This window comes from Esox lucius, chromosome 18 (genome assembly GCF_011004845.1).
Source record: "Esox lucius isolate fEsoLuc1 chromosome 18, fEsoLuc1.pri, whole genome shotgun sequence".
Taxonomy (NCBI): Eukaryota; Metazoa; Chordata; class Actinopteri; order Esociformes; family Esocidae; genus Esox; species Esox lucius.
Genome location: NC_047586.1, coordinates 22,225,803 through 22,297,891, shown reverse-complemented (window position 1 = coordinate 22,297,891; position 72,089 = coordinate 22,225,803). Strand labels below are relative to the sequence as shown.

The following is a 72,089-nucleotide window of genomic DNA, read 5'->3' as shown; positions in this document are numbered from 1 at the left end:
GCCCCTCTGAATGTAGTCTGAACGCCACATCAATAGGGAGGTTTGGCTGTCTCCCAGACATTAACTGGTAAGGAGAAAAGCCTGTAGTGGCGTTTTTGGTGCAATTGTACGCGTGCACCAAAGGCTCCATGTAGTCACGCCACCCGGCCTTATTTTCTTCTTCTAGAGTCCCAAGCATCTCCAAGAGCGTTCTATTAAACCGTTCCACAGGATTGCAGCATGGGTGATAAGGGGTGGTTCTTGTTTTCTTAATCCCCAACAGCAGGCAAAGGTCTTTGATTACAGCAGACTCGAAGTCCCAACCTTGATCGCTATGTAGACGCTCATGTATGCCATAATGAACAAAAAAAAAACTGTTCCACAACGTCTTGGCCTTCTGGTCTGCGGTAGGTACTGTCACAGCATACTTTGTGAAATGGTCAGTTATTACAAGAATGTCCTTTGTCCCACGGCCATCTGGTTCCAAAGACAGGTAATCCATGCAGACTAGTTCAAGTGGTCTGCTGGTCCTAATGTTAACAAGACGGGCTGTCCGCTCAGTTTTTGCTTTAAGACAAATACATCTCTCACAGGTTCACAGCTTCTGTCTGTAGACATTTTGGCCAATAAAAACATGTGCGGTCAAGGTCTATGGTCCTCTCTAATCCCATGTGTCCAACTGAATCGTGGAGACTTTCTAGAGCTGTTTCGCGATATTTGGTGGTGTTAGAAATCGGCCGTTTCGTATAGTGGTTGTAATAATTAGCATACCCGTTTGTCAAGGGAGAGAGAAAGTATATTATTTATTGCAGCATTAGAAAGTCTTGTTCATGAGGTTACGGACCTGGTCTTCCTTACACAACCTCAATCTCATCTCAGTCAATCTCTTCTCACTGTAATGTTGGTTACCAGCTAGCCTATACATTAAGGGCGTTTCTAACTTTTTAGGAGTCAACCCCCATGCCATATGGCCATCGTAAACATTCCTGTCATTAGAGCGCTACCTACTGAGAGATAATCTAAACAGAGGTGTTTCTGTTGTTCTCATTATCTAGGCACATTCACTTCCAATGAAACGTACATTCATATTGTAATTGTTAATGCTCAGATTCTACAGTGGGAAGGACCAGCTGGGAAAATGGTTCACGGCTGTTCATCCTTTTACGGGTAAGAACCGCATTGTCAATGACGAGTTGATCAGGCACTCGAAGCATGAGTTGGACTTTGTCCTCTTTCTGTCTCACACGATAGGAGAGGAGTTTCCCTGTAGTGAGTATGTCCATAATTCTACTGATTACTGGATCAGCTTTCTGTTCTGCAGCCCTCTCCAACTGTGACATTCTGGGAAGGGTGCTGGATCCTGGAAGCAAATCAGCATGAGTGAACTCGGGCGGGATAGCACTCGCATCTATGGCAAGGGATTCAACAATCACAGGCGAGTGATTACCCTCTTCCCCTGTACTGAAAGCTTAATTTAGCTCATGTCTCTGGCATACAGCTTTAATTGCTTCTTTTGGAAAGGTGACGTTACTCTGTTCTTTTAGAAACTTTGACAGGAACTGCAGCACTCTATCGTCTTCAGCTTCGGCACTCAGATCTGTCTCATCAAGGTCATGTGGACGCCTGGATAAGCCATCGGCATCTTGATTTCTCTTGCTGGCCCGATACTGGATACTGAAGCTGAAGTTTGACAGGGCTGCTAGCCACCAATGGCAAGCAGTGTCTAGATTGGCAGATGATAATAAATAAGTCAAAGGGTTGTTGTCGGTGACAACGGTAAAGCCCCACTTAAGGGCAATAACCTCTAGCTTATGTTTGGGGTATCTCCTCTCACAGTTTGACAACCCCCTACTGGTGTAGGCAATAAGTTTCATCTGTCCATCTTGCTGTTGATACAGAGCCGCCCCAAGGCCATGAAGACTAGAATCAGTATGGAGAACATATAGCAGTCGAGGATTGGAGCAGTTGTCAACTTTCCAATGAGAGTCCTGAATGCTTGTTCGCACTTAGCTGTCCACTTCTCAGCAAAGGGTGACTTCAGGTCAGCGTTGGAAAATGACTTGATTTTGCACCTCCGCCTTGCCGGAGTGTAGCCAGCAGTGAGATCATTGAGGGGCTGTGGAAAAGTCCTTGATGAATTTCCTATAGTATCCCGTGAATCCAAGAAAGGACTTGAGCTTTTTAATATTGTTTGGTCAGGGCCAAGTTGTGAGTGCAGAAATCTTTTCAGGGTCAGTTTTTACTCCATTCTCCGAGACAACATGTCCCAAGTATTTTACTGACTTAAAAAAATGACACTTCTCCGGCGATAACTTGAGCCCAAACTCTTTCAGCCTGTTCAAAACTCACATATGTCTCTCCTCGTGCTGTTCAAGGGTTTCTGAGAACACGATAAGATCATCAAGAAAAACAAGAACTTCTTTTAGGTTCAAGGAGCTCATGCATTTCTCCATAACTCTTTGAAATGTGCTTGGAGCGTTGGTTACTCCTTGCGGCATCCTATTGAATTCCCAAAATCCCATGGGAGTGACAAAGGCTGTTTTAGGCTTGTCCTCCTCTGCCACCCCCACCTGATAGAAGCCTGACTTCAAGTCCATCACAAGGAACCATCTCGAGCTGCAAAAGTCTCCTCAATATTTGGCAAAGCTTATGAGTCTTTGATGGTCTGAGCATTACATTTTCTGTAATCAATGCATAACCGAATCTTGCCACTCTTCTTTTTCACAATTACAACTGGTAATGCAAATGGACTCTCAGATTCTCTTATGATGTTTGCGTCATACAGCTCCTTCAAGTGGAGCCGGACAGCTTCATAAGTCGGATGGGTCTTACTCTCTGCTTAAAGGGTGTTGGATCAGAAAGACAGATCTTGTGCTTAACTGCTGTTGTATGTCCATAGTCAAGGTCGCCACTTGCAAAGAGTTCAGGAATTGAATTCAGCCTCTTTATAATCCTTTCTTTCCACTCCTCGGTGAGTGGCGAGTCACCAAAATCAAAAGTGATGGGGTTTTCTGGAGCCACTGAGTGCAGTGTGTGGCACCCAGTTGCGATGCTAGCGAAGGGTGAGTGTTTACTCTTGATTAGGTCTTCGCCCGTCAAAAACGTAAGTGGGGAAACAGATAACGGAGCTGTGAGCTCTGCCAAGACGCAGTGTGGTGGCACTGTGACACTGTGTGTGGTTTCATTCTTGAGCAAAACAGGCACCTTAAAAGATGTCCGTCCAGGGCTTGTCATGACACAACTGCAAAAGGTCAACCCACTTGGTAAGCATGAATGAGATGAGAAATCTACCAATAGGGGAGTGCCAGGAAAACTATTTACGTTCCTTCTATAGCCATTTTCTGGCCTGCTGGGATGACTGTCTTCTTGTGAAGAAGCTTAACTTTATTCACTCTGTTTTTGTCTTGTGTTTCATTCTTATACAGGCTGCGCAGATGTTGGATGAGAACAGCATACGTACAGTTTTCAAGAACAGGCCCATCAATCCCCTCACTGAACCCTTCATACAAAATGTCCAGAGCATTAGTGCCATTAAGAACAGAGACATGAACAGAGGCACTTGAATAGGGAATGACCGTCTTGGGGTTACCCGTGAAATTCTCTGGAAAGAGTATATCGATCTCAATATAGCCAATATAAGGCACGCGCTGGCCTGCTGCTCCCTCTACTTCAATTAGGTTATCTAAAGGACAGTTTGGATGAGAAGCTAAGTGGGAATCATGAAACAACTTGGAAATTGTGGTCACTTGTGAGCCTGAGTCAATGAGGCATTCATGTTGAATTCCTCCGATGGTGACGTTAACTAATGATCTTGATCCAACAAATCCATTCATGAGATCACCTCTAGTGGGTCTAAAGGAGAAACACTTGGCTTTTTGTTTTTTCCATTTGTTTTTGGGACTACTGTCTCAGTCATTGGCTCCAGGATGACCCTCTACCGGAACCTCGCCCAGTTTAAAGGAGAGTCCTGCTTTGCTTTCCACTCATCCTGCTTTATCTTCAGTTCTTTGTATTTCAGGTCAACCGCAGCCTTGTTCATGGGATTCTCACACATTCTGGCTATGTGGCCATCATCCCCACATCTAAAACAGAACCAGTCCTTGGGCTGTACTCTAGGTGTAACCTGGGGAGTCGCTTGGTGAACTTGAGCTTCAGCTCGGAGTGGGGGTGGATGCTGGCCAGACCCAAGAACTGCAGCCTCACGTCTTCTCTCTTTTTTGGATTTCTTGGTGTTGAGCTGCATTTGCAGCTCAGCAACTTGTTTCCTCAGGCTTTCAGTCTGACACGTATGCTTGTAACATGCTGGCATTGCGATCAGTAAGGCAGGAGAAGTTAGCCACCGTTTGAACGTTCATTGAGGATTTTCTTTTGGAGGTCCCCAAATGGCGGCTAATATGGTCAAGTTTGGTAACTCTCTCGTCTTCTTCGGTTCTCAGCTGCAGTAAGAACTCAGCAAAGTCAAGGGGTTCATCAGTTTTCAGCTCTAGCTGAAGAACAAGGTCATGGTCCCAACAGCCACGCTTGAACTGCTTAAACCGGTGACGGTTTACGTCGGACAGTCTTACCCCTTTCCTCTTCACTGCAGTGCTCAGCAGCATTTGCAATCTCTGCAGGTAATTGGAAGACTTTTCTCCTGGATCCTGGTTCGTGTTTAGGAATTTGGCAAATATCTCTTTGCGGTCTTCTACCAGGCCATAAGCAGACTCCAACAGCCTCATGTAGTCTCTTGGATGACCGGATGAACCTAACTGCCTAACAACATCTGAGGCTGGAGGAAGCAAACTCCTCTGTGCTTCAACAGAGACATGGTCGTGGAACATTAGCTCTACATGGAGTAGCCATGTTTCAAAGTCGGCTTCGCCTGGTGGCTTAGGCACTCTGCCAGAGAATGAACGCAACCTTTTGGATTCATATTGAGACTTTGGTGCATCATTTTTTATCACGTTCAACAACAATGCGCCTCACCTCTGGTGGATTCAACACTTCCTCATCTAGGTCATCAGCCAAAGGGGGAGTAACTCCTCCCTTAGCTGTTGATCCAGACTTTATCTTCACTTGCTTGAAAGCATGTGGGGAGGGCTTTGTAGTGTCATCCTTCTTCCTAGATCCACGAATGATGGGCATCATGCTATGGTCAGAGTCAGTGTCGCTACTGCCATCAGAGTCGCTTGGGTCTGTGACAGTCTGTATGAGTAATGCTATCAACACGCCATGTTATTATGGTGTCATTGATATTCTTAATGTTGAAAGGTAACTCGGGCTCAATCAAAGCGTTAGTAGTGACTGATTCAAATTCCACAATTGCATTACATTTATCCTCTTCTTCTGTGTTTGGCAGCCTAACTACTTTAGCTACTGTGCCATACTTTTCAAGAGTTTCAGTAATATCTTCATCTGAATCAGTGTGGGTAACACCTAACACAGCAATGGACCGCTCTGTCTTAACACCGAATTTCCGTTCTATATCCATGTCTGCACTGCAAACACTTTCACTCAATGCAATCAGCAATAACACTTCACAAAAAGTTGGAGATAAGTGACTTAAGTAACAGTACGTATAGAAATATACATTATGCTGAGTTGGTCGTGCTTAAAACACTCCTGGCTAGCTCGCCACTAGATGTAACAAACGTAACTTAAAGCATCAATGAGAATATCACAACCTGTACTAATGATATGTATCCAGATAGCAAGAAATATCCGCACAGCTTCTTTTTGCCGCCGGCCCTAAGCTGTCGGCTACGCCCTGCTGGCGGGGATGAAACGTTTGCCGGTTGGCAGCAAGCCGCTTTGAAATACAAGGCTACTCTCAAAATCAACCTGCCATGTTGGTTTGGACACACATTCGCATCAGTTCGTCGCTCAATCGCGAGTTACTACAGCCTGCAGTTTGCTAGCTAGCAAAGTCATCGACTACCATCGTTTAAGTAAGTACGTTTCCTTTTTGTGTTACACAATGTTATGTTTACATTGTTTTTAGTTTATATATTAAAAATCTGTAGTCATTATTGTTCTTGCCTAACTAGTCAAGCTAAAGTAGCCTTGTTTACGCAATGTTGCTAGTACATGTAGAAATGTAACTAGCTACAGTAGGTAGCCAAAGCTTTACATCTAGAAAGACTAAGTTTAACTTTTGGTGTTTACTAACAAAACAGAATTATGTATAAAAGGTTGTTTAAATGATTTTTTTGTCCGAACAAATATGCTGCTACTTCAGTTCACAGTGTAACTACAGTGGCTAGCAAGTGTTGTGCTGCTACTGTACTGGATTTAAGGCGATTGTGATTTCTAATTCTCTGAACTGCTGTACTTTTTATGTTTGAGGACAATTCTGTGTTCACTTGAATCACTACACTGAATGAATATATTTTATTTTTAACAATTTCACTGTTCCACATTTGGTTGATCATGTTTTTCCCTCACAGCATGGCTACTGTATATTCCTAACGTTAACAATGCGGTAATGAACATCAACATGGAATGGCTTTCTGTTTATGGTGCATAACTGACTCTTTCATTCATTATTCCCTGATCTAGAATCTTGGCAAGAGGCGATGAGATATTTGGTATGCTTCCAAACAGGTTCCAGCGTTGAAATGACAGATGACAAGAAGGGAAAGCGAAAGAGAATCTCAAATTCCAAATACAGACCCCAGGCCTCTTCTGATAAAGAGGAGTCTTCCAGATGCACCAGCAGTGCTGTTGTTTTGACAACCTCTTTTGAGCTTTGAAAACATTGTTCCCTGTAACGAGGTTTGAGTGCTGCCCGATGCTCCAGAAGTTGCATCTATTCCAGAAAACCAGGAAAATGTTGAGCCATCTGTAGACTTCAGAGCTGGTATGTTAAATGTATTGCTGTGATGCATAATTTGTGATGCTGCCACTAAACTATACCCTTCGTTATATTTTTTTTTCTCTGAACCAGGTTTCTCCCCAGTAATCCAGAGTCCACTTCACAGAGCCAAGAGTTTGAGTACAAGTAAGTGATGTTATTTCTGACGTTTATTGTCTTCTATATAAGAAGAGGAATCCTTTTATCAATAATCTGTTTTTCATTAGGGCACTTTCCTTGCTGGATGAAAGGTGTCGAGGTGTGTTGTACATTCCATTAGCTTTGCACATTTCAATTATTGTTTCATTACTGAATATGCAATCTCTGCAGTGAAATAAAAGGTGTTATGTTTGTTCCCCCAGCTCGTCAAGTACTAAGCTTTACACCCCCAGCAGCAAATTTACCCTGGCAGCATATGGGTGAAAACGCTGGAGGTATGTAATACGTTGCGCTAAACTAAGTGTTACATTTAAGTCCAATTCATTAAATGTATGCAATTATGTCAAACATATTTTTACATCAATGATTATCAATAGGAGAAAGTCATCGCTCAGTTATTGGCCCTTGGACTCCCCTGGCATCTTGTGATATGAAGGTATATTCTAGGCCTATGCCTTAAATGTCCAGTGTTTTCACAGTATTGAAAATAGTGCCTTTAGTATTTTTTGTTGATTTCCAGAGACTCCAGAATGAAAACCAAGCTCTGAGGGAGGAGAACCAAGCCCTGAGGGGGCTTGGTTCTCCTAGATTTTCAGAACTACCATATGCCTTTCATTTTGTAGCTTCGGATGGCAGCAGGTGAAGCAAGTTGGGACAATGTTGAAGACGTTTGCTTGCACTGGGCAATCAGGTGCAACTTGCAAACAACACCTGTGGTTGTTGGTTTAATTCCCACTGGGGCCACCTGTATGTGTAGTAGACCTAGATATAAATGTCATAGTTTAGTAGTTGAGGGACCAGGACTGACTACTTTATTATTTTATTCTGGGAACCCCTGTAGGTGCAGATCAGACCCTAATGCTGCGACATCTTGGAGAGTTTGGCGATGTGCGTAGCATGGACAACAAAATGGACACTATGCTGCAACATTTCAGTGCCAATGTGTCTGTTGGAGAGTTATCCCTGCCAGGGGAACTGTTACTCCCCCTAGACACCCAGGAAGATTTGGCGTTGCTTGACAACAGTTTGAGGCAGGATAAAGAGCCCCAAGAACGATTTATAAGTTTGCTGCTTTCGTTTATAACGCCGTAGGGTAATCTTAAAAGTCTAATTAAGATTGTACACTGCATATTCTACAGTCTGAATCCACAGCCTGTCAAATTTTATATTTATGAATGAGAAGCTTCAGAGAAATGTAATTTGTAACACTTTTTGGGATTTTCAGCTTCAGTTTTTGGCTATCAAATGTGGGAGGGACCTAAAGACAACAGTGTGGCGGATGCTTCAAAGTATCTTCTCTAATCACCTTTCCATTAATACAACCTGGACTGGTGTGGGGGATGAATCCGGCAACCCAGGATGCCACTGATGAGGCGGTCCAGGTTAACCTTACACACTAAATGAAAGGAGCATCTGACCGTGAAGGCGGAAAAAGGCGCTGCACAGCTGAGAGGGAGCCTGCAATCAACAACATAAAGAAGCCAGAAGTGCCAGACTACACTCACCCAATCCACACTGTTCACTGTGGAAATGACTACTTTTTTTTCACCTCTTTTTTCTTTCTGGAGGTCGGGGGAAAACCGGAGAACCCGTAGTCAGGTTTGAAACAGAGTTCCTGCTGTTAATTGTATTTGTTCCCACTTGTTGTCATGTGTAAATTTTATGTCAAAATGTATATTATACCTGGTATCCTGCACATTCTTTAATACCAAAGATCTCAATTACTTCAGATACAATTTGCTGCTTATTTCATTGCTACAGTGCTTAAGTATTCTATTTTTAAATATAGCTTCTAAATCCCAGATTATACCTCGAATTCTTGATATCTGCACATTATCTGTACCGGTACCAAATATTCTACTTCCTTTAGTATTGGCTTATTTCATTCCGCCAGTGCTTAACAATTCTATTATAGTTTGTAAATCCTATTTCATACCTGTTACCTAATATTGCACATTAACTAGTACCAAAATTCTACTTTCACTCCATCAGTGTGCTTAACTATTATTCTATTAAAAATAGCATGGAAATCCTATGTCATGCCTCTGATACTTGATATTGCACATTACCTGGTACCAAATATTCTACTTACTCTGTTTTTAACATTTGCTTTTTTCATTCCGTCACAGTGCTTAACTGTTATTCTATTTTTAGATATAGCTTGTGCCACAGGTCAGCATTCCAGTTATAATGGTCTGTTCTACTACTGTTTGTACCTCAGTATTTTTATATTATATACAGTCATAGCCAAAAGTGTTGGCACCCCTGAAATGTTTCCAGAAAATAAAGTATTTCTCACAGAAAAGTATTGCATTAACACATGTTTTGCTATACACATGTTTATTCCCTTTGTGTGTATTGGAACAAAACCAAAAAAAGAAGGGAAAAAAGCAAATTGGACATAATTGCACACAAAACCCCAAAAATGGGCTGGACAAAATTCTTGGCAACCTTAACTTAATATTTGGTTGCACACCCTTTGGAAAAAATAACTGAAATCAATCGCTTCCTATAACCATCAATAAGCTTCTTAAACCTCTCATCCGGAATTATGGACCACTCTTCCTTTGCAAACTGCTCCAGGTCTCTCATATTGGAAGGGCGCCTTTTCCCAAAAGCAATTTTTAAGATCTCTCCACAGGTGTTCAATGGGCATTAGATCTGGACTCATTGCTAGCCACTTCAGAACTCTCCAGCGCTTTGTTGCCATCCATTTCTGTGTGCTTTTCTGTCCAATTATGTCCAAATTGCTTTTTTTCCTTTTTTTTTTGTTTTGTTCAAATACACACAAAGGAAATAAAAATGTGTATAGCAAAACATGTGTTAATGTAATACTTTTCTGTGAGAAATACTTTATTTTCTGGAAAAATGTCAGGGGTGCCAACACTTTTGGCCATGACTGTATATATGTCAAGTTTTGTTTATCACAGATCTAAAGGATCTAAACACCCACCTAAAGGATTATTAGGAACACCATACTAAAACTGTGTTTGACCCCCTTTCGCCTTCAGAACTGCCTTAATTCTACGTGGCATTGATTCAACAAGGTGCTGAAAGCATTCTTTAGAAATGTTGGCCCATATTGATAGGACAGCATTTTGCAGTTGATGGAGATTTGTGGGGTTCACATCCGGGGCACAAAGCTCCCGTTCCACCACATCCCAAAGATGCTCTATTGGGTTGAGATCTGGTGACTGTGGAAGCCATTTCAGTACAGTGAACCCATTGTCATGTTCAAGAAACCAATTTGAAATGATTCGAGCTTTGTGACATGGTGCATTATCCTGCTGGAAGTAGCCATCAGAGGATGGGTACATGGTGGTCATAAAGGGATGGACATGGTCAGAAACAATGCTCAGGTAGGCCGTGGCATTTAAACGATGCCCACTTGGCACTAAGGGGCCTAAAGTGTGCCAAGAAAACATCCCCCACACCATTACACCACCACCATCAGCCTGCACAGTGGTAACCAGGCATGATGGATCCATGTTCTCATTCTGTTTATGCCAAATTCTGACTCTACCATCTGAATGCCTCAACAGAAACCGAGACATCAGACCAGGCAACATTCTTCCAGGCTTCAATTGTCCAATTTTGGTGAGCTCGTGCAAATTGTAGCCTCTTTTTCCTATTTGTAGGTGAGATAAGTGGTACCTCGGCATACCTCGGGTTGTAGTGGTTATTTCAGTCAAAGTTGCTCTTCTATCAGCTTGGATCAGTCCATTCTCCTCTGACCTCTAGCATCAACAAGGCATTTTAGCCCACAGGACTGCCGCATACTGGATGTTTTTCCCTTTTCACACCATTCTTTGTAAACCCTAGAAATGGTTGTGCGTGAAAATCCCAGTAACTGAGCAGATTGTGAAAAACTCAGACCGGCCCGTCTGGCACCAACAACCATGCCACGCTCAAAATTGCTTAAATCACCTTTCTTTCCCATTCTGACATTCCGTTTGGAGTTCAGGAGATTGTCTTGACCAGGACCACACCCCTAAATGCATTGAAGCAACTGCCATGTGATTGGTTGATTAGATAATTGCATTAATGAGAAATTGAACAGGTGTTCCTAATAATCCTTTAGGTGAGTGTACAAGAGACAAATCTTATTGCAGCACAGTGTAAATCTTGTGCCCCAGGTCAGCAATGCCATTATAATGGTATATTCTACTCCAGAGCTTTACTCTAAATTATTACCAATTATCCTACTGTTAGAAATGGCTTGAAAATGTGATGATATACCTCGATTTATTTGGTATCCTGCTCATTCTTTGGTACCAAACATCCTCATTACTTGTTATAATGTTTACTGGTAATTATTTTCATCCAAGAGCTGACCTCTTTATCTTATTAACAATTATTGTTATAATTGTTATAATATAAGTGTTATAATTTGCTTGTAAGGCAGTTTTTTTTTACCAAAATTCAATTGGAAACCTGCATGTTCTGTAGTGTGTGCGCGCATTTTATATACATATTTTTTGTTATTTATATTTCAGTGATCCGACATCTTGTTTCAGTGACAGTTACTGTACTTTGAAATGTGTAATTAAAATGCCAAATGGAAATTTGTCTGGTTTGATCAATCATTATTCTTGATAAACCAAGCTCTCATTTATTTTAACATTTCACAAGGATTGTGAATCACACAGAAAACAACAACAACAACAACAACAACGAGAAATGTCTCAAAATAGTCGGTCAGTTTAAAAGAAAAATCAGTCCAGTCATTTAGTTCAATGCTCAACTTAGTTCAGTTCCAGTTTAGTTCATGTGTGGTTTGTTGAACTCAAAGTTTAATTGTTGAATTAAAGGCCTTGTTTTAGATCACTACCCCAGCAGTGTGTAATAACGTTGGAGATCTCATAAATCTTATCTGTATGATGTATCCAAACGCGTGCAGTCCACCAACTTGGCAGGTCGATGGCCACTGGTTAGTCACACCCCAGGATCGCTGAATCCCTGGCTCGCGGTAGAATCGCTCTCTCAACAGTGGCAAAATAAGCACAACAACAAAATAAATCTGCATACAGCAATGCAAAATATCTAATTAATAGATGTATATGGCTTTATCACTAACAATTTCAAAATCACTGTAACTCAAGTTCATTTCTGTATCACTCAGTTTAATGCACTGTGTAACATACCACCTCAACCATGACTTAGGACACAGTCAATAAAAATACATGTGAATAGTGCAAAGTGCTACATTTTACAGGTTTCAGCATGCCTTATCTACAAAGTCACTGAAATCATTAAAATTATATAGCTGCGAATCGGACGGCAAAAGACGTTGCAAACATTCTTTACAATGGCTCTAAGCCTCAAGACATTAGCCCATTAGAGCAGTGTCTCCAAACCTTTTTCAGTTACTGAACCCCCAAAATGTTTTGGAACTGCTTTCAGTACCCCTGAAGTACCCCCTCATGTTAATTTCACTAGTAAGTCTATGGTGTCATGAGTGTTTTCAAGTACCCCCTGTGGAGAGGCCAAGTACCCCCAGGGGTCCTAGTACCCCTGGTTGGGAACCACTGCATTAGAGTACCCTCATACATGTTACACCATTCCATCATTAACAACGCACGTGTATGCAACAAAATGGCGTTCCAAATTGCAACGGTAGTTGTTTTTTTTTTTGCAGTTCGACTGTTTTTTTTATTGCCAAAGGACATAAAAATAGCAAGGTAACATAAAATGCAAATAGTATAGAATTATTAGAGTTTTTTCAACCTAAGATTTTTTTTTCAACCTAAGATTGCATGCTAGCAAGAAGTTTACCCCGTTGTACCCCACCGGAGATTCTTAAACTTTATCCGGAGGAAAAACGGCAGTTCATGATAACTAAGCCTTCTTGCCATTTTTACTAGCTAATATCAATATTGAAAATTATTTCTCCCGTGTATTAAATTGTCAGTTTCACTATATTTATTTCACTCTGTCTTCATCTAATGATTCACCTGACAAGAGGGGGAAAAAAGGTAGCTATGCGAAATAGGGTGACTCAGTCAACAACATGAATCAGCGCCATCTAGGGGAATGGAAGATCATAGTAATTACAATACTTTTTCCCTGTGCATCTTAGGTGGGCTCGAGTTTCTTTGGAGGTTCTAGCAGGGGAGTGCAGCTACGCTTATACCAACAATGCTTGTCCTATGAACCCCAAGCAAGCATTAGGTCAAATGCACAGTGTTGCCAACTCCTCAGCAAGGAAAGTCACTATTGGCTGTTCTAAAAGTCGTTACAAGTCGCTAAATGACGTCATCGCCAAATTTTCATAATTTCCCATCAGCAGCATGAATGGATTTTTATTTTTTAACATACAAAACTCTTGTTGGGTAAAAGAATATACATGCGTATTTATAAATGTTGTCCATGTACGAGAAATAATCACCTGAGCAAAAAAACAAAGAACAAATAAAAAAAAGGGTGCTGTTTAAGTCAAAATCAAAAGGCTAGGAAAAAAACTAACATTTAGAGTGACACGCAAGGGGAGATATCATCATGGTCATGGATTAAAACAACTGCACGTGATGGACGCTGCCTGTAGGAGAGGAATAACATCGTAAGAGACAAAAAGTGAGTAAAAACACCCTAAATATGTTTAGAACTACAAATTAACTTTATTCTGTCGATTCTTTTTATTTTATTTTTTGCTCTGGTCAAGGTATCTGCAAGAAAATGTGAACAAAACCGGATTGTTAACGTTAGGAATATACAGTAGCTTTGCTGTGTGTGTGTGGGGGTGGGGGCATTATCAGCCAAATGTGGAACAGTGAAATTGTTACTAATAAAATGTATTCATTGAGTATAGTGATTCAAGTGAGCACAAAATTGTCCTCAAACATAAAAAGTAAAGCAGTTCAGAGAATTAGAAATCACAATCGCCTTAAATCCAGTACAGTAACACAGCACAAAACTTGCTAGCCACGGTGTGTACTGTAACAAGGGCAAAACAGTATGTGCTAGCTAACACTTGCTAGCCACTCTAGCTACTGGACTAGCAGCATACTTGTTCAGGCAAACAAAATCATTTAAATGACCTATATACATCGTTATTTTTGTAAGAAAACACCTAATGTTAAACTTAGTCTTTCTAGATGTAAAGCTTTGGCTACCTACTGTAGCTAGTTACATTTCTACATGTACTAGCAACATTGCGTAAACAAAGCTACTTTAGCTTGACTAGTTAGGCAAGAACAAAAATGACTACAGATTTTAAATATATAAACTAAAAACAATGTAAACATAACATTGCGTTACACAAAAAGGAAACATGTACTTACTTAAACGATGGTAGTCATGACTTTGCTAGCTAGCAAACTGCAGGCTGTAGTAACTCGCGATTGAGCGACGAACTGATGCGAATGTGTCCAAACCAACATGGATGGTCGATTTTGAGAGTAGCCTTGTATTTCAAAGCGGCTTGCCGCCAGCCGGCCGCGGTCCATTAGACCGAGGCAACCGCCAGAGAAAATGAGGCAGCCGGACAAAAAATGGGAGCGACGTATTCGGCGGCAAACGTTTCATCCCCGCCAGCAGGACGCACCTCTAACAGACAGCTTAGGGCCGGCGGCAAAAAGAAGCCGTGCGAATATTTTTTGCTATGTGGGTGCTGGTGTAAAAAGGGCTTTATAAATAAATGTGATTGATTCCATAAGTCAATACTGAGCTAATTCTATGCTGGTTATTATACTCTAACTATCTCTGTTGAGGCAAATATAATGAACATTTCCCCCATTTACTTCGTTTCCACCAACAGTACTGTATATTGAAGTTACAGGAGACATTTAAGTTTGGCAATGATATCTATGTCACGCGGATCATGGAGCAATGTACGACTGTACGTTCGGGAGCTTTTTAGATAGTAGTTGAAATTTGAAATATGCTGGCAGTTGAAATCTGGAATGCGCTGCGAGCTCTCACTGACTACTACTACATTCACGGAAGGTTTTAAGAAAACGTTTAACAAGGTACGTTTTAAGAAAACGTTTAATATGTTTTACTACCTAGCTAGAGTATTTGAACAGCAATGAAGTAAATTAGCCAGGCTGAACCGGAAGTATTTACCTAGAACGCAGTCTGGACTCAATGTTGGAAATATTTACGTCGTACTAGCTGGTTAGCTACTGTAGTAGCTACAGATCGAGCCCATATTGACAACAACGGTTAAGCCACAATGGATCCTTAGCGTTAACTAACTTTAACGTTGGTCGACTTCGGGCTAACAGTTAGCTAACTTGCAAACTAGATGAGTAATTCTATTCTATTCTCTATCAGAACGGCGTTAAGATAATCAGCCACAGTATCTTAAGTTCAAAATAGACACCACAGTGCTGCAGCTGCATGATGTTTACTGTAAATTAATTATTAGAAATGTTTATTGCAGTGACACCATACAGTAATAATGCGGTGTTTACCAATTCTGGTACTGGGGAACCAAAGGGGTGCACAGATTGGTTTTTGCAGTAGCACTCACACATCTGATTGGAATTAGAGACTTGATGATAGATTACGTTTATCAAGTGTGTGAGTGGTTGGGCAAAAACAGGTACAGGTATATGTATGAGTGCTAGTGCAAAAACAAAAACATGCACCCCTTTGGGACCTGGTGACCAGGATTGGTAAACACTGCAGTAATGAAACAGACTAAGCAGACAATCCATCTCTAACTATGATCATTTTGTTAATTTCCTATCTAGCTAATTATCTTGTCTTAAATTCACCTTTCATTCAGATTACAGTATGAGTGAAACCGGTCACCAACATAGTACAGGTGACCCTAGCACCATTGCTGACAACTTGCCCACAGATCAACAAGAAACTGTAGGTCGGCATGCAAGCAATTCCTGTTGGTCTGGTAGTTCTTTACAATCTGTGGAGACCATGGAGGAGATGCAGGTATATTTGGCAATGCAGGGGGAGTGATAATGTACCTGGAAGTATTGTCTGCGGAAGCTAGTTACCTAGGCTCATCGATTCACAAAGTCAGTGTGTAACTATCATAGCAATATATTTTCATAGGAATATATTTGTTTAAGGGGCATATATTTGTTTAAGGGGCAAAAGCACAACCACGTAATGCACTAATTACTAATATTAGCAATGTAACATTGCTGTCCTATGAACACAAGATCTCCTCAACACAACCTTGAACAAGCATATTTGAATTTCGCAGTAGAATCAAACTTCCTCTGTATTGGTCTGTTCATAAAAAAGTTCCAGAATTCATAGTGAATGTAGATACCGCCTCTTGAACAAAACTGTACAATATGGTAATAATTTGGAGAATAATAATTGGAGAACACGGTAATCATTTATAATAGACAAAAGACACTTTTTAAACAAGGAAGGCAGGAAAATCCCAGTAATATTCAGCTACCAGCGTCTTTCAAATCCATTGTACAGTAGCCTACTCTGGTTTAAGTTCATGATGTAAGATCACTTCCAAAAATGCATCCTACAAATCATGACCACCAGCCATTATTTTGGAAAGAGGAAAAATATTGACACCTGGTACATTTTATCAATGCATCTGCTGATAGGAACAATCAGAACTGATGGGTCTACGCCAGGGGTGTCAAACCGGTTCCACGGAGGGCCGAGTGTCTGCAGGTCTTTGGGTTTTCCTTTAAATTGGTTCCCAGGTCAGACCTGAACAACCAGGTGGGGGTAGAAATTAACCAATTAGTGAACTAATTAATCAATCAGGTACAAGGTGAGAGCGAAAACCTGCAGACACTCGGCCCTCCGTGGAACCGGTTTGACACCTGTGGTCTACGCAATCATGAACAATCGCGACTGTATGTAAAATTTACTTGTAGTGTGATTGGGTCTTAGAGAAATTAAACATAAAATGACTACATTCATATTTCAGATCTTGCTCGCCCTTCACTCCACACTATGAATTAGTATTATGTCACTCCACACAGTGACATAATACTGTGAGCTTTTTAGTACACAACAGGGTTTTTCCACAGTAAAAAATATTTTGAAGGGTTTCTGGTGTAGCAGGTAGAACGTCACAATGACAAGAGGCTGATGGCAAAGCAACGCAACGCGTGTTGTGTATTTGGGCTGTTAGATATATGTTACTGCTAGCATTAACACTAACGCATATACACGCACACACTGGCTAGAGGTCTCTGGCTCTTTTTCTCTACTTATGATCAATCTGCAGAGAGATTGGACCGAGTTAGTAACCAACATCCAGGTTGCAGCAGATGCTAGGGAGTCCCAGTGTCGGGCAGATATGTTTGAGGCCGGCAGACTCAGGTACATGAGTATACCCCAGAGACTAAATGTTCAACAGGAGTTGTTATCCAAGTACCCCTGCTGTGAACTGTGTAAATGCTTGCTGGGATCTACAGACAAATGGTTCTAACCATAAATAAACATTGTTGATTTACCCCCTAACTCCTTATTCATGTTTCTAAACCCTATCCAACCCCAACATACTCATTCCTCCTCTTCCACCTTTTCCCTGAACAGGGTGGAGAAACTGGAAAATGAGGCCAAGTCAAGCCTGGAGAAGTGTGAGGAAATCATCAGGAAGTGGACGGTGACCAAGGTGAAGGAATTCCCCCAGGACCTGAGGGACAGTCTGAACAGCCAGCAGCAACTGTGTGCCCGGATCATAGAGGACAAAAACAAAGTAATCCAGGAGCTACAGCAGGTAGCGTGTGTGCATGTTTCCCTCCCTGCGTGTATTCATTTGTTAGTTTAATACAATCATGTCAAAAAGTAAATACATCTCCTGGAAAGTGTTAGTTTATTAAATTTTTTACATATTTATGAGATATGTATGGAATCCCAAAAATGACATATGTAAGTAAAAGCTTTTGTGATGAGTGAAATCCCTTAAATGCGTTGTAAAGAATATACCATTTACTGACCTCTTTTTATTTTTGTATCTTACTTTTACTGTTTTCTAAGTCTGTGATCTTCCAGCAGAGTTTTACCATGTGACCACGCCTTTTACAGAATTCACGGCTGTGCTTTTGTGCCTGTAATTTAACATTTTCTCATTAACTTCAGGTTAGAGCAGTTGTGTTATTAGCTCTTAATTCATTTTTTGATTATCCCTTCAACCAAAACTTGGTAACTTTTAAAAATCTCATGTGTTTCTCAGTCTGTCTGTTGTAAAGAGATGTTTTTTCAAATGAATTGATTCCCTATGTTGACTGAAGATTTAGATCTACAGTTGGGTCCGGAAATATTTGGACAATGACACAATTTTCATAATTTTGGCTCATTCCGCCACAACAATGGATTTTAAATGAAACTATTGAGATGCAATTGAAGTGTAGACTTTCAGCCTTAATTCAAGGGGTTTAACTAAAATATTGTATGAAACGTTTAGGAATTGCAACCATTTTCATACACAGCCCCCTTATTTCAGGATCTCAAATGTAATTGGACAAATAAACACATTCATAAATACAATTTAAATACTTTTTCAAGAATCCTTTGCATGCAATGACTGCTTGAAGTCAGGAACGCATGGACATCGCCAGATGCTGGGTTTCCTCCTTTGTGATGCTTTGCCAGGCTTTTACTGCAGCTGTCTTCAGTTGTATATTCGTGGGTCGTTCTGCCTTAAGTTTTGTCTTCAGCAAATGAAATGCATGCTCAATCGGGTGGAGATCAGGTGATTGGAAGCCATTTTTCTTTCCATCATTCTGGTACAGGTAGATCTTAGTTTCATCTGTCCAAAGAATGCTGTTCCAGAACTGGGCTGTCTCTTTTAGACGACTAATCTGCTAAGCCTTTCTGTTCTTGAGGCTTATGAATTGTTTGCACCTTGTGGTGAACCCTCTGTATTTGCTCTAGTGAAGTCTTCTCTTTATGGTAGAATTGGAAAATGATATGCCTACCTCCTGGAGTGTTCTTCACTTGGCTGGATGTTGTGAAGGGGTTTTTCTTTAACATGGATCCTGCAATCATCCACCACTGTTGTCTTCCATGGAAGTCCAGGCCTTTTTGTGTTGCAGAGCTCACCAGAGCTCTTCCTTTGGGCAACAAGGACTTTAGACCTACAATCACAAACGGCGCTTCTACTATGTCATAACGCCTGGAAACATGACTTCAACAACGTAGGAATGATGGGAAGGCTTAGGGGTCATCTTGGAGATGTAAACATTGGTGACGCATGCGAAAGCCACTGGTCAATAATGGCGAAATGTAGTTTTCGTTTATGCAAGATAGCTCTTTGTTTTCAACCCAAAACGTTTTAGAATAAATATTTGAATGTAACCAAGTGGCAGAGGAAGGTTTTTCTGTCCAGGAAAAGGTTTTACCGACCCTCCGTCGGCTCATCCGGCTTCGGACCCTCCGCCGGCTACCGACCCTCCGTCAGCTCTCCCAGCCTCTGACCCTCCGTCGGCTACCAACCCTCTGTTGGCTCTCCCGGCCTCTGACCCTCCGCCGGCAACAGACATTCCTTTGCTTTCCCGGCTTCTGACCCTCCGCCGGCTACCGACCCTCCGCCGGCTACCGACCCTCAGTCGGCTCCTGACCCTCCGCCGGCTACCGACCCTCCGTCGGCTGTCCCGGCTCCTGACCCCCTGCCGGCTACCGACCCTCCGCCGGCTCCTGACCCTCCGCCGGCTACCGACCCTCCGTCGGCTGTCCCGGCTCCTGACCCCCCGCCGGCTACCGACCCACCGTCGGCTCTCCCGGCTCCTAATCCTCCGCCGGTTCTGCCTCCCCGGCCTGTCCCGATGGCTCTGCTGCCCTGGTTAGTATCAGCTGTTCTGCCCCTTCGGCGGGTTTATGCCGATGGGGGTTCTGCGCTGCCCCGCCCCCCCTCCCTTGGGCTGGGGATCGTCTTGGCCTTGGTGAGCAGCAGCGCCACCGTTCCGTGCACCTTCAGTTCCCATATAACACGAACACATCCCGGACTGTCATGTTTCCAATCTTTCACACCAGGTCCCAATTGACATAATGTGTATGTGTTTAAATGTTTCCCCTCTGCTCCCAACATTGTGGATCATTGTTATTGTTAGTTCGTGTTGTGGTGAGTGTTACATGTATGTACTGTTTGAAGATCTCTTGTAAATACGCGTTGTCGCACACTTTATTTTCATTCAGTCATTAGTTTTGTTTTCCGTTCATGTTCGGTTGTTTTGTTTGTTGATTAAACCCCACGAATGTGAGATATGCCTGCGCCTGGTTCCTTACCCAACACTACACCACACGAAAATTGTGACAGATCCCATATACACTAGTAAAACTATAACAGAATGGCTCAGTAAGAAGACATGAAGGGTTTTATGGAATGGCAGAGTCAAAGCCCAGATCTCATTCTTATCAATGCGGTTTAGGAACTTGAAGCAGGCTGCACATGCAACAGTGCCCTTGAACATGACACAGTTAAAGCAGTACTGTGAAGAGTGGGCAAAAATTATTCCTAGTCGATGGAAGAGACAGAAAGCTAATTACAAGAAATGGCTACATCAAGTTATTTCAGACAAAGCGGGCAACACCAACTATTGAAGCTTTTGATGAAGAAATTCTTACAATGTATAATCTTTCAATGTCCTTTCTTAAATTTTATTATGAGGAATGAGTATGCATATGAGGAATTTGACTCAGGATTATACATGCTCACAATGTGCTTACTCGTAAAAAAAACTTAAAGAACACTCAGAAAAGGTCACTGCAGTATACAGTACACATACACACTATAAACCAAAACAACAACATAGTAAGACAGATGAGACAATAGTGCAATGAGCAGGGTGTAAAGGGTGCTGGAGTAAATCTTTTTGTGCATGTATTATGTACATTAAGTTAAAATAAAGCCAACTATGGGTACATACATATATACATCTTCATCCCGAGCTGTATGTATAACGCGCATGTGTATGTTTGCATGTTTCTTAATAGGAGATAAAATTAAGCGACGACTGCTTTGTCAAGGATCGGAAGACACAGGCAGAACATATGGACCTCATAATTGACAGGATGGAGGAGCAGGTCAATTTCTTGATGGGCTCCTACAGGGATGAACTGGTCCAGTTTGAGGTAGGATACAATCCCCTAGGTGACCCCTGATTCGCACACCAAAATGACTCCTGACATATGCCATCTCCTGAACATTTAGATTATATAAGCTTTCTGCATATTTATTGATATTTTCGATGATAGCTGATGATCTGTTCTGGTTGATCTGTAGAATTCCCTTGAGCAGGAGAGGAGGATTCTTTTGACGGGGAACAGGAGGAAATGGGAACAGCACATGGAGGAGCGTCGTCACAAAGAGGTCAATTGGACTCTAAAGCACAAACTCCATGTGTATAGATCTTGGTATACCTTTCTGTCACTCTTCCCTTCCTGAAAGTGGAGTTTAGTATTTTGTCTCTTTCAGTCACATATATGAATAATAGATCCTCTCCTTTCCCTGTGCCTGTATAGTTGGAGAATGCTATGCAGAGAATGAGGAGAGTGGAAGAATATGACAAGTCACTCCAGCAGCTGAGGACATCCGAAGCAGAGGACCTGATCAAACTGGACACAGATGTTCGTGTAAAAACAAACAAGAGGAAATGTATCAAAGGTGTGCAGACATGCTACCTTTGATAAATTACCAGTGTGTTTATATGGGTGTGTTTGTGTGGGTATGTCTGTATGTTCTCCAGCAGAAGATGCAGCAAATTAAGGCCACATTACAACTGAGACAGGAGACACACCATTATTGCTTAGAGGTGATGAAAAATATAGATGGAGACAACACCATTGTGAAATCCCTGATGACGGAAAAAATCAACAGGTAGCTACAACTATAACACTACATAACTACAACCCTGTTTCCAAACAAGTTGGGACGCTGTGTAAAATGTAAAGAAAAACAAAATGCAATGACGTGCAAATCCTTTAAAGCCTATATTCAATCAAAAATACACCACTCAAAAAATTTAAGGGAACACGTAATAATCACAGTATAACACCAAGTCAATTAAACTTCAGGGATATCAATCTGTCCAGTTAGGAAGCATAAGCAATTGTGAATGAATGTCTCCTGTTTTGGTGTAAATGAAAGTGGCAACAGGTGCACTGGTGAGGAAACAGCAAGACAACCCCACAAAATGTGAATGGTTTTGCAGGTAGTGGCCACAGACAACTGCTCGCCGCTTATCCTTCCTGACCGACTCTTCTCTAGTTTTGCATTTTGGTAGTGTCCTTGTCAATACTGGCAGCATGAGGTGGTACCTGCTGCCCACTCAGGTTGCACAGGTAGTCCAACTCCTCCAGGACCGCACATCCACACGTGCTGTCGCAAGAAGGTTTAATGTGTCTCCCATTACAGTCTCAAGAGCATGGAGAAGATACCAGGAGACGAGGAGTGCTGGACAGGGCCGTTGAAGGGCATCAACCCAGCAGCAGGACTTGTATCTGCTCCTTTGTGCAAGGAGGAACAGGAAGAACACTGCCAGAGCCCTACAAAATGACCTCCATCGGGCTACTGGTTTGCATGTTTCTGACCAAACTCTCAGAAACAAACTCCATGAGGGTGGCATGAGGGCCAGACATCCTCTAGTGGGACCTGTACTCACACCCAAGTACTGTGCATGTTGATTAGCATTCAACAGAGAACACCAGAATTGGCAGGTTCGCCATTGGTGCCAGGATCTCTTCACAGATGAGGTCTCACTGAGAGACCAGGTTCTCACTGAGCACGTGACAGACGTGAAAGAGTCTGGAGACACCGTGGTGAAAGTTATTGCTGCCTGCAACATCATCCAGTTTGACCGGTTTGGAATTGGGTCAGTGATGGTCTGGAGAGGCATATTCTTGGAGGGTCGCACAGACCTCCATGTGCTAGCCAACAGTACCCTGACTGCTGTTAGATCCCGGGAGGAAATCCTCAGACCCATCATCAGACCTTACGCTGGTGCATTGGGCCCTGGGTTAGGCATTGGGCTCTGGGTTAGGCATTGGGCCCTGGGTTAGGCAGGACAAAGTGTATAGGCAGTTCCTGGATGACTAAGGCATTGATGCCATTGACTGGCACTCAGATTCCCTAGACCTGAATCAAATTGAGAACCTCTGGGACGGTGTGTATCGTGTGTGCATCCGCCGCCACCAAGTGGCGCCACAGACTGTCCAGGAGCTCACTGATGCCCTGCTCCAGGTCTGGGAGATCGCCCAGGACACCATCCGCTGTCTCATCAGAAGCAGACATTGTCGGGAGTGCATACAGACACGTGGGGGCCATACACATTACTGAGTCACATAATGTGTGAAATTCATCACAGCAACTAAAGTTGAAACAGCCTGTGATTTCAATTGTTGACTTTGATTTTCAGTGTGAGTTTCAATCCAGCCTTCATTCGGTTGGTGATTTTGGTTTTCATTGACAGTTGTTACGTCATTTTGTTTTCAAAGACTTGCAAAATGTACAATAAAGATTTCGATCTTTAATTTCTTTAAATCATCAATATCCGATGTGTGGTTTATGTGTTTGGTTTAATTATCAATGCATTCAGTTTTTACTTGCATTTTACACGGCATCCACAAAATATTAATTTGCTGTGCTGTAGATCATATTAGTAATAGTAATATTCATTAGTAAGTGGCGCTGTCTGACATTTTGATTCCAAAGCTTTCTGCTTCAGTGGAATTAAATCTCAACACTCATCTGTCAGAGCTGGTTTGTTTACTTTCATAGTTTAGTAGTTAGCTAGTAGTTCAGACATTAGCTTGTAATTTTGTAGTTCGATCGTAGTTAAATAGTTAGCCCATGGTTTTGTAGTTAGCTCATAGTTTAGTTGTTAGCTCATGCTTTCGTAGTTATATCATAGTTCCATAGTTAGATTGTGGTTTAGAAGCCAGCTCATAGTTCTGCTATAGTTACTGTGACTGTTATCATCCAGATGGCAGGATGTTGTGAGCAGGCTGAAGATCAAATGTGCCAATGAAGAGAAGCTGGCTTGGGAGGTGTACCAGAAGCTTACTGAAGACTACAAGCTCAAAATGCAGCAGTACAAAGACCTGCAGAAGAAGAAGTGACTCACACACACAGACAATCTCTTTCTCTCTTAACCTCATACACCCACAATGTCAGTCTTTGGGTTTTCATGTCTCCTACGGTCTTGTACTTTACAGTAGATATGGTCAGAATACAACATAACTGTTTTGTTTGAGCAATGAAAGCTGATTGGCAAAAAATACAGCGCTTAGTTATGGACACAGCACTTAACTGTGGTATATTGGCAATATATCAGAAACCCATGAGATGCCTTATGGCTATTATAAACAGGTTAGCAACGTAATTAGAACAGTCAAAAGTAATGTGATGTCATACCAGTGGTATACGGTCTCATATACCACGGCTATCACCAATAAGGTGAATAACTGCCACAATCACACCAACACAAGTCAGTCACTTGGGGGTACATCCCAACAATATCGCTTTGTTGCTTCAGAAAATATATCCATACCTTTTCCCTGTCCTTCTAATTAGGCAGTTAGCGGCTATCCATGCCAAGAGGTTTGAGGAGATTTGGCTGATGAACAAGGAGGAGGTCAAGGCGCTGGTGACAAAAGCCCTGGACACAGACCGGTTAATCCACGAACAGCTGCTGGGTCTGTCTTGGCAGCCCCCGCCGTTGGGCTTCATGGAACAATGTGGCTCCCTAAAGAACCAGAGACAGGCACAGAGCACTGCGTGCCAGACTGCTGCCGAGCTGCTTCGGCCTGAAGGGACCAGTCCATGTCACCTGGGGAAGTACAAGGAGGCTAGCGCTGGACCTAGAGATGTCTGTGAATCAGGAGCAGGGCAGGAGACTGGGAGCAGCAAGACCAATAGGGTTGGAAGTGGGGGAAAGAACAGCGGGACAGTCTTGGTCAAGAAGATCCAGGAGCTGCTGTGCGACAAGGCGGTGAGCAGGTCAAAATGTTGTGTGTTTGTGTGAAAGAGGGATAGATAGAAGAAAATGGAGACAGTCTCACTACACAAGCTCATCATTTTATCCCTTTTACTGCACAGGGTTTTCTGATAGAGAGTCAACTTTTTAAGATTCTCTCTCCGCTAGAGAAGGACGAACAGTGTCTCATGAAGATGGACTCCATCTTCACTGTGAGTATGACTGTGAAACCTACTGTATGTCATGGTGTCCATCAATTCACTTTCACATTAACACCGGAAAGTAGTGACAGACAAACTGTTTCAGTGTTGTCTCTGTTCTTCTTCTCCCTTGCAAGGCCATGGGAATTGAGAGCAAGGAGGATGTGCACAAGCTGGCAATGTTTTTCACAAATTACCGGCAGCCGCAAGGGGATCCTTACCTTACCCAGGTAAGGATAGTAGGATGGCGGACCTACAGATATACAGACGGGTGACAAATTAAAGGAAAAATCTGAGTAAATGAGTGGACGAACAAATGCAGATGCTTCCTTACAGATGTACTATATGATACACTCAAGCAATGAACATCTTATCATGCTCTGTGTCATGTTTAAAAAGGGAAGGGTCATCGCAAATCATTACGAAATTATTCTAAATGATCACATCAGTCCTATGCTGAAACCTTACATTTTTACCTGTTTGTAGTAAATCAAGTGCAATTCAAATATATACACTCACCTAAGGGATTATTAAAAGCATTTGTGAAGCCACAACACGCACAACCTTGAGGCGGATGGGCTACAACAGCAGAAGACCCCACCGGGGACCACTCATCTCCACTACAAATAAGAAAAATAGGCTACAATTTGCACGAGCTCACCAAAATTGGACAGTTGAAGCCTGGAAGAATGTTGCCTGGTCTGATGAGTCTCGATTTATGTTGAGACATTCAGATGGTAGAGTCAGAATTTGGCGTAAACAGAATGAGAACATGGATCCATCATGCCTTGTAACCACTGTGCAGGCTGGTGGTGGTGGTGTAATGGTGTGGGGGATGTTTTCTTGGCACACTTTAGGCCCATTAGTGCCAATTGGGCATCGTTTAAATGCCACGGCCTACCTGAGCATTGTTTATGACCATGTCCATCCCTTTATGACCACCATGTACCCATCCTCTGGAATCATTTCAAATTGGTTTCTTGAACATGACAATGGGTTCACTGTACTGAAATGGCTTCCACAGTCACCAGATCTCAACCCAATAGAGCATCTTTGGGATGTGGTGGAACGGGAGCTTCGTGCCCTGGATGTGAATCCCACAAATCTCCATCAACTGCAAGATGCTACCCTATCAATATGGGCCAACATTTCTAAAGAATGCTTTCAGCACCTTGTTGAATCAATGCCACGTAGAATTAAGGCAGTTCTGAAGGCGAAAGGGGGTCAAACACAGTATTAGTATGGTGTTCCTAATAATCCTTTAGGTGAGTGTATATTATTAATGATATACTATAACATGTCAGAATGATTCCATCCATCATCCTCTTGTTATTTTCTTTGTGTTCAGGATGTGTCTGCCAGATGTGGAGCTGTGGCCAGTTATCAGGAGGAGGCAGGAGAGCGGAGCTACTGCAGTCCAACATCTGACCTAATGAACCCCAATGATGTTCTTGTGGCCCTGAAGGCCTTCACTGCCTATCACTGTCGGCATAGGTCAGCTCTGGGGCAGACTTACTACAAGAGAAATTAGAGAGCCTTTCTCAAGGACTCATGAAGCGAAGGTGTACTTTATTCAAATAATGTACCATTTCTTTTTGAAAAATGTTCAAAATCAAAATCTTTGGGGATCCACTTTTCCAAAATATCTGATGAATTTGCTCAATCTTAGTTTATTCCACAAGGAAATCCTGTCATTTCCTGGACAATATTATTAGCACCTTATAAAACTAGTTTTAACTAAATATTATTTTAAATAATTATTTTAAATATTTCCCTTTACTAATTGAACTCACCTGTGTGAATTGTTCTGCTGTTTTGTATCACTATTTTTACCGCAATGACCGTGGAGAGAAAAAAGAAAACCGACAATTGTCTAATGGGGTAAGACACAAGATTGTAGCCAAATATTGACCACATCTACAGATGAATTGGATGTTTCTCATTCAACCGTAGCCAGTCTCCTTGGATGTGTCTGCAAGAAAAAACTTAATGGAAGATCGGAGCAAAGGATGGTTTTGGTTGGCAGAGAAAGCACCTCAGTTGAGTGCCACGCATATTTTGATGGAATTTGCTGGAGGGAGGGGCTGTCTTCAGGTCTGACCGAATAGTGGTGGATTCCGGTAAGACCAGACGAGGTGGCCCGTGCATTTATGTAAACAAAGCTTGGTGTACAGACACTAACATAACCGGGAGTCACTGCTCAACCAATCTGGAGTACCTGATGATTAAGTGCAGGCCTTTTTACTTGCCTCTGGAGTTTACTTCTATTACTTCTATTACTGCAACCTACAATACATACCACCGGATGCTAATGCTAAACTAGCAATGGAAGAACTTCAGGCTGCTATTAGCAAGCAGCAAACTGCCCAGCCGGATAGTAGGAACAATGACAGGTTGTTTGACTGACCCTCCCACACCTGGGTCAGTATAAGCACCTCTCATTGTTCCTACTCCCCAATTATTTACCCCTCATTAAACGAGTGAAACCATCCATGAGGTCAGTCAAAGTGTGGCCAGAGAGAGCAGACTCACTACAGCAACACCAGTTTCAAAACACAGACTGGTGATTGTTTGCCACTCAAACCAACTTTGACTCCCATACGGACATTGAAACATATTCTTCCTCCGTTCTGGATTACATCAACACCTGCACCAACAACGTCACCACCCATAAACTAATGAAGACCATCCCCAACCAGAAGCCTTGGATAAACCATGAGTTCCGACAACTGCTAAAGGCACGTGATGCTGCGTTCAGATCCGGCGATGTGGAGGCCTAGAGCTTATCCAGAGCCAACCTGAAAAGAGGCTTCAAGATGGCTAAAAATGACCACTAACTGCGGGTCGAGGATCATTTCAACAACAACTCTGATCCTCACAGCATGTGGCAGGTCATCCAAGCCATCACAGACTACTGGACAAATAACCCCACCTCCATATCCAGCGACGTTTCCATCACCGACGGGTTAAACAGGTTTTACGCTCGCTTCGACAGGGACGAAAATGAGCCATCCATTAAAGCTGGTCCTGATGGCATTCCCGGGCAAGTGCTCAGAGCATGTGCTAAGGAGCTGGCTGAGGTCTTGACTGATATTTTGAACCTGTCACTAGCCCAGACGGTGTTCCCTATGTGCTTCAAGACCGCAACCAGTGTGCCAGTGCTGAAGCAGTCGTCTGCGTTGTGATGGTAATTCCATCGATCTGAACTTTCTAAGGAGTAAGTACAGAGACAAAATTCTCTTGGCACATTTAATAGTTTATTTGCACATAGAGAGACACGTCAAATGCTTACAGAATAATCATCCGAGGAGTCTATAAATTAATACATGACAATCATCAGTACTTATAGGGGAAAAGGGGTGTGGTAAGATGCTGCACATCTGTCCTAACTCAATAGAACACATTCCCTTTTGTTCTATTACTACCTAGTCTTCACACAAGGGGCAGGCTATCCTCCTCCACATGGGTAACCTATTCACCCCTCTAAGAGGTCTTACATCATCTGGACAAACAATAGATAGACTCGGATGCGCAGATTAATGAGTAACCTTATAATCTGCCGATACCAGTCAATGATGCCCCCTAGGCAAATACCGGATCCCCCTCTTCTACATTCCTAAGGAACAAAGGACAGATACCCTTATTGGTCTAGGCAGAGGAACAGATGTCCAGAGTACCTAGTGATGCTCTGATACTATACAGACATGTGTATCACAATCAAAGAAAATAGTTACATACCAGGCAATAGAAAGACATTTCTCAAATGCACCTTGGTTCAAAAGTTCCATAACAGCGTTTAGCCTGAATGACTTTCAACCTGTCGCACTCACCCCCCATGATCATGAAGTGCTTCGAAAGACTAGTTCTTGCCCACCTCAACTTCTGCCTCCCTCCAACACTGAATCCCTACCAGTAAGCCTACCAGTCGAACAGGTCTACAGAGGATGCCATCTCCACAGCTTTACACTCTGCCCTGCCCTGACTTCCTAACCAACAGACCCCAGTCTGTCAGGTTAGACAACTTCACCTCTTCCACCCTGATACTAAAAACTGGTGTTCCACAAGGCTGTATGCTGAGCCCCCTCCTGTACTCCTTCTTCACCCATGACTGCATTCCTGTACACAACTCCAACATCATTGTCAAGTTCGCAGACGACATCGAGGTGGTAGGCCTGTTCAGTGAGGAGCAGGGAGGAGGTCAAGTGCCTGACAGCTTGGTGCAATGATAACAACCTGACCCCAGTTCTCATCGAGGCACTTAGGTGGAGCGTGTGTCCAGCTTCAAATTCCAGGGTGATCACATGTCCAAAGACCTCTCCTGGTCCCTCAGCACCTCAACCCTTGTCAAAAAGTTGTGGCAGCGCCTGTTCTTGAGGAGGCTGAAGAAGGCCCGTCTGTTTTTCAAGATCCTTGTGAACTTCTATTGCTGCACAATCGAGAGCATTCTGACTAACCACAGTGTGGTTTGGTTGCTCAGTAGCCAACCGGAAGGCCCTGCAAAGGGTGCTGAAAACCACCATTGAAAACATCCAGCGTAAATGGTGTCTCCACAGGCCACGCGGAATCACCTGGGACCCTAGATCTCTCCCTGCCCTAATATACCTGATGTAGCTCGTGAAAGACTTGATAATGAACTGATCATTTGAATCAAGTGTGACAGAGCAGGGAGAGATCTAAAACATGCAGGGCACGGGTTGCCCAGGAGCAGCTTTGAGAAACACTGATCTACAGGGACACTTTTGGGGACTTTCAAAATGAAGTGTTACCTTTTATTTAAAATTATGTATTAGTTTCAGAATCTAAAACAAATGTTCTGTCACAACAGTGAAATATAGAATTGTGGAGACCAAATACTTGGGTTTGTTTCACCTTATTTGTAGAAAGTGCAAGGGAGACAATACTGTGGGCCATGACTGTAATTAAACTTAATCTTTGGGATGTAGACTTTAACAAAATCCTTGTTAATGGTTTCTCAAATAACCTTTTGAAGAACACTTTGGGGTTGACTGTTGAAGAGGGTTCATCATCAAAAGGTTTTTTGAGGAACTTTGGAATGAGTTCTTGGAAATATCTGTTTACATTTTTCCCTTGTCGAACTTATAGAGATTTCCACACAGTTTCAATGAAGGACCGTGAAAGGATCCTCCAAGACCTGGGTGTAACATTTGTTTACTAGCCCAATGCCGTATACACTAAGATTCTTTTAACTCTACTATTGTAAGAGGCTTGCTAGTATGGGCAATATATGTTGACAACCTGGGCTTGAAACATTCCCCTTTCAAATCTAATCTAGACAAACATGTCGTCAAAACCTTCTGTCACAGTGATGGACACGATTGTGTTTCCAGAGAGGTGGTTGCCCCTAAAGATCCCAGTATGCTGGCTGTAGGAGGGAGGGATAACTCTGAAGATGCAGCCTACTGGAAGGCCATGGCTGACGTCATCCCAGAGGCCAAGCTCAAGGTCTGGGATGCCCTGGAGACAGCACTCAACAAATATCAGTGAGTACCACTTATAACCTACAGTCCCTTCAGAGATTATTCAGACCCCATCACTTGGTGGTTTTATAGACTTCATTTATAATTGATTCGATATACAGTACGAGCCAAAGGTCTGGAAACACCTATTCATACAAGGGTATTTCTATCTTTTTACTATTTTCCACATCGCAGAATAATAGTGAAGACATCAAAACTATGAAATAACACATGGAATCATGTAGTAACCAAAAATGTTTTAAACAAATCTTCAAAGATAAGGTAATCATCCAATGAGGTAGTCATTTGTTTTGCCAGCAATGCACATTAAATACCCCATAATGACAAAGTGTGTAGATTGATTGCAAAAAAATCTATAATGAATTATGTCTATAACATAAGAAAGTGTGGAGAAAGCGGTTTTATCCCCTTTCCTGAAGGCACTGTACATTGAATCTATGGTTCCTTAACAGATCCAACCGCCTAAACATTGGCGAAAGATGATTAGACTTTCAATTTCTACCATTTCAATACTTTTCTTTCAGAGATTTAAGTTTGTTTGAAATGAGCTGTAGTTATTATTGTTAACAGTATCTTCTAATTGTGTTTTTCCTTGCCACTGAAATTCAACACTGTTTTTTGCTCCTTGGGGTTTAAGGCCGGGTGTTTTTCTAAAAGCACTTTGTGACAACTGCTGTTGTAAAAAGGGCTTTATAAATACATTTGATTGATTGATTTGATAGAACAGGTTTTATATAGAGTTGTGATTGATCTTGTTTTGTATTTTTTTGCTTCCAGTGTTGTTCTGACCGATAAGTCCAAGCTCATCAAAGACACACAACGTCTAAGGCAGCAGAATGCAGAGCTACAAAAGCTGCTGCAACAACAAGCCAACTCCAGGGTGAGTGTGTCTAAGTTGCACTACACTTGTCCTACAGTATGGAAATTACTTGTTTTGTTGATGTTCTAAGTGAAAAGAAATTAACACAACCTCTGCAGTGAACAAACTACAACTGTACATGAATTGAAATGCAGTTATTATTTGTTTCCTGACTAACAGATTGAAAGAAATAAAATGGAAAAATATGGCTTGTGCAAAAGTTTGGGCACCTTTAGAGTTGACCCTCTTTAATGAAAGATGTCCACTAACCAGTCTCTATTTATTTGATTCTCTAGGTCAGACCTGGGCAAGATAAGGTCCACGGGATGGATCCAGCCCGTTAAGTCGTTCTATCCGGCCCACGGTACATCCAGAACCTTAAAAATAATAATACAAAGTAAAAATACTTGACGAGCTCTGCAGATGTATTTTATTTTATTTAACTTTTATTTAACCAGGGAGACACATTGAGATCTAGGTCTCATTTACAAGTGTGCCCTGGGAACATTAATCCAAGAACAAAACAACAATGAAATACAAAATACATATAATTAACGTACAGACTGACATTAGCCATCTCACTCAATTAAAACAAAATTATTGACACATGGACACCAAGGCATCCAAACGAAACTCCAGTTGGCTACTTATCCCACACATGAGGTGCTTTGATCTTGTATTGAAGCCAGAGGATCTAGGTGTCACCAGAGATGTTAAGTATACGGGAACCCATTGGAGTAGGGCTTTATATAAAAAAATAGTAATTAAGGGATCTATGCACTTTTAAGCTTTCTGCGTTACTATGATATGTAAGTATGGACCAGCATGACAATGCACATGCGTTAGTTGTCATTCGTTCTTACAATACGCATTTGATGTCTAGAGATATCTCAAAATGAGCCTGTCTAAAAAAAGTTGATTATGAATGCAAGGTATTTAAAAAAGAATGGAGAGATAAATATTTATTTGCAGATGACGCAAATAAGTCAACTTGCTTTACTTGTAAAGCTAACATCACAGTTTCCAAAGAGTATAAATTGCAGAGGCACTTCCAGAGCAAGCATGTGGCCAAGTACGAAAAACTGCCACCCGATGCTAATATTCAACAAGTCCAGGCATAGATCAAGCCTCAACGACAAACAATGCTATTGCACATTGCTTCAACAGAAATGACTCCTGACTTCACCTCACTTGTCAACACCCATAGGAGGCCCTCCTGTTCACATTGAGAGAGTGGACCTAAAGGTTGATTTCATGGATCTGGGCTGCCCGGGTAGCTCTCGTTAAAAGCATGTAGTACAAAAATATACTGTGTGAAGTTAAATTACGGCAATTATACCAACATTCACATTGAGTGAACATTTTCAAAAGTGATTTCATAGACGTATGCCTGCCCTAATAACTGTTGTTAACAATATACCTTACGTAGGGGAAAGTGGGTAAACTGCTTTTTAACCAACCTAAATCAATTAGAGTGTATTTAAATTACATATGTTTAATTTAAATGGTTTGTTGTGAACACATCTATGGTGAAATTAAGCCAATTAACTTCATTAAGAAATTGTGTATCTTTAAACACCATCTGACACCCTCATCCGGCAAATGGAAGTATTCAGGTTGAGAGGGACACTTTGTTAAAGTGTGACACTATATTATCAGCAACATCGCGTGGCGGTCGGGGACATTGCCTCTGGGATGGCAGACCGGGGTGGTGGTCCCTCTTTTTAAGAAGGGGGACCGGAGGGTGTGTTCCAACTATAGGGGGATCACACTTCTCAGCCTCCCCGGAAAAGTCTATGCCAGGGTACTGGATAGGAGAATACGGCCGATAGTAGAACCTCGGATTCAGGAGGAACAGTGTGGTTTTCGTCCGGGCCGTGGAACACTGGACCAGCTCTATACCCTCTACGGGGTGCTGGAGGGTTCATGGGAGTTTGCTCAACCAATCCACATGTGTTTTGTGGATTTGGAGAAGGCATTCGACTGTGTCCCTCGCGGCATCCTGTGGATAGTGCTTTGGGAAGATGGGGTCCTGGGTCTTTTGCTAAGGGCTGTCAGGTCCCTGTACGACCAAAGCAGGAGTTTGGTCTGCATTGCTGGCAGTAAGTCAGACTTGTTCCCAGTGCATGTTGGACTCCGGCAGGGCTGCCCTTTGTCGCCGGTTCTGTTTGTAATTTTTATGGACAGAATTTCTAGGCGCAGCCAGGGGCCGGAGGGTGTCAGGTTTGGGGACCACACGATTTCGTCTCTGCTCTTTGCGGATGATGATGTCGTGTTGGCTCCTTCAAACCAGGACCTTCAGCATGCACTGGGACGGTTTGCAGCCAAGTGTGAAGCGGTGGGGATGAGAATCAGTACTTCCAAATCCGAGGCCATGGTCCTCAGTCGGAAAAGGGTGGCTTGCCCACTTCAGGTTGGTGGAGAGTGCCTGCCTCAAGTGGAGGAGTTTAAGTATCTAGGGGTCTTGTTCACGAGTGAGGGAAGGATGGAACGGGAGATTGACAGACGGATCGGTGCAGCTTCTGCAGTAATGCGGTCGATGTATCGGTCTGTCGTGGTGAAGAAAGCTGAGCCGCAAGGCGAAGCTCTCGATTTACCGGTCAATCTACGTTCCTACTCTCACCTATGGTAATGAGCTTTGGGTCATGACCAAAAGGACAAGATCCCGGATACAGGGGTCCGAAATAAGCTTTCTCCGCAGGGTGGCTGGGCGATCCCTTAGAGATAGGGTGAGAAGCTCCGTCACCCGGGAGGAGCTCAGAGTAGAGCCGCTGCTCCTCCACATCGAGAGGGGTCAGCTGAGGTGGCTTGGGCATCTGTTTCAGATGCCTCCAGAACGCATTCCTGGGAAGGTGTTCCGATCCCGTCCCACCGGTAGGAGACCCCGGGGAAGACCTAGGACACGCTGGAGGGACTATGTCTCCCAGCTGGCCTGGGAACGCCTCGGTGTCCCCCCGGAAGAGCTGGAGGAAGTGTTTAGGAAGAGAGTTTGGGCATCTCTGCTTAGACTGCTGCCCCCGTGACGGGGGCAGCAGAAGAAAATGATGATGATGATGATGATGATGATGACTATATTATCATTCAAATAAACTATTACACAAGTCAGAAAAGCGTTTTAACAACATGTATTCATTAATTAATGTGTACAGTAAATATAATTAAATACAGATCATATAATCCTAAATATTATGTATTAAAAGATTCATGTTTGCAAGTAGCATAGAGGCAAAATGTGTTCAATGAATTAATACTATCTATAATATTAATACTGATATGTAAGTAGGGATTTTTTTATTATTGAATTTCTGGAACTATTGCGGACATTTTAAGAGTGTAAACTTGATTTGAACATTTAATTAATTACATTTTTATTAGGCCTCATGTTTCTGCCATTCAAAGGACAGTTCCACAGATGTGATGGCATGTCATGAATCTGAAGGTGGTTGAGGAGTGACGGGTATGTCTCAAACCGTTTCTCAATCTCCTTAAGGTTCATACCAGAGGCCCTTAAGGCTAAGAGGACTTCAGGCTTACGAAGGCTCAAATTTGGGTTTCTTTTAATGAACCCCTCAAACCAGTAGTGTCTGGCCTTTTTCTTTTCCCCTGAAAATCCTGTGATGCCATGTGTTTTGGCATATTTGAACGCAATACGGCTTATGTCCCCTCGTTCTGACAGCAATTTTACATGGCCAGCTATCTCACTCTCAGCCTCAGCTAAGAGCAGGGGACTCTTACCAGATGCATGGTGGTAGCTTTTCACCAGGCCTTTCACTCACCTCTGTAAGGTTGATTTCGGGATGTTTCATACCCTGGCTCAAAACCTTAATTTAGGTTTTTGTCCTTCAAACACCTGCCCCTGATATTCATTAATAGCCCCTTCCATTCTTTCTTCATTCCACTGATTGAGTTATTTTGTTGTTCTTTCTCTGAATTGCTTGCCAATCCTCTCTCTCTTTCCCTGTCCTCCTCTCTTTCTGGGTGCCATCTGTTGTGAAATACATTTAAGAAATGACCAACCTCAAACATATTCAGACATAATTCTTAATAATAACTTAAAAAGTGTAGGTTTCATTCATGAAATGGCTGCACTGAGCTTATTAGCATTAGCCTTAAAACTGTCCCACTCAGCCTGAAATGCCCTGTCCCAGTGTGACAGTGATATAAACTGGATATAAAAACTCTACACACCTCTATTAAAATGGCAGGTTTTTGTGATGTAAAAGAATGAGACAAAGATAAATCATGTCAGAATATTTTTCACTTTTAATGTGACCTATAATGTGAACAATTCAATTGAAAAACACACTGAAATCGTAGAGGGGGACAAATGAAAAATAAAAACCTTACATTAACCTGGTTGCATAAGTGTGCACACCCTCTTATAACTGGGGATGTGGCTGTGTTCAGAAATAACAAATCACATTCAAACTCATGTTAAATAGAATTCATTATTACACACCTGCCATCATTTAAAGTAACTCTGATTAATCACAAAAAAGTACAAATGTTCTAGAAGGACTTTCCTGACATTTTCTTAGTTGCATCTCAGAGAAAAGCTACGGTCTGCAGAGAGCTTCCAAAGCATCAGAGGGATCTCATTGTTGAAAAATATCAGTCAGGAGAAGGGTACAAAATAATTTCCAAAGCATTAGATATACCATGGAACACAGTGAAGACAGTCATCATCAAGTGGAGAAAATATGGCACAACAGAGACATTACCAAGAACTGGACATCCCTCCAAAATTGATGAAAAGACGAGAAGAAAACTGGTCAGGGAGGCATCCAAGAGGCCTACAGCAACATTAAAGGAACTGCAGGAATTTCTGGCAAGTACTGGCTGTGTGCTTCGTGTGACAACAATCACCCGTATTCTTCATATGAATGGGCTATAGGGTAGGGTGGCAAGATGGAAGCCATTTCTTACAAGGAAAAACATCCAAGCCCGGCTGAAGTTATCAAAAACAAACATCAAGTCCCCCAAAAGCACGTGTGAAAAAGTGTTACAGTCTGATGATACCAAAGTTTAACTTTTTGGCTGTGATTCCAAAAAGGTATGATTGGCGCAAAAAGAACACTGCACATCACCCAAAGAACACCATATGCACAGTGAAGCATGGTGGTGGCAGCATCATGCTTTGGGTCGGTTTTTCTTAGTCAGGGTGGAGGAAATTATGAACAGTTCCAAATACCAGGCAATTTTGGCACAAAACCTTCAGGCATCTGTTAGAAAGCTGAAGATGAAGTTCACCTTTCAGCACGACAACGACCCAAAGCACACATCAAAATCCACAAAAGCATGGCTTCACCAGAAGAAGATTAACATTTTGGAATGGCCCAGCCAAAGCCCAGACCTGAATTCAATTGAATCTGTGGGGTGATCTGAAGAGGGCTGTGCACAGGAGATGTCCTTGCAATCTGACAGATTGGGAGCGCTTTTGCAAGGAAGAGTGGGCAAATATTGCCACGTCAAGATGTGCCATGCTAATAGAGTTCTACCCAAAAAGACTGAGTGGTGTAATAAAATCAAAAAGTGCTTCAACAAAGTATTAGTTTAAGGGTGTGCACACTTATGCAACCAGGTTAATGTGTTTGTTTGTTTTTTCCTCAAAGATTTCAGTTTGTTTTTCAATTGAATTGTTCACGTTATAAGTCACATTAACGTGGAAAAAGTTCTGACATCATTTATCTTTGTCTCATTCTTTTACATCACAAGAACCTGGCATTTTAACAGGGGTGTGTAGACTTTTTATATCCACTGTAAATCTAGAGTATTTGATTCAATTTCATGCTCATTGTTATTAATTTGTAATACACTGATATTATAAACGTATTTAAAAGCCAATTTTTTATTGTTACGTCATAACTGACAGAATTATCATCCTTATTATTCTAAAATATATCTTCACTTGGTGGCTTGCCTTGAGGTTCTGTGGGTCAAGCAATTTGAAAAATAACAATTTGAACCCTTCTGTGATGTCTCATCAATCACATCCTTTGTTTCATATACAGTAGACATACAACAACAACACAATAACAACAGCTGTGACTGGCTTACAAAAGTAACCCTGCATACCACCCACTGAAGATGATGTACAAGAAAGCCTGCAAACAGTTTGCTGAAGACAAGCAGACTTGGGACATGGATTACTGGAACCATGTCCTGTGGTCTGATGCGACCAAGATAAACGGATTTGGTTCAGATGGTGTCAAGCGTGTGTGGGGGCAACCAGGTGAGGAGTACAAAGACAAGTGTGTCTTGTCTACAATCAGGCATGAATGCCATATGTGACATACTGAAGTAGAGCATGATCCCCTCCCTTCAGAGTCTGGGCCGCAGGGCAGTATTCCAACATGATAACGACACCAAACACAGCTCCAAGACGATCACTGCCTTGCTAAAGAAGCTGAGGATAAAGGTGATGGACTGGCCAAGCATGTCTCCAGACCTAAACCCTATTGAGCATCTGTGGGGCATCCTCAAATGGAAGATGGAGGAGCGCAAGGTCTCTAACATCCACCAGCTCCGTGATGTCGTCATGGAGGAGTGGAAGAGGACTCCAGTGGCAACCTGTGAAGCTCTGGTGAACTCCATGCCCAAGAGGGTTAAGGCAGTACTGGAAGATAATGGTGGCCAAACAAAATATTGACACTTTGGGCCCAATTTGGACTTTTTCACTTAGGGGTTTACTCACTTTTGTTGCCAGCGATTTAGACATTAATGGCTGTGTGTTGAGTTATTTTGCTGTTATACAAGCTTTACACTCACTACTTTACATTTTAGCAAAGTGTCATTTCTTCAGTGTTGTCACATGAAAAGATATAATCAAATATTTGCGGGGTTTACTCACTTTCGTGAGATACTGTATATACACAAGTAGGCTATGTTAGGCTATGTTATTTAGTTATAAACTGTAATAATAGATTCTGCTTTGCATTATCTGCAGAGAGCTTTACTGTCATCACGGACCATTTGATGTACAGTCTTTGTTTTAATTTTTGGCATACTTGGACCACTTTGGCGGCATTGTTTGTGGAAATGTATCTAGTGATATGCCTTATAATGTCATGAATGATGACTAATCATCACTGCTGTACTAAGTGTCTATATTATTCAATACTTCTACCATACTGTTCAAAGTCCAAATTGCTGCTAGTTTACATTGTTATATATATTATTGCCATACTTGCCATAGGCCTATCAATAATTTCAAAACCACCTGCTAGTTTACAGTACTCTTTCCAAATTGCTGATAGGTTCCAGTGTTGTGTATATTATTGCTTTCTCTTCTAGCTATATTTTTGCTATGTATATATTTTTCTCTTAATTCTCACTACATATTTGTAGTGTGCAAATGTTACCATTCATTGGGTTATTACACTCATGTATCTTTAATATTCAATAATTCTACCAAATTGCTGCTAGTTTACATTACATTTACATTACGTTATTTATATTACTGCCTTACTTGCCATATCTATAATAGGCTAATACCCAGATTGCTACTAGTTTACACTACACTCTTTTAAACTGCTGCTGTGTGCAGTGTTATGTATAGTTTATTTTATTTTTGTCTGACTATACAGTGGGGCAAATGCTACATGTTACATGTTTCAACGTTTATTTATCAAATGCACCAAGCAACAGAGTGTCATCCTGACCAATAAAATTATTGTGACATGGAACCCGACAACTACGTAGTGAGAGTTAAGAAGAATATAAGGTTTTCACACACTGTTGCTGGTATTTTGGCCCTTTCCTCCATGCAGATCTCCTCTAGAGCAGTGATGTTTTGGGGCAGTGATGTTATCTCTCACTACTTAGTTGTCGGGTTCCATGTCACAATAATTTAATTGGTCAGGATGACGCTCTGTTGCTCGGTGCATTTGACAAATAAACGTTGAAACATGTAACATCGCTTGGAATTCTAACTTGATTTTGCGCAAATGGGTGGAAGGTGAGGGCAGGAAAGATCCACGTGGGGATTTGTGGTAGATCAAATTACACTACAGCACTTATGTCATTGTGAGGCTGTGAACAGACAGTGTCAATCAATGTATTTAGGGAAAGTAGCGACCATAAACGAAGTCGCTTGTCAGATTTTCCGAACAAGCGACCAAAACTTTTAAAACAAGCCTAAAAAACCGCAACCCGCGACAAAGAAAGTCAAGGTGAGAAAACAGATTGGAGGTGACGTGGCTATATTTGACAAGTTGTTCTGAGGACACTAAATTGTCCATACTATATGTATTTTTTCAGTTTTTATGAAATAATCAATCATACTGCTCTCCTAAAAGGGCTGTATTGAAGTGCCTTTAAACATTATGTAATTGACTGTATTGACTTTGAAGACCAAGAGGATGAAGGGAACCACAGAGGAGTGGATCACAGACAAAGATCGATATCCAAAGTCAAACTCTCCTTCAACTGCAGATAATCCACTTGCATTTAAATGGGATTTAGAGATACGATTTGAGCAGAGCCCTAATAGTAGCGTATATGTTATCCATTTCTTACAGAGGTCTCAAACCGGTTCCACGGAGGGCCATGTGTCTGCAGGTTTTTGGGTTTTCCTTTAAATTGGTTCCCAGTTCAGACCTAAACAACCAGGTGGGGGTAAAAACGAACCAAATAGTGACCTAATTAGTCAGTTATTTACAAGGTGAGAGCGAAAACCTGCAGACACTCGGCCCTCCGTGGAACCGGTTTGAGACCTCTGATTTATTAGATACCTAAAATTACCTGCCCCAAAGTTGTAGTTTATTTGTAGCCCTTGATTTACAAATCATCCACATTATCATTAGGGTGGCAGGGTAGCCTTGGTTAGAGCATCTACCTGACCAGTAGGGTGGCAGGGTAGCCTTGGTTAGAGCATCTACCTGACCAGTAGGGTGGCAGGGTAGCCTTGGTTAGAGCATCTACCTGACCAGTAGGGTGGCAGGGTAGCCTTGGTTAGAGCATCTACCTTGACCAGTAGGGTGGCAGGGTAGCCTTGGTTAGAGCATCTACCTGACCTGTAGGGTGGCAGGGTAGCCTTGGTTAGAGCATCTACCTGACCAGTAGGGTGGCAGGGTAGCCTTGGTTAGAGCATCTACCTGACCAGTAGGGTGGCAGGGTAGCCTTGGTTAGAGCATCTACCTGACCAGTAGGGTGGCAGGGTAGCCTTGGTTAGAGCATCTACCTGACCAGTAGGGTGGCAGGGTAGCCTTGGTTAGAGCATCTACCTGACCAGTAGGGTGGCAGGGTAGCCTTGGTTAGAGCATCTACCTGACCAGTAGGGTGGCAGGGTAGCCTTGGTTAGAGCATCTACCTGACCAGTAGGGTGGCAGGGTAGCCTTGGTTAGAGCATCTACCTGACCAGTAGGGTGGCAGGGTAGCCTTGGTTAGAGCATCTAGCTGGCCAGTAGTGTGGCAGGGTAGCCTTGGTTAGAGCATCTAGCTGACAAGTATAGTGGCAGGGTAGCCTTGGTTAGAGCATCTACCTGACCAGTAGGGTGGCAGGGTAGCCTTGGTTAGAGCATCTAGCTGGCCAGTAGTGTGGCAGGGTAGCCTTGGTTAGAGCATCTAGCTGACAAGTATAGTGGCAGGGTAGCCTTGGTTAGAGCATTTACCTGACCGGTACAGTGGTAGGGTAGCCTTGGTTAGATTCCCAGAGCTGACTAGGTGATAAATCTGTTGTTCAGCCCTGAGCCAAGGCAGGTAAAACGAATTGCTGCCAAGTCATTGTTAACAGTGAGTTCAGTCATACTTACCTGGTAAAATGAGTGACAATGATTGATTACTAGGAAAAAAAATGTACTGGTTCCATCAGCAGCATTTATGCGGCCTATTTCCATGCAGTGAAAGGCCACTCTAAAGAATTCACATGACATTATGTTAGATTGCTTTGTCTTTGACCTGCTTTAGGTAACCTCAATTATCTCTGTCCCACAGGTGACGGAGACACTTCTTGCCGGGATGATTTCGGAGTGTGTATAGTTTGTGTCAGAGGCCGTCCTGGAGCTCATCATGCCTGCAGTTGTACGTTTTCTTAAAATACACGGGCCTCTGCCTCCAGTGTTGACCAAACAAAGCAGCCATGTCAAGGTCTGACAGGCAAAAAGTCACATTGCACAGATTTTATGGGTTCTATACCAGGCACTCCAATCCCAAATGTGTTGAAAGTGATCATTAGGAGTTTGGTCATTGACATGGGTAATTCCTCAACCTCTTCCAAAGTGCCACAAAATGTGTCAAGCCAAACCATCACTGACATAGTAGACACAGTTATGGAGGTCAATCAAAGAGGAGAAAAATATCAGATGGACATCGCAACACTCTGTTCCTGACTTTGCAACTTTTCATGTGAGCTCACTGACATAAAGTCATAAAGAGTCACAACAGACCCCAGGAACTTTTTGTGCCTTCTGGAAAGGCAGTGACCGATTCAACTCCTTTGAAGCTGAGGACCAGATTGGAAACCTCTCAACAACCCTGGGAGATTTACTAGGGAGTTAGCAAGACATCTGCTCCATGATAATGTCTTTTGGTGTCCCCCACAGTCTCAACTAAAATATTTCTGCCAAACTGTTGTCTCTGATGCTTCTCTGCAGGACGGAAGGGTGCTTACCCACAGTAGTTCTGCCACTTCCACTAGTTCCTCTGAGGTTTGTAGAGAAACAGAGAACCTGTTTGCCGATATAATTGTCAATCAGGTTCTGGAGAAGTTGTCCGTGATGTCCAACCTACTAACTATATTTGACTTGAACTCTGTTAGGGATACATCTTCCACAGACCTCATTAGCAATGAATACACCTCTTTAGTCAATTTACTGATTCATTGACTGCTGTCCAAGATCGGCCCAGACACGTCAATGGAATCATCTGACATAGGTGAAATGTGAAGAGTTCTCACAAAGAGGATAGTATCTGATTTCTGCTACACCTCAGGTGTTGAAAAACTCAATGTTACCCTCTGAATCTGAGTATCGAAAAAAAAATTAAGATTGTCTACAAAGAGCATCTTCAGAAATATGGGTCAAAACAGTTGCTTCAGATGGCAATGGAGTCACAGGACTGTGCCTTTAACAATGCGTTAGTGAAGTCATTAACCAGGGAACTTTTAAAGAAATGCACTAAGGCCAGCTCTTCACATCCCTCCGTGACCAAGATGTATTCTGAAAATGACAAGACCAACCCAGTTAGGTGTTGGGCAAGTAAAGAGTACAAGAGATTGATATTCTGTATTAAGTTTCCACTCTTCTCAAAGGTATTTATGTCACAAACATAGCAATACTAATTATACAGATTGTGTTGATTCATTATGTAGTGTGATGGTTCACCTTAATTCTACATCTTTTTTGTGCAACTCCACCCACCTTGCAAATAACTTCTATGCTGCATTCAAAGGTCTACTGTGCTCCAAGATCTTCCTGCTATCGGATGCGTGCTGTCAATGAACAAGGTATGTCAGCGCCTCAAATATACTTGTTGTCCTAGGTTAAAGATGTAACTTAATATCATAAAATCTACATTTGGCTGAATTATAGGTGCCTACATTATTAGGAAGGTATGTTAACTATCCAAAGGAACTGGATTTATTAGAGAATTATAATTTTTAAAATTTTTCAGCAATTATCAACGATGAAAACACATGCAAAACATCCTCCAAGAAATCAAGGGAGCAGTTCTTTTCAGTGTCATTTTCAAATGTCAGAAATGCCATATCCAGTGTGTTTTCCAGCGGGTCTACCTGATCTGTCTAAATGTTGTTAATAATATAATAAATATTATTAATTTCATGAATTCTTCACATTTTTTTCATATACAGTTTTACTGGCTATAGCGGTAGTATGGTTAGTTATTACCTGAACTTTCAGAGTCTGAAACCACTGTAGAATTATAAAAAGTGTTTACATAGGTGCACAAACAATTCCCTGCAATAGGCATTTCTAAATTTAAAATATTTTATATTTTAAAGTAACTGCAATTCCAGTGATCAAGGAGAGGGAGTACTTTAATCTCTAATCACACATACCAGGTGGGTGCAAACCCCGAAATGAATGGTAAAACAGGGAAATGTGTCTCGAAGCGGAGCTACTGTGAGCTCTTACTCATGCCTTAGCTTTCTGTAATGACAGACTTAGTAGAACACATGTATTTTCTCAGTCTACTCCAGTTTTAAACTTTAGGAGGACTTGAGGTCCTGGTCCACACCTGCAGAGTACCTAGTTTGGGGGGCCCGTTGCTGTCCCTGTCCGGACATACTTTTGACCTAGTCTAAAATCAAATAGACTCAGGGACTTTTTCATAGCCACTGAAATTCAGCACTACTGTTGTTTGCTCCTTGGGGTTTAAGGCCGGGTGTCTCTGTAAAACACTTGGTGACAACTGCTGTTGTAAAAAGGGCTTCATAAATACATTTGATTGATTGATTTGTGCGTGACTGTGAGAACAAAGTCAATAGAAGGCACCTTCCTCTCTCCATTGACAGAAATGCTTAGTTCAACCAATCAACATTATTTCATAAACCCCTTTTTACATCAGCAGTTGCCACAGAGTGCTTATGCAAATACAGTACCTAGCCAGAAACCCCAAAGAGCAAGCAACAACAGCATTTGGGCAGATAGGGCCCACCAGGCAAGTAGTAACTCCACCCACTTTGCTAAGCATCTGACCTAAGGAACATCAACCAATCACAACCACCCTAAAAAGGGGGCTGAATTTCCCACAGAGTTCACTCCCTGGAATGGAGAACCACAGTATGCCAGTGACTCTCACTGGAGAGAGGTCATCCCAATGGAGATGAGTCTGTCTGGTCCAGTGTTTTCAACCCTGCTGGAGGAACCCCGCCCTGCATGTTTTAGTTCTCTCTCTGCCCAAACATTTCTGATGCAGTTCATCTAGGATAATGAGCAGATCATTTTAATCAGATGTGATAGAGCAGGGAGAGATCTAAAACATGTAGAGAGGGGAGCCTCCAGGAGCAAGTTTGAAAAACACTGGTCTGGTCAACACAGCAAGGATGGATTGTAAATCTTTCGTAGACACCCAAAGGTGGGGACCCAGTCCAAGCCTAGATGTTATTACTGGCTCATCAGAAAGATGAATTTGTGTTGAAACCATTGACTAATACAGCGTCTTCCTCATCTACCTTACTGTACTGCTTTCCAGCCTGAGATAGTCTCAGCTTCTTTCTCCTGAGAACACAACATATTCATTTGTAGCTTATCTTGAAAACAATTTCAATTTCTGATAAAGTGTAAAGTTTACACTAAGCACATTCTCTATATTTTGAGTGTTTTAACTTCTATTTAACCTGAATGTCCTGGTCCATCTTTTAAAGTGAATTAGGTCAGAATCAGTTAAATCTAGAATGCATCATTTGTTTTGTTTAGACAAATTAACATTGTATGAGTATTTAAGTATAAGTATGATGAAGGACAAGTTAACATTCTGGTCCAGAACTGCTAAAAGATGTACAATGTAGGGATGCACTGATTATTGTACAGTTTGAATTGATGTATGACTAAACTATAAAACAAGGACTTTTTACTGAGAATAAAGCACATTTAGTCAAAGTAGCTATGTTATATGCAGCCCACTGTCAAAGAAAACAGACAAACAAGCTACCTCACAGCGTCTGGTGTCACCACTACCAATCAAGCACTACACTGATTGATATAGTTTTTTAATACAAACTCATAGAGGGCCTTATTAATGTTGTAAAGACCAATGGAGAATGGACAGTCAAAGTTTCCCCTAGCTATTGAGTGGGGTCACTGTCCCAGGTAGGAGGAGTGAGACTAAAGTGTAACGACAACACACCAATCAATCATAATTCATCCAAATCATTGAATGTATATTAGAAAATTCTATACCTCTACATATATTATTTATATTTCCCACCCTACTCTCTTTAAAATTGCTGTTAGTTTACATTTGTGTATATTATTGCTATATGTTTGGTGGCTTTATATATATCTTAATTCTGACTACGTAGATGTGTGCCATGTCATAAGAATGTCACTGTTCAGAATGACGCTGTGTTATTCGGTGCATTTGATAAATAAACACTAAACTTGATATTACACCCACAACACACACATTATATAAATGTTTAATGAGTGGAAGACTCGAGATGCGACTTCTTTTTTTTCAGTTAATACTCATGCATTGTCTCAGTCAGCAATTTTCTGCCACGCTAGCTCATGTTCTTTTGCTGCCGATACTGTATTGCGTTTTACTTGAATATATACTCATATTCTGCCGGTGTATTCAATAATATATCTAACTCCACTGGGAAGAAGTAAAGGGTCAAATCTTTTTCTCCTGTTGCCATGATGAATCACGTTATCTATGTTCCATTGACGAGGGCTTTTTATCTCCTCGTGCACATGCTTTACTCAGGATTAACTTAACTCAGAGTTGACTGAACTAATCGTTACCACCTGTTCTGAAACTGTCAAATCTCAGCTCAGAGTCAGTCAACCCTGAGTTGTGGTTTTAACTCAAGAGTATGTTAACCCTGCTTTCTGAAATACACCCAACATATACAAGCTAATAAACAAACAATCCAAGAGTAACTAAAAGACCAAGCAAATAAACCAGGGAGATAGGAGAAGGGAATTCAGAGACAAAGTCAGTGAAGTAATGAAAATAAAAGGTTCCTCCTCTTCTACACACCTTCTCAACACAATCTAATCCCTAACCAACTTTCTTACCTTTTACCAAGTATACAGGGGTGACACCCACTCGACTAACCTAGTGTGTAAAACATTGGGTTATCTAGGTGTGAATGTACAACCATGGGCATAACAACCTTTTCCTTCTCCAGGACCCAGGTGAGGTGGTAAAAAACCGAGGGGTATACTACGAAGGGTGCTCAACCTACTCAGATTTAACTTGGGGTTATCAAGGAAAGTCAGGTTTGACAAACTCTGATTGCCTAAAGTGGTGTTAAACGATTCTACAACTGTGATTAAGTTGTTTGTTAGTTGACTCTGCGTTAACTTACTGGAGTTTGTGCACGTTCGCCAAAAAGGGACGCGTTTGGCAACGCAAACTGAGTTTTTGCACAATGGCTCATGCTCCGTACTTTCCTGGAAGTATGAACATCTATACAGAAAGGTTATGAGGAGTTTAAAGAAAGGTTAACAGCTAAATCTAACACTGTGATGGCCAACAAAGCCAGGGAGGCTTGTTGGCAGCGTATTGATGACAATAAATTCATGAGAGCAGTGTTCTTGTCCTATGTTCTCTATTTTGGCTTACAGACTCTTCTTTTATGTGTAGTATGACTGAGATGTAAAGACATCTCTCCTCAATGCCAGCTTATCTCTCCTGAATGCCAACGCCATCTCACCTGTCTCCACCTGCACTGCTGCCATTGGAGTCATCCTACATGCACCTATCCACAACCTCAACACACAGGCCTGAATCCATCCAAACACTGTAACACCGTTTTGGCTGCTGACCCATATACAAAGCACCCATAATCCACAACCTCAACACACAGGCCTGAATCCATCCAAACACTGTAACACAGTCTTGGCCACTATGGACGTGTGTCAATAAAGAAGGGCACAGGCAATATCTTACAAAAATATAAATGGAAGCAGTTGATCTAAACAAACTCGATTACATCCCAGATCTCAAGTCCTAAGTCTTGCATTCCTTAAAACTACGGATCTAAAGGTTACAGATGCACATGCATTTTTTCAATGTGCAAATCCAAATTACATATTTGTATGTGTAAATTAATTTGTGAGCAAAGGTAAATATATTCATAGATCATGAATGTATTTGTGACTTCTACTGAACATGCTTACAGATCATATTTTTAAGAGCACATTTTTGTATATGCATTCATTAAACATTGTTCTATTTGGCAGTTGTATTTTCATACACACGCATAGTGGGATATTTGTTCTCAAATTTTTTGTCTTATAGAGTTTCATAGCTGTCAAAGTTCGGCAATGTTTTCTAAAACAATTTAATCTATGTCCTGGTCTGACAGGGACTCCACCATCACAACCTCTTCGGCAATTTCTTTGACTTATCTCTTAAATCTTTTTGTAATTGTAATAGGCTCTGTGCACAAGCGTAGTGACGAACTTCCGCTTTAGCCAGAAGTCGGCATATATGGTATTAATTTCGCTTAAGCCTGCCTTACGTGGAAGTATATAAAAAAATCACCTTTTCTGACTATTTCTAGTCTAGCGTTTGAAGTCATTGAATGGCGCAAGCCATATTTTATTAAAAAGAGAACATTCTCCTGATGAAAATTATGCCCCACTTAACAAAATTGAAAAATATACATTTTGAGATAATTGCCTCTACACCAGCATGTCCTGAAGCCGAGCAAAGTGGCACACAACAGTGTTCTTTAGACCCACCCACAGTACCTTGAAACTTAAATGAATCACGTACATTTTATTAATTTTTTTTCCCGTACAACAGCATCACTCATCTTGTTGTGAGTTTAGGTGTTTGCTAATGCGAATGAGGACAGGAAGTAAACCGGAAACTGCAATGCCGACTTTTAGACAAGAGGTTTGTCACTATGCTGGTGCACAGAGCCTATATCTTTGGCACTTTCAATTTCATCTGCAATAGAAAGCATTTTCCTCAACAAGTCATCCACTGCAGCCATGTTGCTGCCAATGCCTAAGTGCCGCAGAATGATGCACCAATAAAAAAACATTATTCGGTAAAGCCTGCCCTTCAAACTTTGATGGGCAAAAGTGACAGATTCAATGACGGATTCAATAATGACAAATTTCACAATGACTGTAACCATAAAATTCATAGTGAAATATAAAATACACCATTCAATATTTTTTATGAATTATTTTATTTATGAATTAAATTATATATTTCCCTTTTTATGTAATTACTTCATTTCAACGGCCAGATAGAAATGTTGAGACTAGCACATCATTATTCCATAAATCATCAATAGAAAAAGACGTAGCATCTTTATAACAGACCTCTTGTCATTACATAAAGAACACACAATGTTGTCCTCACATGGTTGAAATCATGTCCTGGACTTGTTTTGAACTGTACTGTATTCCGCATTCTCACAGGTTTGCAGAAATGCACTGATTGACTTGGGAAAATGTGTCAAATCTGGGGGGGTTTCCAAAACTGTCATAAACCCTTCCAACACCGCCGTCTGTGATGTAAATAGCCGGCCAGTGCTCCCCGGGGTGATTGCTCGGGTGTGTATTAACGATCATCATCGATGCAACATCCTGGACTGGTCCACTAGGTAGTTGGTCACATGCCAGCACAGTCCTAGATGAACATTTCTTCACCACACCGGTCAACTCTGCGGTATTCGTTTCCATGCCGTTTGGTTATTGTTTCCTAATAGTTGCCAACCATGACTTGTCTCCGGTTTGACACTTCGATAATGGAGTCAAAAATTTTATAAACAACCAAATAAATTCTGTGGGCAGTGGCTGTCTGAACCTCATCTCAAGTCGTACATTCCCTGACTTGATCAAGAATCGGTGCTGACGGCATTCCTCATCGGGTGACCAGTTGAATGTAAGAAGGGCATAGCTGTGTAAGAAGTCACACCTGTCAATACCCAAGGCTTGGTCCTTTAAGTGTTTTCCTGAAGCTAAGGCCAATTGGTAAAATTCATGCACTGTTGACCCCGTTGTATAATCTGGTTTGAATGGTTTGCTGACCATCTACATACATAGCCATAAACTCCAAATTATAATGTTTGAAATTAAATGGATTTCTTGTGTTGCTTCCTGTTAAACTGTCATTGTCCACCAATCCAACAACAATACATTTTGGCAGGGGTCCTAAAAATAAGTTTTCCTGGTTGCCAATGCGACCCCCTGCCAGTAAACTAAATGTCTTCATACACACTCTTTCAGTTGAATATTTGCCAGTGGTTGAGAGTAGCGCTTGAGCGTGTCCATGTTTTATGGCTGGTGAGCGCTTGAGCAGTCACTCTCTTGACAAAGAGTGATGCTGATAATATATGCAAACAATGAAACACATCCCCTGACCCCATAAGGCAGAACTCGTCTTTACAGTGTACCATCCTAACCTTTATGTCAATGCCATTTAACATGAGTTTCTCTTTAAAGAAGATATCACCATGAACAGGGTCGATCATTTCAAATGTTGTACTATCCATCGAATATGTTCTCGCCTGCAGGGTCCGTAACATCCATGTGACCTGTGGCATCCTTGTAAAATACAAACTAGCTGAAAATTGTGTCTTTAATGTATCACATCCATAATTCAGAATGCTCTATATTACAGTTCTGTAGGGGTATGTGTTGATACTCTGGCTAATTAAACGATCACCCAAGGAGACATCCACTTGTGAAAATAGGGTGGCTATCGGGTACTTGATAACCCCAACACGTGCTCCGGCATCAATATTAGTTCCATCCGGTTTAGTGACTTTTACACATAGGTACAACAATGTATTCTTTAGGTAAACATAGTCTTTGCCATTTCCTGCAATAAAGAACTCTAGAAGGGCTACATCTGATATTGCTGATAGGATTGGTATTTCAATGTATGAATTTATCTCAGTAGATGTCTATGTGAAGGGAACTGTGAATAAATCCAACTCTGTTTTCATACATTCACCAGACATAAGGTGTAGGAGTGCCATCTTCCTAAAATATGTTCTTAATCAACCTTGTGTTATTCCCATTGAGTGTAGTGATGGTAATTCCATCGATCGATACTCTTAAAGGAGTAAGTACAGAGACAAAATGCTCTTGGTACAATTAAAAGTTTATTTGCAAATAGAGAGACGCATCTAACGCTTACAAAATAATCATCTGAGGAGTCTCTAACTTAATACATGACAATCATCAGAACTTATAGTGGAAAAAGGGGTGTGGTAAGATGGTGCCCATCTGTCTTGTGTCACATAGGTTTTACCCAAAGGGCGGGCTGTCCTCCCACCTTATCCTTCCTGCCATAATGTTTGTTGTTGTGTTTACCTAAAGAGGCCAACTGCCCTTACCTCCCCCCAAGGACCACATTCCTAAGGAACAAAGGACTGATTCCCTTCTTGGTTTAAGCAAATAGAACATGGTCAGAGTGCCTAATAATCCTCTGATATTATACAGACATGTTTGTCACAATCAAAGAAAATAGTTACATACCAAGCAATAGAAAGACAGACATTTCTCAAATGTACCTTAGTTCAAAAGTTTTCTTTTAACCGTGGCTCTTGTTCATGTCTCATTCTTGCATTTTTTAATCTTTGCTAGGCTTCTCTTGTCAGGTGGTCACTTTCTAACACCTCAAGTCATAACCATTAATCCTGATCCATAATGCTGTTTTTTTTTTGGGGTGCCATAACATTTGTGAAAACCTCGGCAACTTTATTCCTAGCTGCATTTTTCAGATGTGGTTTTGCTATTGAGAACCCGCGCTTCAACAAAGGTATTACCATCTGGAAAAGCCCTTAGAAAAGGCCCCCTAGACCAGCCCCATACATTGCAGCGTTACCATGATACCCCAGTAAAACTTTTACGGCCTGTGTTATGTAGTATTGAACATACCTTTGAGGATCATCATAGAGTTTCCTGTTCATAAAAGGTCCCAACGATCACATCACCATCTTCATATTTTCTTCTATATACAGGAGGTACCCACAGAATGCATTCTGTTATTGTAAAATATTCATCTGTGTAACTGTGATGGCAATTTGATCTATCAGAACGTTTAAAGGAGTAAGGACAGAGACAAAATTCTCTTGCACAATTAACAGTTTATTTGCAAATAGAGAGACGCGTCAAACGGTTACAAAAATAATCATCCGAGGAGTCTCTACAGTTGATACATAAACAGTTCGTATTAATTACAGTTAAAAGGGGTGTGGTAAGATACTGCCCATCTGTCTTGTCAATAAAAAACATTCCCTTTGTTCTATCAATACCTAGGCTTCACACAAGGGGCAAGCTGTCCTCCCCCACATGGGTAACCTCTTGAACTCTAAAGAGCTCTAACAGAATCCGGACAGACTATAGATGTCCTGATGAGTTATACTGAGTTATGAGTTATACAGAACTTGTAACTTTGCTTACCATTTATCATCATTGTTGTACCATAGAGGTTCTTGAGAACTATTCTAACATTTTCTTCACAAACGTCAACAGGCACCATCTTAATAGACCAATGTTAGCTATGGTTGTAACCATGAACTAAATCATGAATAACCTCAACATAGCAGTGAGATTCCGCTCTATTCGTGATTTAATTGTTTTATTAAATCTCTCAACGATACTCCCTTTGACATCATTTCCTGTAGCAAAATTTTTATGTTGTACTTCTTCATTAACATTTCAAAATGTGAATTAAATTAAATTCCTTCCCCTTGTCTTGTTTTTGTGGTGTTCTTCCTTCTTTTAGAATGTCTTCAAATGTTTGCTTTACTTCAATAGCACTTTTATTTCTCAGCACATTAATCCATGCGTATTTGCTTAATATATCTATGGATGTTAACATTTTGTGCTATCGTTTTCCCCACTATAAACTCACATGTCAACCAAATCCAGCTGAAATTGTGAATTTATAACATGAACAGTGACTCTTTCTTTGAAAACCTACAGCTACAGGCCTGTGTAGCGTGTATGTATCCTGGGCGAGTAGCCTGTCATTTACCTGATACATGAAGTTGTTTAGAGCATTTGTTTCAACATTGTTTGACACCAATTGCGGCCAATCATCAAATGTGACCGTTTCCATATGTTTGTTCGGATTATAAAATGCATTATACTGACAGGTTATTAAAAGGTCAACAACAATCAAATCCACTCTTGATAGCTTTGTGCATCAACTGTTTAATCGTTAAAGCCACATAGGATTTGTTTAGATACATGCAAACACAACAACTGAAATTACCCATCCTTAGACAGCAGTCTCTTTGCTTCCTCATTAAATTTAATCATGTTTACATCCCTATTCTCACTGTGTGTGATGTTCGGTTCCGACATTAGTTTTTGCAGAAAGTTCTTAGCTGTCACGTGAACTTCTGTCAGCTGTGCTGAACTTCTGCTGTGCTCCTCCCACTGCCCAGTGGCCGCAGCCGCCAGCTCCTCCCGCTGTCCAGTGGCCGATGCCGCCAGCTCCTCCTGCTGCCCAGTGGTCGCCACTGTCAGTTCCCCCTGCTGCCCTGTTTTCCACCCGAGCCCGCCAAGGACTGGCTGCCACCCGAGCCCGCCGAGGACTGGCCGCCGCCCGAGCCCCCCGAGGACTGGCCGCCACCGCCACCCGAGCCCTCTCCGGTCTTGGCCTCAGCAGCGCCCTCTTCGGTCACGGCCTCAACGGCGCCCTCTCCTGTCCCGGCCGCTCCGCCGCTCTCTCCTGTCCCAGCCTTGGCGGTGCCCTCTCCAGTCCTCTGCCGGCTCCTGACCCTCCGCCGGTGCTGAGCCTCCACCTGTCCGGGGGTCGTCGTCCCGCCCCCCCTGCCCGCGGGGTTGTTCCCGGTCTTGCGGTCGGGAGCCCACACCTTTGGGGGGGGGGGGGGGGGGTACTGTCACGTCTTGGCTATGCCCCTAGTCATCTCTGCACTCGGCTAGGGCCATAGTCAGAAAAGGACGGAAGGTGGCACCTCTGGCCACCTCTGATCCTTTTGGTCTCCCCAATTGGAGGCAGGTGTAGATTGTTGCCTCCAATTGGGGACCCTATTTATGTTTTCTGTTTGGTTTTGTCCCTGCATTGGATACCCCATGTCACTGGTTGCTGCTTTTGTTTTGATTTGTTTCCCCTTTTTGATTAAAACATGGATTACACCCTCTATTTTGACTCTGCGCCTGTGTTCAACCTCACCCATGACACTATTTGTAATCCTTTGGTAAATGAATGCAGCTTGTGACGATGTAAAAATATAGATTTTTTTGAGTAACTAAGGTACATTACCTTAAATAATTGAGTAAAAAAAATTATATTAAACAATATATATATTAAACATTTCTTAAAATAAAATATGGGAAGAGACTCTCCAAATCATAAAACCTAACCCAGTATTTATATCTTACACTGAAAAGCAAGATTTAGTACACGCCTGATATTCTATACTTGTTAAAATGTTAAAACTCCATGTTACACAAACATTGCAAAACATGAAAGGTAAACACTGGTTGGTTATAAACCATCTATTACATACCCACTTATGTTAACATCTGTTACCTTGGGAATTTAACATTCCCGAACCCTGGCGCACTGTTGTTAAACATCAAAGCCACCATAAATTACGAACCACACACCCCATACCATATTTCATCCCCGGAACCGCCCTGGAACATACGTAATGCTGGAAGTCCAACCCCGAGCATACGTCACACCGGAACATTGTTATATGCTTCCAATCATGCTTAAAAACCAGAGTCGTTTTTTTTCTGGCTAGAAACCACGAGTAAGACAGGCCTGAAGGCCATGTTGAATAGAATAATGTTATGTTATTTAAGTTCAGTTCACTGACTGAAAATGAGCAGGACACCTGAGATTGATACTGTACAGCCATGGTCCTAATATTCTTTACTGCAAGAGAAGAAAAACTGAATAAATATTTGTTTTGCTGATATTAGATTAAGATTACATTTAGTCTATTATCTAAGAGAATTGTATGTAGCTTAGTCATTTTAATGAATGAAGTTGATGTAAAACATTTTACTGACTTATTTTCCTTTGTAGCCTTCTGCTGGACAACCTGTACTGTACTGTAAAAAAGGTTACGTGATATGGATTTATCGCCCAGCTTTAGCTCAGACACTCATCAATACCACAGAAGAACTGCTTTCTTCATTTTAGCTGATGCTACGGGCGTGCACATAAACAAGTCACACATGGTAAATGTAGAAAAAAAAGCAACAGCATTGAATCCACGTTCAGGGCAAAATAATGTTAAATTACTTACGAAGATTGCATGTCACTATAGTTAGTCATCTATGCAAAAAGACACAGAAATATAGTTAGAGGCAGAGACCTACAGCTCAAACAACTTGGGCCAATTTGACTAATAATAGCTAAATGGAAATTTGTAAAACTGTCAGAAAACAAATGCTCACTGGACACCTGACCTAACTTGGCATTGTAACATGTTTAGAAGTGTGACTTGTTCGCTATCATCACAAAGAACATTTGTGAGAGCCAGACCCAGTGAAAACATGCTGGAGAAGTGCTTAATGCCATCAGTCAAGATGGTGGAGGCAATGTGATGGTTCTGGGGGTACTTTGGTGGTGGTAAAGTGGGGGATTTGTACAGGGTAAACAGGATCTTGAAGAAGGAAGGCTATCACTCCATTTTGCAATGCCATGCCATACCCTGTCGACGGCACTTGACTGGGGCCAACTTCCTCCTACAACAGGACAATGACCCAAAGCACAACTCCAAACTATGCAAGAACTATTAGGGAAGAAGCAGTCAGATGGCATTCTGTCTATAATGGAGTGGCCAGCACAGTCAACGGATATCAACCCTATTGAACTGCTGTCGGAGCAGCGTGACTGTATGGTATGTAAGAAGTGCCCATCAAGCCAATCCATCTTGTGGGAGATGCTTCAGGAATCATGGCGTGAAATCTCTTCAGATTACATCAACAAATTGACAACTCGATTGTCACAGGTCTGCAAGGCTGTAATTGCTGCAAATAGAGGATTCTTTGACAAAATAAAAAATGTATGGACACACTTATAATTTCAATTAGAAAATAATTATTTCTAACCTTATTATTAATCATATACTATATTTCCTATTTATTTTGTTATATTTCCTATTCAAACTCATTTAATCTACGTTTTCATGGAAAACAAGGAAATGTCTAAGTGACCTCAATCTTTTGAACGGTAGTGTAGTTTCTCTCAGAATATATTCTAGACAGAATCAACAACAGGACATCTGTGGTTTACAACAAACAGCAGGTGGATCCACTCACTTTCCCTGTTGCCATTGATGCACTGTAACCCAGGCTTAGATTTCCTCTCCAGGGGGCAACCCAGTCCACAGAGAGGTGTTACAGATCTGGGAATAGCAGGGACTGGTTAGGTCTTTTCACTACATGAGAAAAAGTATATTAACCGTTGTTCTTTTCAATGGGTGATCCAAGCATATTTCTTGGTTTAGACTCATTCACACACCAGCAGCCACATACCCTCCTGTATGCGTTTAAAACAGATAGATCTGATCCAGCCCATGTTCCACATGGTACGCTTGGAGGCTGTGTACATGCTTCTAGTGGACCCACGCTGGACAGAGTACGCTCAAAGTACACTTCTAGTGGCCCAGTAGGAGCTTCACCTTCTCGTCAGACGTCCGTGGTGCCAACTATGTTGCAGGAATCTGTTGTCTTTACACTTATAAATGGCAAGCCTTAGTAAAGCCAGCTTGGGGCAAAGCACTGTCCAAGTAGTTGCTGTCCCAATGGGTTTTCAGGTAAACAGCAGGACCTCCCCACGTGTGAATGCTCACTCCAGGAGGGTTTCGGTGTCCTGGGCACATTTTAAAAGGTTATTTCTGATGATCACATATTAAAAGGTTATTTTCCCTTTAGAAATTGACAAATTCTAAAAGGAAGATGTGAAATTATGCTGATTGTAGACTAAAGGTTCCTGCATTTATATGAGCTGGTTTTATTTATTCACCATGTCAGTGTGGTTGATAGTGTTTGGTGAAGAATAGCATTGAAACCCTTTTTTGCTAATTGTAAAAACGTCTTGTTAATTATGTTGATTATAGCAGCCACATATTCCCAAAGCTATATCTGCTGTTTATATCGATAACAATGTTATTGGGTCAGAGCTAGTGATAATGTTTGACTGAAAAATGCCTTACAAACTATGAATTCACCGAAAATGTAAACTGTTATGATGTTAATTGTAGGGCATTTGTTCCTGAATCTATACACGTTGGTTATGTGGATTAGCTGCTGCTGGACCTGGATCATAATTGTCCGCCAGTGTAGGTCATGTTAGAGGTAGTAGCTAACATTAGCATAGTAAACTATGTAGCTAACATGAACTAACTGGGAAAAACTGAAACAATTATGAAACAGTGACCTGTCAAGATAAGGAACAGACACGGATAGTGTTTTCACATTATTAGTGACTATATATAATTTCCAGACGGAGTCTAACGGATTACTGTAATGACTAGTGAATCCGCGATATCAATCTGCCGACGGCATCTCAATCTTTGCGTTCACTACAGCCAACTACAGTATACCTTAGTTTGCTAGCTAAATTAATGTCAGTCGGTCTTCCTGAGCGAATGCTAGCTGCAGTAAGAACATATATAAGCTTCACAAAAACCTATTTCCCTATTCCTTAGACAGACTACAGAAGTTAAGTCATTAACAACAACAACAACGCCTAGAAGAAGACGCAGAAGACGGCTAAAAATATAGAAGATGGCAAAAAAAAAAAGCACGAGGTAAATAGCTACGCAGAACGGGAAACATTACCATACAAAATTTGCCTGGTGATCCTTGCCAAAGCAGATCAGCATCATCAACACAAAGAAGTATTTAACAACCGTTGATGTCTAAATTGAAGAGTTTAAAATTAAATATAGACCCTATCACTTTCTGAAGGAATTTTTCACTTTCTTTGACCGCCTATGTCTTTCAGCAAACTATTCAAATATTTAAAATCATATCATATTACAAAAGGGTAAACATATTGAGAGAAGTGGAACTGAAGGCTCAAATGCAAATGCAAGACCACAGTACTCAACGCCATAGTCATACTGTAAAAATCTTGACTACAAAGCTAAAGCTATAGGTTATATGGATGGTAGGATACATGGAACAAAGTCTGTTTCCATGCGCTTCACGTCCATTCAGCGTGATACTTTCACATGAACACAAACACAGTAGGCCTTTGATAATAAAATTGAGGACGAAATAACAAAGTTCAAAGGTAACCTACGTCTCTAAATTATATTTATTTGGGCTTTGTCTTTGAATAAGGTTTAAATAACCTTAATCATTGCCTATTGCGTAGGAACAGATCCACAAGTGGTCAGAGAAGTACTTAGCGGTGCTGGTGGACAGCGCCGTCGTTACACCGTATCAATCAACATAGGTTTCATGACCGCCCGCTGACTCATTATGTTGTTTATTTTTTTGTTTACCGCTTTGAAGAAATTGTACATGTGAACTAGCCTATTAAAGGTTAATTTAAATTAGTCTTTGTGCAACATTTCCTTTAAAAACACTTAAGTGGATAACCAGGGCTCAGTGAGGGTGAATTTAGGCTGTTTGTTGACATACAGCCGTTAGTTGTAGGATACGCTCATCCAGCACCTGCCGCACTAGCATTATTATGACACATTTACTCGCCTTTATTGTGACGTCATTCAACGGAATTTCGAACCTGCTATAAATGCATTCTTTGTAACTTGTGTAAACTTAATATCAGCACACGAAAGACCAAGAAACATTACCCACAGAGGAAAGTTTTACAACTAGTCTAATACGATTTAGATTTTTGAGTGCAGCGCAGATGAGTAGGCTTCAGACTGCCTAGCTAAAGTGAAATGAAAAATCAGCGCAAAGAAGATATTGCCTTGCCGCTATCAGTTGAGGCAAGTAACGTAATCATTAAGATGTATGTATGTCTGTATGTTAAATTAAAAAAAGATATTCTGTTTAATTTACTTTTCATTGTTGTTTATGTTGTATAGGCAATAGGGCTATTATAATGCTTCTGTGGGTCTCATAGAGTCATTATAAGATGGTTAATCTTATACTGTTTAAGGACCTTTTCGGTAGTTTCGCATTCCACCCCTTGCAATTGTAGCCTTATCCCAGATCTGTTTTGTGTTGTCCTGTGAACTTTTAAGATCATTGTGAAAGAATGATGCTAAATCGAAGGCTATACCACCGTAATGGCACGTTTAGCTAAACTGACACTGTAGCTAGCAAAATGTTAAAACATTTTTAATCGTGTCTCTGGTAGGTTGGATAAGACGCTAACAGTCTCCATTTAAAGCCGGTAGACACAGCAATAACTATGGAAAGGCTAAAAGAAGTTGACCATGGAAAAAGTCGTGAATCACCTCAGCCAGAAGCTTCCAAAGGTCAGAGGATTGGTAATAGAAAAAATGGTATCTGTATTTGCTCATATCAACACTATAAGACACAATATCTCACATGTTTTGCACTATTTTAAGCCATCTCATTAGTGTCAATTTCTTCCACACTGTAGTGCAATAGATGTAACTAGCAGGGACTACTGTTTTTGCCGGACCGCGTGAGCGGTGCTGGCCAAGAAGAGCGAATGTATCTGTGGGAGTGACTGACTATTCCAAGTAGTTGGTTAGTAGGTAGTAGTAAGCCTATTACTGGCAAAGAAATATTCAAATTTGACGTGATGTTAATGCGTAACAAAATTATCTAATTTAGAGATGCTACATCGACACCCTGCAACAGCACAGCGCTGTGGGGTAGTGGTTACAGACACAGCCTCTCACTTGTGAAACCCCGGTTAGAATCTGGTGAAGGCATCAACATTCATCGGGCCACATTTCTAATTATAATGCATGTAGCAGATATATTCAACACAATACATTCTATGGCCTCAATAGCACAGACACTATTACTGCTTTCTTCAGTAAATCTGTTGTTGGACATAATTGCTGTCTTGCGATACTTACGAATTAAATGGGGTGCAGGTCACACAAGCAAATTCACTTCACACCTTGAAATATCTCCACTTACATTGCAATGTAGGGATATTTGATTGAACAGGTGTCTACAAAGCACAGGAAAATGGTTTGAGCTGTAATACGGACGGTCCGCATAGAAGCACCAGTACAGACATTATGTATAATATACACTGCATATAATTTACAGAAATGAAATAACTAATTTGTAATTGTTGTTTCTTTTGTCTCCCGACTAATCGGAAATGTTGAAAAATTATAATTATTTCTTATCCATATGTTTCAAATGAGCTAATGAATTCATAACCGTTGTGGTATTATTAGGATTCCGGATTGGATCATTTTAAATACAGACTTTAATTTGAGCAAACAGACGTAGTAGAGCACCAGTCTAGGCCAAATCAGTACATATATTTTCATGTGATTACGGTCTTGAGTCAGTAGTAATAGTACAATACCAGTAAAGGTGTTAACAATATCCACTCTGCATCAGTGTGCAGTGACTCATGAAGATGTGTCTGAAGACTTGGAGCTTGACTAGTCAATGTTTGGCCTTCAGTTTCTTTGGATGTTCTAGCAGCAGGGAAGTGCAGCTACGCTTATACTAACGATGCTTGTCCTATGAACCCCAAGCAAGCTTTAGGCCAAATGCAACTTAATTGCTACTATTATTGAATGTGATTATCGTCCTGAATCATTTGTCATAGTGTAGAACCAGTTTAGAAGTTTTCATATATCCCTCTGGCTCAACGTACAGTGCCTCATATGGATGTGTTTGAAGTCTTGGAGCTTGACTAGTCAATGTTTGGCCTTCAGTTAATTGGAGGTTCTAGCAGGGGAGTGCAGCTACGCTTATACCAACGATGCTTGTCCTATGAACCCCAAGCAAGCTTTAGGCCAAATGCAACTATATTACCACTAATAGAGAATGCTGTTAGAGTCCTGTGTCATTTGTCATATTGTAGAACCAGTCTAGAAGTTTTCATATATCCCTCTGGCTCAACGAACAGTGCCTCATATGGATGTGTTTGAAGTCTTGGAGCTTGACTAGTCAATGTTTGGCCTTCAGTTTCTTTGGAGGTTCTAGCAGGGGAGTGCAGCTACGCTTATACCAACGATGCTTGTCCTATGAACCCCAAGCAAGCTTTAGGCCAAATGCAACTATATTACCACTAATAGAGAATGCTGTTAGAGTCCTGTGTCATTTGTCATAGTGTAGAACCAGTCTAGAAGTTTTCATATATCCCTCTGGCTTAATGTGAAGTTCCTCATATGGATGTGTTTGAAGTCTTGGAGCTTGACTAGTCAATGTTTGGCCTTCAGATTCTTTGGAGGTTCTAGCAGGGGAGTGCAGCTACGCTTATACCAACGATGCTTGTCCTATGAACCCCAAGCAAGCTTTAGGCCAAATGCAACTATAATTTTCTTAGTAACATTACCTGTGTTTACAGTCCTGAATCATTTGTCATAGTGTATAACCAGTTTAGAAGTTTTCATATATCCCTCTGGCTCAACGTGACAGTGCCTCATATGGATGTGTTTGAAGTCTTGGAGCTTGACTAGTCAATGTTTGGCCTTCAGTTAATTTGGTGGTTCTAGCAGGGGAGTGCAGCTACGCTTATACCAACGATGCTTGTCCTATGAACCCCAAGCAAGCTTTAGGCCAAATGCAACTATATTACCACTAATAGAGAATGCTGTTAGAGTCCCTTGTCATTTGTCATATTGTAGAACCAGTCTAGAAGTTTTCATATATCCCTCTGGCTCAACGTACAGTGCCTCATATGGATGTGTTTGAAGTCTTGGAGCTTGACTAGTCAATGTTTGGCCTTCAGTTAATTTGGAGGTTCTAGCAGGGGAGTGCAGCTACGCTTATACCAACGATGCTTGTCCTATGAACCCCAAGCAAGCTTTAGGCCAAATGCAACTATATTACCACTAATTTAGAGAATGCTGTTAGCAGTCCCTGATCATTTGTCATATTGTAGAACCAGTCTAGAAGTTTTCATATATCCCTCCTGGCTCAACGTACAGTGCCTCATATGGATGTGTTTGAAGTCTTGGAGCTTGACTAGTCAATGTTTGGCCTTCAGTTTATTTGGAGGTTCTAGCAGGGGAGTGCAGCTACGCTTATACCAACGATGCTTGTCCTATGAACCCCAAGCAAGCTTTAGGCCAAATGCAACAATATTGCTACACATTTTTAATGTGTTTACATTCCTGAATCATTTGTCATAGTGTAGAACCAGTTTAGAAGTTTGAATCATTTGTCATAGTGTAGAACCAGTCTAGAAGTTTTCATATATCCCTCCGCGCAACGTACAGTGCCTCATATGGATGTGTTTGAAGTCTTGGAGCTTGACTAGTCAATGTTTGGCCTTCAGTTTATTTGGAGGTTCTAGCAGGGGAGTGCAGCTACGCTTATACCAACGATGCTTGTCCTATGAACCCCAAGCAAGCTTTAGGCCAAATGCAACTATATTACCACTAATAGAGAATGCTGTTAGAGTCCTGTGTCATTTGTCATATTGTAGAACCAGTCTAGAAGTTTTCATATATCCCTCTGGCTCAACGAACAGTGCCTCATATGGATGTGTTTGAAGTCTTGGAGCTTGACTAGTCAATGTTTGGCCTTCAGTTTCTTTGGAGGTTCTAGCAGGGGAGTGCAGCTACGCTTATACCAACGATGCTTGTCCTATGAACCCCAAGCAAGCTTTAGGCCAAATGCAACTATATTGCTACAATTTTTTAATGTGTTTACATTCCTGAATCATTTGTCATAGTGTAGAACCAGTGTAGAAGTTTTCATATATCCCTCCGGCGCAACGTGCAGTGCCTCATATGGATGTATTTGAAGTCTTGGAGCTTGACTAGTCAATGTTTGGCCTTCAGTTAATTTGGTGGTTCTAGCAGGGGAGTGCAGCTACGCTTATACCAATGATGCTTGTCCTATGAACCCCAAGCAAGCTTTAGGCCAAATGCAACTATATTACTACACATTTTTAATGTGTTTACATTCCTGAATCATTTGTCATAGTGTAGAACCAGTTTAGAATTTTTCATATATCCCTCCGGCGCAACGTACAGTGCCTCATATGGATGTGTTTGAAGTCTTGGAGCTTGACTAGTCAATGTTTGGCCTTCAGTTTCTTTGGAGGTTCTAGCAGGGGAGTGCAGCTACGCTTATACCAACGATGCTTGTCCTATGAACCCCAAGTAAGCTTTAGGCCAAATTCAACTATATTACCACTAATAGAGAATGCTGTTAGAGTCCCTTGTCATTTGTCATATTGTAGAACCAGTTTAGAAGTTTTCATATATCTTTCCGGCTTAATGTGAGGTTCCTCATATGGATGTGTTTGAAGTCTTGGAGTTTGCCTAGTCAATGTTTGGCCTTCAGTTTCTTTGGAGGTTCTAGCAGGGGAGTGCAGCTACGCTTATACCAACGATGCTTGTCCTATTAACCCCAAGTAAGCTTTAGGCCAAAAGCAACTTAATTGCTACTAGTAGTGAATGTGTTTACTGTCCTGTATCTTTTGTCATAATGTTGAACCAGTTTAGAAGTTTTTTACAGTGGGGAGAACAAGTATTTGATACACTGCCGATTTCGCAGGTTTTCCTACTTGCAAAGCATGTAGAGGTCTGTAATTGTTTTTCGTAGGTACAAAAATCCAGAAAATCACATTGTATGATTTTTAAATAATTAATTTGCATTTTATTGCATGACATAGGTATTTGATCACCTACTAGCCAGTAAGAATTCCGGCTCTCACAGACCTGTTAGTTTTTGTTTAAGAAGCCCTCATTTTGTTTAAGAAGCCCTTCACTCATTACCTGTATTAACTTGACCTGTTTTAACTCGTTACTTGTATAAAAGACACCTTTCCACACACTCAAACAAACAGACTCCAACCTTTCCACAATGGCCAAGACCAGAGAGCTGTGTAAGGACATTAGGGATAAAATTATAGACCGGCACAAGGCTGGGATGGGCGACAGGACAATAGGCAAGCAGCTTGGTGAGAAGGCAACACCTTTTGGCGCAATTATTGGAAAATGAAAGAAGTTCAAGATGACGGTCAACCTCCCTCGGTATGGGGCTCCATGCAAGATCTCACCTCGTGGGGCTTCAGTGATCATGAGGAAGGTGAGGGATCAGCCCAGAACTACACGGCAGGACCTGGTCAATGACCTGAAGAGAGCTGGGACCACTGTCTCAAAGAAAACCATTAGTAACACACTACGCCGTCATTGGATTAAATTCCTGCAGCGGACGCAAGTCCTCCTGCTCATGCCAGCGCATGTCCAGGCCAGTCTGAACTTTGATCCAGAGGAGGAATGGGAGAAGGTCATGTGGTCTTATGTGACAAAAATAGAGCTTTTTGGTCTGAACTCCACTCACCGTGTTTGGAGGAAGATGAAGGATGAGTAAAACCCCAAGAACACCATCCCAACCGTGAAGCATGGAGGTGGAAACATCATTCTTTGGGGATACTTTTCTGAAAAGGGGACAGGAGGACGGCACCATATTGAGGGGAGGATGGATGGGGCCATGTATCGCGAGATCTTGGCCAACAACCTCCTTCCCTCAGTAAGAGCATTGAAGATGGGTCGTGGCTGAGTCTTCCAGCATGACAACGACCCGAAACACACATCTAGGGCAACTAAGGAGTGGCTCTGTAACAAGCATCTCAAGGTCCTGGAGTGGCCTAGCCAGTCTTCATTCCTGAACCCAATAGAAAATCTTTGGAGGGAGCTGAAAGTCCGTATTGCCCAGCTACAGCCCCAAAACCTGGTCAAGAACTACAGGAAACATATGATCTCTGTAAATTCAAACAAAGGTTTCTGTACCAAATATTAAGTTCTGCTTTTCTGATGTATCAAATACTTATGTCATGCAATATAATGCAAATGTGATTTTCTGGATTTTTGTTTTAGATTCCTATTATGATAATTAAAGCTGCAACCAGCGTTTCAGGGGGCCAAGCGGGTCACAGGAAGCATCTCACTGCATTCTCTCACTAGAGAAATGTTTTGCTATTTAGAAATGCCCAATGCCGCTTGTAGTCAAAATCAAAACAAAAAGACCTTGAAACCAGTAAAGGAACCAGGCAATCCTAGTTCAGCTGATTAGAAGGGATGAATATTATTGTCACTGGCAGGTTTCAATCTCTGGTTTTCTATATGGCAGACTGTCTATAATCATTACGCTATTTAAACAGCAGAATGCAGCTTTAACCTCAGCCATTACATTTTTGCTAAAATAACGTGGACAACAGAACATTTATTAACGGAACTAAAGAGTAGTCTTGCACAAAGACTGTATAGCTAATAGCAATAAAGCCTACTTATAACGAAAACAATGACTCCAATCACTCCATGGCTGATTCGTCTTTTAGGAAAACAATAACAGTAAATATGGGTCACGTAAAACAATTATTCTCTTAAATATATGAGAATCATTGTATAACAGAGGGGATATATATTGTTGTGTGAAGGTTGAAAAGTACAGAGTGGATATACATTTCTGAAATACAAAATTTGGAACATCTCAGGGGAATCGTACTATGGTCAGAATATTGAAGAACAGGGATGTTCCAAGTTCCCAACTACACCACAAGGGCTACTGGTTGTCCCTACAGCCAGTTACCCCAGCCATTACAATTTTGCTGAGATGAAGTGGGTAACAAAAGGTTTGTTAACGGAAATAAAGTGTACTGTTGTACAAAGATTACTGTAGATGGCTAGCTAATAGCTATACAGCCTACTTATAACGAAATCAATGACTCCAATCACTCCATGGCTGGTTCCTTTCTTTGGAAAACAATAACAGTATAAAAGGGTCAAGTAATACAATTCTCTCAAATATATGAAAATCATGGTATTTCAGATATGGATTGTTGTGTGAAGGCTGAAAAGCACCTAGTGGATAAACATTTATGAGATACAGAATTTGGAATGTCTGAAAAGGGTATCGAACTGGGGTCACAATATTGAAGAACCGGGATGTCCCCACCACACCACAGGGGGCTACTGGTTGTCCCTACAGCTCTCTATCCTCAAGTCCTGCCATAAGCGACGCCACCTCCACAAGGCCAGGCTTCCTCAAAAAGGCATCCAGCACTTTTCCGAGGGAGGCGGTGGAGGCAGTAGAGGGAAGGGGATGGGCTGGGCGGGTGGACGCCTTCGGTGTACTGTGTGATGTTGATCCTGAGTGCTGCCGCCATCTTGGTCTCCTGCCGTGCGTCCGCCATGTACTCTGCCATTGAAGGCTGGGGGTACCTCGACTCGCTCTACTATTGCTTTGTGGCATTCAGCACCATTGGCTTTGGGGACATGGTGAGCAGCCAGAGGTTGGCGTACAGCGAGGGAAATGAGAACCAGATGGTGTATCGGCTGGGCAACTTCCTGTTCATCCTGACAGGGGTCTGCTGTATCTACTTCCTTTTTCAACGTCTCCATTGTCAACAAACAGGTATATTATTATATTCAAAGTCATCTCCATCGTTGTCAAACAGGTACATTATTAGATTCTCACAATTTAGTCACACTAACAAAACCTGCCTCATTACAGATTTTCATTATCAGCTTCTAATCAAGTATAATCACTGTTACTTTTGTTAACAATTTTTAGGGGTCCAAGCACTGGAATTCTGTTATAATTCTGTGATATCTGGAGCGCAGTAGCTCTGAGACAGTATTACCAAGAGACAAGACTTGGTGGGAAAGTAAAGCATTTGGTTGAAAACATTCTACTGCATAATGTGGCCAAATGATGGTGCTATAACAACATTTGACCTAATTTGAGCAACAGTGTATGAATTTCGTGAATGTGTTACTCTATCTTATGGAAACTGTACCTAGACTTTACTATACCAGGTCATCCACTATTTGGGAAATAAATTGTTGCATAGCCTCTATATACCACACAATCTGCAAATGCATTACTTAAATATATTAAGATTAGTACGTTCTGTTAGCCAATAAGGTTAACTGGGGTTCGGAATGTATTTTGTTGTTCTTGAATGGAATAGAGCGGCCTCCCGGGCATGCATCTCAAAACTCTGAAATGTTTTCTGAATTTGTACTATACCCATATGGTTTACCCAAGTAGAACATTAGTGTAAGAGCCATGGGTGTAACCAGATCCCTTGAGATCCAGAACCCGAAATACGTACGTTTTGAGACCCGGTTGAAGGACCTGTGTATTAAGACACTGTCAATCTCAAACCAAACCCTATCCCATGCACAGTTGCTTGGAGTGCCCTCCATGGTAACTTGTTGCTGACTAAACTCCAAGGGTGATTTCCACGAAGAGGTGCGTGTGATGGAACAAATGGAGGGCAGAGGATGAATTGGAGGATGGAGGGGTTAATTTGGGATTTACCACATAAGCAGGCCAAGACACGTTTAAATGCCAAAAAACTAGATCCTGGTATAAGGGCAAACTGTTGAAAAAGCTTGGACCCTGGGTTGATGCTCTTTGTGAAGTGCTTTTAAAAATTGGTCATTTGGAAAGCACTTATATACACTTACCTAAAGGATTATTAGGAACACCATACTAATACTGTGTTTGACCCCCTTTCGCCTTCAGAACTGCCTTAATTCTACGTGGCATTGATTCAACAAGGTGCTGAAAGCATTCTTTGTTGAAATGTTGGCCCATATTGATAGGATAGCATGTTGCAGTTCATGGAGATTTGTGGGATGCACATCCAGGGCACGAAGCTCCCGTTCCACCACATCCCAAAGATGCTCTATTGGGTTGAGATTTGGTGACTGTGAGGGCCATTTCAGTACAGCGAACTCATTGTCATGTTCAAGAAACCAATTTGAAATGATTCGAGCTTTGTGACATGGTGCATTATCCTGCTGGAAGTAGCCACCAGAGGATGGGTACATGGTGGTCATAAAGGGATGGACATGGTCAGAAACAATGCTCAGGTAGGCCGTGGCATTTAAAAAATGCCCAATTGGCACTAAGGGGCCTAAAGTGTGCCAAGAAAACATCCTCCACACAGTTAGACCACCACCACCAGCCTGCACAGTGGTAACAAGGCATGATGGATCCATGTTCTCATTCTGTTTACGCCAAATTCTGACTCTACCATCTGAATGTCGCAACAGAAATCGAGACCTCTAGCATCAACAAGGCATTTTCGCCCACAGGACTGTCGCATACTGGATGTTTTTCCCTTTTCACACCATTCTTTGTAAACCCTAGAAATGGTTGTGCGTGAAAATCCCAGTAACTGAGCAGATTGTGAAATACTCACAACCATGCCACGCTCAAAATTGCTTAAATCACCTTTCTTTCCCATTCTGACATTCAGTTTGGAGTTCAGGAGATTGTCTTGACCAGGACCACACCCCTAAATGCATTGAAGCAACTGCCATGTGATTGGTTGATTAGATAATTGCATTAATGAGAAATTGAACAGGTGTTCCTAATAATCAATTAGGTGAGTGTATATGTCATAGGTCTATTATTGTAGACATTCATTTTATGATGGAAAAATAAATGTTTTGTATTTAGAAATATTATTGTAAGCCTATATGCGAGACTTCTTATTAAATTGCCATTGATCGTTTATACTGGGACTTTTAGGTGCTGAACTGGCTGTTGAGGAGCCTGGAGCGCCCATGTTGTTACCCAGGTCGGGTGGCCCACACCACAGACAACCCTGGAGGAATGTGGTGGTACCCGGACACCTCAGGGTCAGACGGGAACTCTCCATCGAGACAGACACGGTGAACGAGAGTGAAGCAGATGAATGGAGGATGTCTGGAGAGATGATATCCATGAGAGATGTTCTGGCTGCCAGTAAGGTGGGGAGAGACAGACACGAAAACGTGTTCATCCACTGCTTCTGGTTTACTCCCAAGTCAGACGTGGTAATTTAGCCATGTTCACAGATTCAAAGAGATCCCTCTCTTGCAGAAACATTGGTACACTGATTCTCCCCATCAACTGCATTATAAAGCATGAAGAGAAAACACATTCTGGTTCCTGGGACAATGGGTCCCTGTTCGACAGGTCGACCCACGAAACGTTAACGCTGTATCATTAGATGTACTGTATTTTCTTCACAAAACACACATTCATGCTGACACGACCCAGCACCGCTAAATAAATGTAACTAGTTTTACTGCAGATTTGACAAAAACCTTTCATTCAAAATGTCACTTCATTTCCCCCCAATTCCTCCTCGCCTGGTATGAAGTGGAACTAGCTTCAAGGTCCAGATTTGAGTTTGAGAGCTAAAGATGATCTGTATTTGTCCTGGGGCTTCTCTGTGGCAGAGCAGGGAGCCCTGTGGACTTGTTTCTTTGTACAGTGGACGCTCCTGGTTCTGCCATTCTCACCACCGTGGAATCTCCTTTTCCCGGCAGCCAGATGACCTTGTTCCTCTTTACTACCTCGAACGCCACCTGCCGCGAACGTGGTCCCGCCAGCTGGGTCTGTCCTCGCAGTTCCGGAGGAGCCAAAGCCAAGATGAAACGGGCTAAGCAATATCAGGCAAGCTACGGCTTCTCCAGATAGGCACATCGCTAACTGCAGCGCTCTCTGCTCCTCCCTCCAGCAAACCGAGTCTGCCAAAAGTTCTAACTGGGCCATGAAAGCCTCAAAATCGGCATCACCAGAGAACTTAGGTGTCCTCACGCTACAGTTAGCCATCGGGAACAGCGCCACGCCATTTCTTTTGACATTGCCATAGTGATACTAATCTTCGCGCCGTGAAGTCCGCATTGGGTCCTTCATATCCGGAGCGGCGGCCCATAGTGACGTCAGCTCCAGCTTGGCGGGTAAAGCACCGAGGAAGATGTTCTCTCTCCCCCTCAGTTCGGTGTCAGCTGCCGAGCACCACGATGTGCCTGACGTCCTGCTATCCCCTATGTCTGCCTGCTCTTCCTTTATCTTAGGTCTTGCGCCCAGTATCTTCCCTCAACGCGACTCAGAGTAACGTTAGCCGAGTTGACGACTACACTAGCCTTCCGACCAAGGCGGTGGTCCAAAAGCGCTTCTGACACCAGTGTAACACCCCTGGCCGGGATGCTAAATCAGGAGTCGGAGTCAGAGGTAAAGAACACCGGGTAGAATTTATTAACCCTAACAAAAACAGCTATTTCGCACTTCTAGATCTGTAGCTAGCTCAACAAGTTACAGCTCTCTGTCACACACAGGAGTGGAGCCACAAGAGAGTGAGATGCCCGCCAAAACCCCACCTTATATAAGCTATGACCAGAGACCCCTGGACACGCCCCTGCTGTCCCGAGCCGCTAGAGATGCCCTCCTCGCAGCGGGACGTCCCACCCGGTAAAACATCTCCAACTAACTGTAAGGCACTGCCCCCTAATGAAACATAATTGAACAACTTAGAACAGCACTTTAAATTAACACAGGGTCTCCACATTATCATTTGGAATAGTCCATAGCAATTAAAATAAAATGTGCAGATGTCGGAAATAATCAGTAGGTGTTGTATTTAAACAACCCAATTCAAACATCCCAAATACATAGGTAAATCCCAAATATATAGGTACATTTTTCAATGGATCCTTAGACACCTCCCTGACCAAGGCCTTTCTTGTCTGGTTACTTTGTTTGACCAGACGGCTTAGCTTTTAGAAGTGTCTTGATGTTCTCAAAGTTGTTCCATTCCACAATGATGGAGCCAACTGTGCTCCTTGGAACTTTCAATGCTTTTAGTGATTGTTTAATCACTGTCCCCAGATCTATGCCTCAACAATCCTTCGAGGTCTATGGGGATTTTCTTTTTTTTTTTTTTACCTCGTGACTTGGGGGGGTTGCGGTTGGTGGGTGTCCCTTTGGTTGATGCCTGGCAATGTGGGTGGATTTCCTGCCTGTTGGGCCCTGTACAGGGCCTCCCCCGGGTAGGGCCACAGTGTCATCGGACCCCCCGTCTCAGTTCCAAGGTGTGACGCTGCTATATTATTGTGCTGGGGGATATGAGGAATGCACTACTAACTTTTTTTTCAGTCTCCTCCAGTTTTTAATTTTAGGAGGAGATGAGGTCCTGGTCCACACCTGCGGATTACCTGGTTTGGGGGGCCCGTTGCTGTCCCTGTCCACCTGGTCATACTTCTGACCTAGTCTAAATTCAAATAGACTCTGGATTTAGCCCAGAGAAATGTATTTATTATTCCAATTGGACTCTTAATATCTCACCCGGCACAGCCAGAAGAGGACTGGTCACCCCTCTGAGCCTGGGTCCTCTCTAGGTTTCTTCCTAAAATTCAACCTTCTTAGGGAGTTTTTCCTAGCCACTGAAATTCAACACTACTGTTGTTTGCTCCTTGGGGTTTAAGGCCGGGTGTCTCTGTAAAGCACTTTGTGACAACTGCTGTTGTAAAAAGGGCTTTATAAATAAATTTGATTGATTGATTGACTGAAGATATCTCAAATTGGAGATATCTTTAACTTTCATTCTGCCTAGTCAAAATGTCATTACAGATATCATGCATTGGGGTTTTAGTTAAGTGAAATTATGTTGCGGATATGTATTGTTATTGCCAGACCATTCAAATGTTTCTAATGTTAGTCACCCAATACGTTTACTGTAGATTGTAGCTAGCCATTTTAAGCTAGCGTAGCTGGCGTTTGAAACAGTAATGTACATCTAAAATAATGTGAACCAAACCTGAAGATAGCTTAGAAATCCTAGCTACACGATTTGGCATCCATATTCATGGATTGTACGTTTTGTAAAATACTGTTTTGAACGTTTGTTTTGGAGTGATGTCTAACTGAGAATTCCTGTGAATCCTCAATGCTAGCTTAGATGCAGTAGCTATAACGTTAATTAGCTAGTTAATATTAAGCGGGCCAACCACATTTTAGCTAGCTAATGTTGTCGTTTTCCAAGTCCCTAGTTTAATTTAGCAAAACAGTAATTAGCCCCAACGTCATAAATTAATAAGCCACGGATATAAATTTTGTTATAACAGTAAAATTACTGCTGAGTCTATAGCACCTCAGTTACCAAGGTGCAATCCATGAATACAGTACATGTAGACATTACATCCAGTCATTTGACTTTTTTAAACTTTCTAAACTTGAACTTGTAATGGATGGAAACGAAGGCTTGCAGGTGAATGTTATGATATCAGGCTCCTAGCAGATCAGGATGTTTTGGGGAGAGGAGCATAAATGCAATGGCTGATTACTCAATGTCTATTATTATAGACAGGCCTTATTATAGTTGAGCATTATTATAGTTGTATTCATCTTGAATAGAAATTAACTAATACCCTTCTGAAACTGGATGTAATCCTACAATAAATGAATGGTCTATGTGGGTTATAGAAAAACATTATTCGTAATGGCATAATAAAGAATCCTTGTCCACTGCTTTTCAGGTCCAATACACTACTCAGTGTTGTTTCCCTGCCTACCAACGTCCCTCCTCAGACCACCTCATCTTTACCCTTCTTCTGCTGTCTTTCCCACTGGCCCTGATTTTTACTCCTGCTTGCTAAGCCGCCACTGGCTGCACACCCGCTTCCAGGTCCACCACAGTTACTTAGAGGTAGCCAACCTTTCTGCCCTGTGGAGGCCACCAATTACTTTTTAAAAGAAATTCCAGTATGTTACTAAACCATATGTTTTCACCTCCTTGTCCCATGTATCATGCATCAGCCTGCCTGCTTACATGTTTTTTTGTTTACTTTCATATTATCATAAAGAACTTAAATAATGGTGGGCTTTTAAATGGTTCCTGATTTCACTCTGTATTTATAGTGAGATGGCTAAAAAGTTATAATTACTTTATCACTTCATATTGTATGACAGATCCAACTGAATGTTTCTGACAAATATCTGACAAATATATATTCTGTACTAATAAAGTAATATGGTTTTGGATAAGAACTGCGTTTAGTGTGCATCTGAAAGTTTAGCGTCCTCCCCTGTTCCTGTCTCCAAATACACAAAAAATGACCGCTCTTCAGCACAGTGATTTTATTTAAAAAAAGACAATGTGTTCCCTTATCCATAGTATATCAGTAAAGCTGCTTATCACTTGTATGTCTTTCTT

The 72,089-nt window shown here is 41.7% G+C and overlaps 3 protein-coding genes across 6 annotated transcripts in view; 2 read left to right on the top strand and 1 right to left on the bottom strand.

Moving 5' to 3' along the window:
* The first annotated feature begins 14,865 nt into the window (after positions 1–14,865).
* On the top strand, positions 14,866–41,605 carry LOC106024746 (dynein regulatory complex protein 1-like). 3 transcript variants are annotated; one of them, XM_034287700.1, is made up of 17 exons: positions 14,866–14,937; positions 15,702–15,865; positions 17,145–17,239; positions 17,456–17,639; positions 20,855–20,992; positions 21,144–21,230; positions 21,383–21,487; positions 21,610–21,737; positions 23,842–23,973; positions 24,432–24,849; positions 24,957–25,046; positions 25,172–25,264; positions 26,383–26,528; positions 30,359–30,535; positions 31,310–31,412; positions 31,688–31,755; positions 41,325–41,605. In XM_034287700.1, exons 2-16 carry the CDS (start codon positions 15,710–15,712, stop codon positions 31,733–31,735), a joined length of 2,100 nt encoding a protein of 699 aa, XP_034143591.1. In that variant the 5' UTR covers positions 14,866–14,937; positions 15,702–15,709; the 3' UTR covers positions 31,736–31,755; positions 41,325–41,605. The 3 variants fall into 3 exon arrangements, with proteins under 3 accessions (XP_034143591.1, XP_034143590.1, XP_034143592.1); XM_034287699.1 differs by having other exon boundaries at positions 21,607–21,737; XM_034287701.1 differs by having other exon boundaries at positions 21,383–21,493; positions 21,607–21,737; positions 30,383–30,535.
* A 10,604-nt stretch (positions 41,606–52,209) lies between these two features.
* On the bottom strand, positions 52,210–56,537 carry LOC109615614 (alanine and glycine-rich protein-like). Of its 2 annotated transcripts, none has more exons than XM_020045267.3 (3): positions 55,520–56,537; positions 55,304–55,389; positions 52,210–52,878 (listed from the first exon to the last, which is right to left on the bottom strand). In XM_020045267.3, exons 2-3 carry the CDS (start codon positions 55,316–55,318, stop codon positions 52,525–52,527), a joined length of 369 nt encoding a protein of 122 aa, XP_019900826.1. In that variant the 5' UTR covers positions 55,319–55,389; positions 55,520–56,537; the 3' UTR covers positions 52,210–52,524. The 2 variants fall into 2 exon arrangements, with proteins under 2 accessions (XP_019900826.1, XP_019900827.1); XM_020045268.3 differs by having other exon boundaries at positions 55,666–56,537.
* An 8,695-nt stretch (positions 56,538–65,232) lies between these two features.
* Positions 65,233–72,089, top strand: part of LOC105017524 (potassium channel subfamily K member 13) — a 25,013-nt gene continuing 18,156 nt past the window's right edge. Inside the window, exon 1 of the mRNA XM_034287972.1 lies at positions 65,233–65,506. Within this exon, the coding sequence (XP_034143863.1) occupies positions 65,233–65,506 (274 nt within the window). The remainder of the gene's footprint in view (positions 65,507–72,089) is intronic.

Excerpts from the sequence above, each read along its gene's own strand:
- LOC106024746 (XM_034287699.1), top strand. The coding sequence starts at position 15,710 with ATGAGTGAAACCGGTCACCAACATAGTACAGGTGACCCTAGCACCATT. Across the intron at positions 20,993-21,143 it reads ATGAACTGGTCCAGTTTGAG|AATTCCCTTGAGCAGGAGAG; the intron begins GTAGGATACAAT and ends GTTGATCTGTAG. Across the intron at positions 24,850-24,956 it reads AGCTGCTGTGCGACAAGGCG|GGTTTTCTGATAGAGAGTCA; the intron begins GTGAGCAGGTCA and ends TTTACTGCACAG.